Source organism: Nicotiana tabacum, chromosome 24 (assembly GCF_000715075.1).
Source record: "Nicotiana tabacum cultivar K326 chromosome 24, ASM71507v2, whole genome shotgun sequence".
Classification (NCBI taxonomy): domain Eukaryota; kingdom Viridiplantae; phylum Streptophyta; class Magnoliopsida; order Solanales; family Solanaceae; genus Nicotiana; species Nicotiana tabacum.
The window spans coordinates 13,769,194-13,841,282 of NC_134103.1; the positions used below are offsets into that span (position 1 = coordinate 13,769,194).

The window sequence follows — 72,089 nt, forward strand, 5'->3', positions numbered from 1 at the left end:
CGAGCAGTCCTGGTGGCCTCAATTATGGCTAGGTATCCAATAAATGTGGGTGCCCTCATGTCCACCAATGTTACATTAGCTGTCCAAAAAGGTGAAAGATCATATCCATACCCAAACTTCCTCACTGAGTACTTCAATGATCAAAGGGTGTTGCCGAGGTAGTATGATACAAAGGTAAAGGCCAAGAAGCCTTTCTCATGGTACCACCTACAAGATACTGACAACCCGAAGTTCAAGGGTAAGGCAACTACTTCCACTGGCCAGTCTGAGGAGCCAAGGGTAGTAGTTACTGATTTATCTGTTGAGCCTTCCACAACTTCCATGCCTTCTACAGCAGCCATGCCACCACCTTCTTCATCTAGGCGATCAACTCATTTATCAGTACCAGCTTCTTTCACTTATCCGCAGATTGCGCTACGAATCTCCCAGACATTGGCGAGTCTCAATAACTGGATGCAGGCAGCTACTTCAAAGCTGTCTAATATATCCAATGTTGTTACAGCACAGTCCTCTACCCAGTAGCCCCACAAGTACCTTCATCAGTGGAGGAAACTTTGAAGAAGATTTTGGACAACCAGAAGATCATTATGGAGACTTTGGTGGCATACGGGGAGGCCATTGAGGAGTTGGGGAAGCAAACAAAGACGATGCGGAAGTCTCAGGCGTCGAAGAAGTCAGTGGAGAAGTTGAGCCAAGAGGTTTCCAATATTGCATCTGCCGGAGATCTACCATTGGACCTACTTATGGAGACAGCAACCCCAGCAGCACAGGCAGCACCAGAGGCATCTAAGCAACAACCGGCTAGTCTGAGGAGCCAGATAGTACTGCCAACACCGTTGAGGAGATGATCCAGATGCTCAGCAGCCCGGTTGTCCCTCAGCCAAGTGACGATGAGATACAGCTTGACGAGACTGAGGGTGCTGAGGATGCTATACAGACTAAGGGTGCTGGAGATGCTATGCGGACTGAGGGTGCGGGAGATTCCATGCAGACTGAGACCACTTAGGGAGTTCTCTTAACTCTCTACCCTTCCCTGTTCTTATTTTTGTTAAGTATTGGGGACAGTGCTTATTTTTCATTTGGGGGGGGGGGTCTATTTTGATGATTGATTGACATTGATTTTAGCCTGTAATAACTCTGATACTATTTTTTTCTTTTTTCTTTATTTTCTCTTTGGTATGTATATATTCTGCCCTTTTGTTTGATGTATATATTTAGTTTCCCTTATGTACATATTCATTTTACTTAGGTTTGTATATTCTTTTATCTTACTTTCCGTAGTTTATTTCGTAGCTTCTTTAGTTTGACTTTCTTATTAGTATAACTTCTTATTTAATTTAGTAGTTTCTTTTGGATTTGCTAGCTTCTTTTTATGTTTTGAGTGATCAATAAGCCTTTGGTTTTTTTAATGCCATGGTTCTTTCCAAAGGTGGATTTTGTGGGAACCGGGTGGCTCTTCCCAACGATGGATGGCGTGAAAACATTCTTAAGGGATTGAGTCCGTTTTTTTTCCTTATCTAGCCAAAAAATCATAGTAATGAATAACGGGGTCAAGAATGTTTCACTTGGTACCAACACACTTAACTATGCGCTTATGGTTAAAAATAAGTTTTTGTATAGAAATAGCTCTAGTTAGTACCTCGTGTATCATGTGTTGACTTAGGCAATCATCGAGTGGTTTAGTTGAACCATTAGCAATTTTCAATCTTGAATGCGGTTGTTGTGGGCCCTCGACTTCTTTCTCTTTAACAATCCGGTTGTGTGATAGGTGAGGTGTTTTGTTACAAGTCCAAGTACCCGTGCGAATGCTCTAAAACTTGCCCCGAATGTGTTTCTAGGAGAAATTCTAAGTTAGCTTGGCTTGAGAAGTGATTGTAGGCCCTCCTTGGCCGGTTTTGAAACCTTGAATGACCCACCAATGATATCATCCTTAGTAAACCCTTTTGAGCCTCAAGCCTTTTTTTCAATAACCACATTACAAACCTTTAACCATTTTATAATGACCCTCTCTTGGCACCCGACTTTTCTTTAGCACTCATGTAATTCAAACGGCAAGAACATAAGTTTGGGGGAGAGACAAGGAGTTTAAAGTTGGTTTCAAGGCACAAAAAGACAAAAGAAATGAAAAAGAGGAAAAGTCAAAGAAAAAGAAAGGAAGAACAAAGAAAAACACAAAAATAAAGTGAGTAATGTGAAAGGGTTGAAAAGATGCAAAAGAAAGAAAAAGTGCAAAGCATGGAAAAAGCAAAGAAGGAGATCGTAAATAGCATGACAATGAATGAGTGATGTCAAGTCTCTCTAATCCCCCTAAGGGAAAAGAAAATGACTCAAAGAGTCATCAAGGTATGAGCCAACAAGAGAATATGAAGTGCTAAAGGAAATATGAACCGATTCCAGTCTGATATTACCCTTCTTAATCCAAAAGCCTGTATTACATGCAGAAAAAGCCCTACGTGATTTCAAGCCGAGCAAGCTTACATTAGTGGTGATCTACATGAGAGGCAAGCATATGGTACTTAGAGTCGGGCTTGTGATATTCTTTTGAGAGTGATGAGTAAGTCTTCCTCGAGTCATTGTTTGGAATTCTTCATTCGCGAGTGAGTTGAGCTTCCAGAAAGTATAGGAGGAGGAGTTTGGTATCCTCAATGACTTGCATGAAAGTGCGAGCTTCCTTGATGAAAAAAGTCAATCCTTGATGCTCAAGTGTTACATTAGAGCCATTTGTGCTTCAATTTTCAAATCATAGACTTGTTAATGATTCATGAGCGTGTGGGTAATTGTTGGTCCCAATTGATTTGTGTTTTGACTCAACTTAGGCTAGCTGAAATATCCCTTTTTCTAATGGATGTGGGGATTGCCTTAATTGCTTGAGGACATGAAAATGCTTAAGTTTGGGGAAGTTGATAAGTAGGTATTTTGACCGCTTATTTTCTCTCTTTTACTTATATTTTAGCTTGAAAATGCTTAAAGGTATCCCCGAGAACTAATAAGATGAGCTTTCTTGCAAGAATATTGAGAAATGAGCCAAAAAAGTGAAAATCAACTCAAAAAGGAGTCAAAGTTGGACAAGGACAAAAATATGGAAAAAATGCTTAGAGTACGGACCGCACAACTGTGTGTGGCCGCAAACAATGAAGGGTCCCTATCAACGTAGCTTTAGAGTATGCGAACCGCATAATTTTGGTGCGGCCGCAGAAGAGAGATTCAGAGAGTTGGAATTTTGAGCAATTGAAGGTATGCAGACCACACCATTATTGTGCAGCCGTAAGAGCAAGAGTGCGGCCGCACTTACTAATATGCGGACCGCAGAGGAAGATATTCAGAAAGCCTTGAAGTGATGATGTGCGGTCCGCATGAATATTGTGGGGCTGCAGAAGCCAGTGTGTGGCCGCACTCACAAATGTGCGGTCCGCAGAGTCAAGTCTAGATCCAAGTTCAAGCCAATTGTGCCGCCGTACTCAGAAATGTGCGGTCTTGATGAAGTGAGGCCGCATTCCAATTTTGTGCGACCGCAGGAGGCGCAATTGACCAGTCAAGCTCAGAGTGCGGACCGCACTCCGAATTATGTAGTCCCACAACCTTCGCATGGGCATTGTTTTCAGATATTTTCAGCTTAGTATAAATAGGTCTATTTTGTCATTTTAAGGTTAAGTTTTGTTTTGTAAGAGCACCCGAGCCGTTTTTCTTTACTCCTTTAAGTAATTGTTTTACTATATTTGTCTCCAAATATTAGATTTTCATCCCATAGTAAATTTTTATCGATTCTATCTTTATTTCTTCTTTAATTTCTGTATTTTTTATGAGTAGCTAAATTTCTAGCTAGGGTTGTGACCCAACCCTAGTGTGGGTATTTAATGGGTATTTGAATTAGGGCTTGTTTGTGATTGAGTTAGTGATATTTAGCCTAGTTCTTGCTTGAACACAAGAATTAATGGTTGTAACGTTGATTCATGCCTAATTGACTTAGTCTTTACTTGAGAAAGAGAGACTAAGTCTAGGAAAACTTGCCTAACAAGAACTTGGGGTGAACTCATGAAATTCATAGCCCCAATTAAAGAGTTGAATCTTGAGATAGTAAGACCCGACTTGAGCATTTATCACTTCTTTTGTGCAATACCCATTTGGACTTGAGAAAGCCAAATTGGGCCAAATCACTCAAACTACCGAGAGATATAGAGGGAGTATCCGAGTGTGATTGCTATATTACAACCCTGACCAATCAAACTTGCCCTAGAGTTTACAACCCATTAGGTAACCACCTAGGTGGAAGTCACGACCCTAGATCCTTTTATCATTTGAAAAACAATTGAAAACCAAAAATATTGTCTCTTAGTTTTATACTTGCAAACAATAGAACAAAGTAGAAGTAGAATAACAATCAAAATTGTGGAAGCGTTATTTGGGTCAAAACATACATTCACGTTAAATATATATCTATCCCTATTCTAACTCCCTGTGGATTCGATCCCATCCTTCGTTGGGTTTATTATTGCATCAACTGCCGCACTACCTAATTGTTGTGTGGGTTTGGCCGAGATTAGTCATACAGGCAAAGGAGGTTGCACCCAATGTTCGTAACAATCCTCTTCCGGATCACAGAGGTGAGGGAGTAAATGCCATAGAGACCGATGAAGAATAGGATCCGGAAGGGTCAATTGGACTCATTCGGGAAGGGGATGATCCTATAACATCCCCAGTCACTCTCACGCCTATTGTGGTACAAACCCAGGCACCGATTGATGTTGAGATAGCCGCACCAGCACCGTTTAAAGTTGAGGTGACCACACCTTTCACCGTGATGGTAGAACCTATGCTATCTTATAAGTCTATTGCTATACCGCGGGATTATGTTGCGGAAGAAAGAAGGAAAGGAAAAGTGAAAATGGAAGAAACAGGTGCAGCACAAGGCATGACTAGAACTGGTAGGGTTTATACACTTGAGCACTTGGGAGGAACAAGCAAAGAAGCTGCATTTAAGCCGCCTGTTATTGAGACTGGTCCTGATGACCTTTGGAGAAAAGTACAAGCGAGAGAATACTCTATAGTTGACCATTTGAACAAAACTCCTGCTCAGATATCCATTTTATCACTGTTGCAAAACTCTGAGACACACAAGAATGCCCTGATGAAGGTGTTAAGTGAAACTTATGTACCCACCAACAACACTAGTGGGGAAATGGCCAACATGGTCGAGCGGGTATTGGAAAGCCACAAAATCACTTTTCATGAAGACGAGCTGCCACCAGAAAGACTAAGTCACAACAGGGCACTACATATCACAGTATAATTTGAGGATAAATTCATCGCCAGGGTCCTGATAGATGGGGGTACGAGTCTCAACATATGTCCACTAACTACTCTGAAGAGACTGGATAAAGGCCTGCACGAGATACGAGCAGGAAGCATGAATATAAAGGCGTTAGATGGATCTCAAAGGGCCACAATCAGGGAAGTCAACCTAAGCCTATAGATGGGCCCAACCTGGTTTGATGTTAAGTTTCAAGTGTTGGATATATCTGCTACCTACAATCAATTGTTGGGACGACCCTAGATACATACCGCTGGGGCCGTAGCTTCTACTCTGCATCAGGCTGTGAAGTTTGAGTGGAACCATCAGGAGGTGATCATCCATGGAGACGGGAGTAATCCCATTTATACCAGTCAGACTGTTCCAGTCATCGAGAACTTGAGGAAGCTTGGTGGAGAAAAATACCATAGCATTGAGCACGTCAAAGCAATTGAAAAAGACAAATGGTGGAGAAACAAGATAGAAAGCATATTACTATGGACAGGGTATGAGCCTGGCAAGGGTCTCGGCAAGAATCTCCACGGGATCACCAAACCGGTACAGCTAAATTGTCATGGTACAACTTTTGGGCTTAGGTATGAATATACTTGGCAAGAGCACCAGGATTGGTCGCCGCCATGGTGTGATCCTTATTATCCGCTAGAACAACCAGTACCACATTTGCCCCAGACATTTCATCAAGCTTACATGATGTGGGGGTCTGAAGAAGATGAAGCTTTAGCTGGCATAAGGAAGCTGTTTCTGAATGATGAAGACATGGATTGCAGTGCGATAGTTGAACAGGAGGAGGAGGAAGACCCTTCCATTCAGATTGTGGAGAAATGAGTTGTTCTCAAGAACTGGACTGTTGCACCATCACGGGCCCGTCGAGTTCCTGGGTAGCCTAGCAATTAGCATCAATTATTTCTAAAGCAATTTTATGAGCGTCTAAGACATTTTCAGTATTTTGTTTTGAACGTATTTTGTTTTAAAATAATTGCTTGAGTCATCGAGCCGTACTTGTTTGACGTTTTCAAGATTTATTTAATGCATTGTTATTTTTAGTATTTATTATTATTCTTTACATTTTCTCTCTACAACATTATTATTACCTATCCCGATGAACCTATGACGGTGACATGTAATGAGACAAAGCAACATAATGATAGTGATTCAAAGGATCTGGAAGATGATATAATACCTGAGGAAATTGTCAAAGAAGTGGAAAACTTTGAAAACAAGCCTAAGTTTAATTTAGACGAGACTGAGACAGTTAACTTAGGAGACTCTGAAACTGTCAAGGAAACACATATAAGCATTCATCTATCACCGTCAGAGAAGGAAAAATACATTTGGTTCCTGAAAGAGTATGAAGATATTTTGCATAGTCCTACAATGATATGACTGGTTTGAGCACATCCATAGTGGCTCACAAGCTACCAACTGATCCCATGTGTCCACCTGTAAAACAAAAACTCAGGCTATAGAATTTTAATTGATCCCATATCCACTAGAAATCATGCCTATAGAATTTTAATCATTTCATTCGCTACTGTATCGCACTGTTCACCTAGAAAATATGCCTATAAGGTTAAAGTATAACAATAGAAATGTTTCCAATCGCCAATTGTTAGAGATCCTGCCTATAGGGTATTAGTACTCGCCAAAAAGTGTTAATTTTCTAAACGCTATTTGTTGCCCGTTTATGCAACTGTCAGAAAAGCATGAATAATTCTGGGCTTTCCTCCAATAGATTTCATTTTCACTTAGTGCGTAAATCACCTAGACACAACATCTATAGGGTAAATAACTGGAAATCAACAATCTCAAATCAGCATGCAACAATCATATAATTATTTGGAGATAAGCAGCGCCTAGCCTCTGAAATTGCTTGTATGTTTTAATGCATAGTCACAGAGAAATCATGTCTATAGGGCTTAAGGTTCTTAATTCTGAAACAGCCTAAAATGAAAACCTGTTTCGCGTGCATTTGTTGCTTAAGTGTGGAGGCTAACTTAAGCCCTTAACTTCCAATATTTGAAGTCCAATATGTGTTTTGTATGTCGCCTAGTTTTGACATTTTCTGAGCCACCTAAGTAAGGTCTAGAACCACCCTAGTAGAGGTCCAATATCTCCTGGACCATAGGAATGGGACGAGTAGTGGTGGAGGCCATACCATTAGAGGTGGAGGTCAGACCGTTAGAGGTGGAGGTCAGCCAGTTAGAGGCTGTCCCAGAGACGCAGTTCAGAGTGGTAGGGCTCAGCCCCGATTTTATGCTTTTCCAGTTGGGCCTGAGGCCGAGTCATCTGATTCTGTGATCACAGGTATTATTCCAGTTTGCCATAGAGATGTTTCAGTTCTATTTGATCCAGGATCTACTTATTCCTATGTGTCCTCCTATTTTGCTTCATATTTGGTTGTGCCTTGTAATTCTCTAAGTGCTTCTATGTGTGTATCTACACCAGTGGGAGACTCTGTTGTAGTAGATTATGTCTATCGTTCATGTGTGGTTACTATTGGTAGTCTTGAGACTAGTGTTGATCTTTTACTTCTTGATATGGTAGATTTTGATGTCATCTTGGGTATGGATTGGTTGTCACCATATCATGCTATATTGGATTGTCATGCCAAGACAGTGACCCTAGCCATGCCGGGGTTACCGAGGTTAGAGTTGAAAGGAACTTCTGGTCATTCTGTCAGCAGGGTTATTTCTTATATAAAAGCTCAGCGTATGGTCGAGAAAGGGTGTCTAGCCTATTTGGCTTATATTCACGATCCCAATACGGATGTTCCTTCTATGGACTCAGTACCAGTTGTTCGTGAATTTCCAGAAGTATTTCCTGCAGATTTTTCGGGGATGCCACCCGACAGGGATATTGACTTTTGTATTGATTTGGCTCCGGGTACTCAGCCCATTTCTATTCTACCATACCGTATGGCCCCGTCGGAGTTGAAGGAATTGAAGGAGCAGTTACAAAACTTGCTTGATCAGGGATTCATTAGACCCAGTATCTCACCCTGGGGTGCACCAGTATTATTTGTAAAGAAGAAAGATGGCGCTATACGGATGTGTATAGATTATTGGCAGTTGAACAAGGCCACTATCAAAAACAAATATCCGTTGCCAAGAATTGATGACTTATTTGATCAGCTTCAGGGTGCCAAGGTATTTTCGAAGATCGATTTGAGGTCTGGTTACCATCAGTTGAAGATTAGGCCATCTGATGTCCCTAAGACAACTTTTCGGACTCGATATAGGCATTACGAATTCCTAGTGATGTCATTTGGGTTGACAAATGCCCCAGGAGCATTTATGGATTTGATGAATCGGGTGTTCAAGCCCTATTTGGATTCTTTTGTGGTTGTATTCATTGATGATATCTTGATTTACTCCAGCCATCGAGAGGAGCATGAGCAGCATCTCCGAAGTGTGCTTCAGACTTTGAAGAATAATCAACTATATGCCAATTTTTCAAAATATGAGTTTTGGTTAGACTCAATTGCCTTTTTGGGGCATGTTGTATCCGCAGAAGGCATAAAGGTGGATCCTAAAAAGATTGAGGCTGTTCAGAATTGGCCTAGACCTACTTCAGTTACAGAGACCCGGAGTTTCCTGGGTTTAGCAGGTTACTATCGTCAGTTAGTGGAAGGTTTTTCATCTATAGCAAGCCTATTTACCAGACTGGCCCAAAAAGGTGTCCCATTCAGATGGTCAGACGAGTGTGAGTTGAGATTTCAGAAGCTCAAGACCGCTTTGACTACGGCGCCAGTGTTGGTATTACCCACAGGTTCAGGATCGTATACGGTATGTTGTGACGTATCTCACATTGGGCATGGTGCAGTATTAATGCAAGATGGCAAGGTGATTGCATATGCGTCACAGTAGTTGAAAGTTAACAAGAAGAATTATCATGTTCATGACTTAGAACTGGCATCCATTGTTCATGCGCTAAAGATTTAGAGGCATTACCTCTACGGTGTCTCGTGTGAGGTATTTACTAATCATCGTAGCCTTCAGTATCTGTTCAAATAAAAAGATCTTAATTTGAGGCAGAGAAGATGGTTGGAGTTGTTAAAAGACTATGATATCACCATTTTGTATTACCCCGGAAAGACCAATGTGGTGGCCGATGCTTTGAGTAGAAAAGATGTGAGTATGGGCAGTCTTGCGTATATTCCGGTTGGTGAGAGGCCATTAGCTGCAGATGTTTAGACTTTGGCTAATCAGTTGGTGAGGTTAGATGTTTCAAAACCCAGTCGGGTTTTAGCTTGCACAGTCGCTCGGTTCTACCTCGACACCACAAAATCTTAATTTTCCTTAGAAAAATTCTCCGGGTCACTCTGCACATACGTTAACATCTGATCAACCTTTTCAACTAAATTTCGAAACCTTGGAACTAAGTGTTCCAAATCATTCAAAAACCTCACCAGACCCGAACCAATTACCCCCGGCAAGTCACATAACAAATGTAAAGCATAAATTAAGCAGTAAATGGAGAAACGGGGTTATAATAATCAAAATAACCGATCGGGTCATTACAGATACATAGAAAATGGAAAAAAGAAGATGAAAAAAAGTGATATTAATGTTCAGTTGTTTGGGATAAATTGTAAAGTTGGTTTTGTCACATTACTATGAAAAATAAGTAGGACTATTCGAGAGAAGGCTACTCATTGGATTATAGAAAATCTATCAATTCAAATAATTAATATCGACTTCATTATGATAAAACCCATGACCTAATCCAGCTATTTAATTTACCTGATAGTTCTTAATTTCATTTCAAAAGTCATCAATTCAAGAAATGACCCTTTGTTTTTCTGCCCTCTTATCAGAACTAACGTCTACTACCAGAAAGTATAAGGAAAAAAAGAATTATTATTGATCCATGCAAATAATACTAATAAAAATAGTGCAGGAAATGTCCAAAAAGAAGTTATACAAGTATTAGTTTTGCCTTTTTGTCATGTCCCTAATAAATATAAATATGGATGCTTCTTGATTTATCAAATGGCTTGGGCACGATCTTGTCTTCATGTTCTTTTGTTCGTATTGCAATCAAATTGTTGCATCCAACCTAATTAATCATATATCCCACATGTTATTTTTTGTTAAAAATTAGTACTAGCTAGCTTATTTCATTTTTTTGTTAGCTCTAATCTTACTTTGCATATCGTTTGTACTTTTGGTTTATACATATTTGCAATAAGCAATCTAATCACAGGACTAATCATAATAATTTAGGCTAACTTTGATAATTTTATGTTCTTTTTGTGGCGGGTGGGCGAAGGGGGCACTACTTATAAAGATTAATATATAATTTGAATTTCAACTTAAGTAACATAGTATTCGTGAGCTGTGACTACTTTAACTTTTCTAATTTCATAAGGTAGTTTAATTTGAAGTAACATGACTATTATGATAAAATTAAATAGATAAACTATTTAACATTATCTTTACTAGGAAAGCATATAGAGCTCAAGTTTTTTTTTTCTTGTCACACTATATATATTGCTTTACTTGCTTAACTCAAAAAGGGAAAAAATATGATTTGGTCCACCAAGTTATGATTTTCTAAAACTCACATACCGGAGAATTCAAGAAATTGAGAAAAGAGAATAAGAAAAGGATAACTCTGTAATAAATATATTATATTATATTATGAATATCTATTTAGTATTTTGTTGTAAATAAGCTTCCTCAAAAAGCTTATTCATATTGGACTCCGCCGTAAATATGTTTATATATTTAGTACTCTATTGGAAATAAACTTTCTCAAGAAACTTATCATTTCGGCACTCCGTTGTGGATAATTATTACTTATGTAGAAGATTATCTATAACTGGTACAATAACAACTTACAAAAAGCTTACACAACAATTTACAGTAGGAGCTTACAAGCAGCTTATACAGTAGCTTGCTATGTATAAATAATACTATTACACCCAAGAATCATACTCTTAAACACCCATCTTTACCCAAACTCAAAATTGAAGACTAGGTTAGAACCTTACCTCTTGGGTGAAGATCTTGTAATATTTCCTTGTTGGATTTCAAAGCTTGAACAAGACCTTGATGAACAAAGCACTTGAGCTTCTTCCTCTCTCTAGAACACTCTCCCTTCTCTCTAAAAATGTTAGGCTTTTGCTCCAAAATGAGTCCCAAAGCCTATTTATCAAAATGGGGTCAGGTTATAAAAATAAAAAAATTAACCCTCCGAAAGCACGTATGCGGTCGCATAATGGACCGCAGAATGGGTTTGCGGGTCGCAAAATGCACCGCAAAATTGATGCCCAGAAATGGGCTTCACTAGAGAGGTTTGCGACCATTTTGCGGTCACATAACTACTTCTGTGATCGCATAATGGTTTTGCAATCGAAGAATTGGTCGCAAAATTGCACTTTTCCAGACTTTGGTAATTTGGTCATAACTTCTTGGAGGAATGTCCAAATGGCATACGGTTTGAAGAGTTAGAAAATAGACTCAAAGATCTTTACTTTGATAGGCAATACACTATATAAAACTTCGTATCCTAAGAGCTATGCTCATTTGAAGTTAGATCTTGTGCGAACTCACTTGACTTTAGTCTATTATGAAATTTCCAACTTCTAGATTTGATGCCGAAACATATCGAATCAAGTCCGATTTACCTCAAATTTTGTACACAAGTCATAAATAACATAACGGACCTATTCCAATTTTTATAATCGGATTCCGACCACGATATCAAAAAGTCAACCCCCCGGTCAAACTTTTCAAAAATCCAACTTTTGCCATTTCAAGCAATTCTACTACGGCAAATAATTTTTCGGACACGCTTCTAAGTCCAAAATAACCATACGGAGCTATTGGAATTATCAAAATTCAGTTCTGAGGTCGTTTACACATAAGTGAATATCCGGTTAACTTTTCCAACTTAAGTTTTTAATTTTGAGACTAAGTGTCTCATTTCACTCTGAAATTCTTCCGGACCGGAACCAACTAACCCGATAAGTCATAAATCAACTGCAAGGCATAAATTGAGCAGTAAATTGGCAAACGGGGTTGTGATACTCAAAACAACTGGTCGGGTCATTACATTCTACCCCACTTAAACATACGTTCGACTTCGAACATGCCAGGAGTTATTCTTAACCTTCAAATCTCTATTCCACCTTACTACGCACATATCCGGGGGTGATCTCACATCACCCTATTCTATATAGTCCTGACAATGCAATACAACTAAAAATCCTTAATTTAACCTTAGCCCAAAAACCTTGGAATTCAATTTCTAACATCCAGAATTCTTTCCAAGATCTAAATCTCACATATACACCGTATAAGTCTGAACAAGTTGTATCCAGCCATAACCATAATCCCAATTATAATCACATAACATACTACACAACTCGTATACTCGTAGCACCATTTCTGATTATGATAATCGGCTTAATGTATGCATATTTTGGTATATATCACCTCACATTTTGCTCATGTCTCGACGATTTGAGATGGTTAATATGATTATTTGTGCTAAAGTTTTGTATTTCTATATGTAGGGATCATTCGGATGCAATTTGGGATGAAAGGGCGTGAATTGGAGTGAAATCGGGACAAAAAGGAAAAAAGTAAAATTTGAGGGCCACAGCCAGTGCGGGGTGCTGGCTGTGACGCAATTTACAGCTGCTAAAATATTTGAGTGCCAGGGCTAGCGCCCGACTACCAATTCCCGAGCTCCCAAGTCCAAAAATGAAGAAATGAATCAAACCCTCGATTTGCCCCATTTTCTGCCAGTTAAACCGCATCTGCGGACCTGCCTTCGCACATGCGTCACCGCACCTGCGGAATTCCCATCGCATGTGCGGATTCCACTCAAAATGCAACGTCCGCTTCTACGGTCCAAGAGTCATATTTGCGTGTGCGCACCTACGGACCCATGTCCGCTTCTGCGGTCCTTCACCGCTTCTGCGATTGCTCCATCGAATCTGCGGGCATCGCAAATACGAAATTTACCTCGCACCTGCGAACATTGGCACTCATCCACTTTTCCGCTTCTACGTTTGCCTCTCCGCACGTGTGATCCCGCACACCGCAGGTGCAAAAATACCAGAAGCCTGAAGACTTAGCAGTAACACAAATCAAACTTTTAATCCGTTAAGCACCCGAAACTCACCCGAGGCCCCCGAGACCTCAACCAAACATACCAACCAACCCTAAAACACCATACAAACTTAGTAGAGCCCTCAAATCACATCAACTAACGTTGAAACTATGCATCGCACCATGAATCGAACTAATAAATTTTTAAATCTTTCAACATCTAAAACCCATGCCGAAACCCATCAAATCAACCCGGAATGACGTCAAATTTTGCATGCAAGTCCCAAATAACATAACGGAGTTGTTCCAACTCTTGGAATGGCATTCTGACCCCGATATCAAAAAGTCCACTTCCGGTCCAAATCTCCAAAAATTTGACTTTCGCCATTTTAAGCCTAAATCAGCTACAAACCTCGGATTTACAGTCCGTACACGCTCCTAAGTCCAAAATCACCCAACGAAGCTAATGGAACCGACAAAACTCCATTCTGGAGTCGTCTTCACATAGTTATGACTACAGTCAAAATCCTAAGACTTAAGCTTCCGTTTTAGGGACTAAGTGTCCCAAATCACTTCGAAATAATCGGTAACCGAATTCAACCATGCATGCAAGTCAATACACATAATATAAAGTTGCTCAGGGCCTTATAACATCGAACGAGACTTAAATTCTCAAAATGACCAGTCAGGTCGTTACAAAACTGATACTCCATTTCAACAAATTGTGGAGATTGCGAGGAGGATCGAGGGTGTTCTAGGTGAGGAAAAGGAGTATAAGGAGGCCAAAAGGTATCGAAGCTCTGGAGGGTTCAGTGGATTTTACTCCTAAGCTATGGCCCATTATGGCAGAGGCTCGAGCAGTCGGCCAGCTCAGTCCGCACATCAGATTACTCAGGGTGCTCCAGTAAGTTCTTATAGTGCACCACCTAAATGAGAATCTTACAGTGGTTATTCCAGTTATTTGGCACAGACTCAGTACGAGCAACCGCAACCTCAGAGGGGTTGTTATGAGTGTGGTGATACTAGGTACATTATGAGAGATTGTCCCAGACTTGGGAGGGGTGGATTTTATCAGAACACTTAGTCTATGGGCCCCAATACAGTTACTACCCCACGTGCACAACTAGTTAGGGGTGGAGGACAGGCGGGTAGAGGGCGCCCTAGAGGGGGAGGCCCATCCCGTTAATATATTTGCTATGGTGTGGCTGAGGCCACTACACCAGATGGTGTCATTACAGGTATGATCCTGATTTATTATAAAAGGATATTTTTCCTTAATTTGATTCGGTTTTGAATATTGAGGTGAGTCCTCCTATTATGCTCCGCTTATGGGTGAGCATCGTAATTTTGTGAACCACTTATATGTTTATCACTGTTGGGAGGTTTGATGATGATTAGCCCGTATCTATCATTTTATTTTGTACACAATTGAGGGCTATAAGTCCAAAAGTGACTTTTTATTTCTCACTACAATGGGTTTTGATGTGATTTCGGAATAATTTATTTCAACTTTTATGAATTTTATGCCCTATTGGAATGGGGGTTCATTATGTATTGTGAAAATTATTTACGGAATTTATTGGAAAGAAGGAAGAAAGCAAATTGAAAATTTCAGTTGGCACAATGTGCAAAATACTTGTGATTCGGAGTTGAGGATGAGATCCTCACATTTTTATATGATATGAAATATTTAAACAGGGCTACAAACCGCGGTGGAAGTTATATAAGGACGAGGTCCTGGTGGTAAAATTTTTTATGAGTTTAAATTCTCCCTTTGTGAAATTAAATTTCTACTATAGTATAAACAGGGAGTCATACCTTTTAGGCTTATTTAAAAAAAATCCTGTATGAATTTCTCTGTGCATAATTTGCCAAATTCGTGTTGTAATTATGGATTTTTAGCTTACGAGGTGAGTACCCAGGTGCAATAAAAATGTGACTCGTTAATTTGGGTAAATAATTATGAGGTATTCATGCTTCGTGTCTCGTTGTTAGTAAAGTGGAGGGTTGGAACGAGATTTTTGTTAACATGAGGTTAATTGGCGATGTTGTAATCGATTATGAACAACTATTAAGACCAGAGATGTGGTTATGGGCATATATATGATGTGTTTCATGTCCATCTATCATTATGATAATGCAGTGCTTGTAATGCTGAGATTAGTGTTATTGATATATACATTGTGGTGCTTTTTTGGGTTGTGGATGTGTTGTTAGGAGTTGTTTTGGTGTTGCTCTAGCAGGTGGGTAGGCCCAATTACAGGGGAGACTCTACCGAAATTTCTAAAAAAATTGGTAGTTAGTAAAATTTGGGAGATTGAGACGTGCGAAAGAAGAGATAAGTTAGGTTATGTGTTTAAGGGCAGACTCTACTTCTTATTCAAGGGCAAATGATCCTAAGTAGGGGAGAATGTAACATCCCGGAAAAAATTTGAAGTACTTCAACACTATCAAGAAAGTTGATATGTGCGTAGGCACGAGTTGCTATAGCCAGTTGAGACTAATACCGTGCGTTGATGTGAAAATAAGGTATTTTGAAAATGTTTGGAGTGTAAAAAATTAGTTTTAAAGTTTATAAGTATGAATAAAAGAAATAATCTCAATTGAGATGGCGTTGTCGGACCCATGTAAATGTTAAATTGCAGAACGTAGAATTACCCTCGAGTATGTGTGTAAGAATACACTCAGTAATTTAATGTCCTCAGAAATATTCTTGGTACGTTCGAGGACGAACGTATGTTTAAGAGGTGGAGAATGTAACGATCCAACTTGTTATTTTAAGAATTAACGCACTGTTCAGTGACTTAAGGTCTCGAGCAACCTCGTAGTATGTATTATGAGCCGCGGGTGTGGTTGAGTTTGATTTTCGGACGATTCGAAAATAAATTAAAAGAACAATTCTTATTTATAAGCTAAAATAGAAAACAGTTGACCGAAGAGTTGACTTTTGAGCAAAAGACCCCGGAATAGAATTTTAATGATGTCAATAGCTTTGTATGGTGATTTCGGACTTAGGCGTATGTACGGATTTGGATTTGGAAGTCCGTAGGACAATTCAACGCATTTTGGCGAAAGTTGGAAAATAGACGATTTTCGGAAAGTTCGATCGAAGGTTGAATTTTTTATCACAATGTCGGAATCTGATTCTGGAAATTGAAATAGGTCTGTTATGTCATTTATGACTTGTGTACAAAATTTGAGGTCAATCGGACTTGATTCGATAGGTTTCGACATCGAATGTAGAAGTTGGAAATTTTATAATAGACTACAGTTTTAAGTGAGTTTGCACAAGACCTAACTTCAAATGATCATAAGTGTTATATGGTGTATTACCTATCAAATGAAATATCTTTGATTCTAGTTTCTAACGCTTCAAACCGTTCATCATTTGGATACTCCTACAAGAAGTTATGACCAAATTACCAAAGGCTAAAAAAATGTGATTCTGCGACCAATTCTGCGATCGCAAAATCGTTATGCGGTCGCGAAAGTGCTTCTGCGACCACAAACTAGTTGCAGAATGGACCAGAACAGCCCAGTTCTGGGCACTGATTTTTGCGACCATTTTGCGACCCGCATACCCATTCTGCGGTCCATTATGCGACCGCAAACCTGCTTTCGGAGGGTTAATTTTTTTATTTTCATAACCCGACCCCATTTTGATAAATAGGCATTGGGGTTTATTTTGGGGCAATTATCTGAGTTTTTTTAGAGAGAAGTGAGAGTGTTCTAGAGAGAGGAAGTAGATGAAGTGTTTTATTCATCAAGATCTTGTCTAAACTTTGAAATCCAATAAGGAAATCTCACAAGTTCTTCATCTAAGAGGTAAGGTTCCATACCCTAATTTTCAATTTCGAATTAGGGCAGAAGATGGTTGATTAGGAGCATGATTCTTGGGTATGAGAGTATTATTTATATATGTATGTACCAATAAGATTTGTGGGAAGATTGTTGGCTAAAATAAGTAAAGATTGGGTTGTGGAATAAAGAAAATCTTGTAAAAGAACCTTGTAACCAAATTTGCACACCTAGTGTTTGATAAAATACTCAAATGAGTTGAAACCATGAAAATCTTCTTAATTATGGTTCATTTTTGTTATGTTTCTAAATAGATTGAAGTTGCTAGGATTTCTGAAAAATCGTAGTAATGTAAGGAAGGCTCAAGAAAGATTGGAGTCGTCCGGAGGTCAATTCACGTGAGAAAGTTATTTTGGAATATCGGCCCAAGTTCAAAAAGGTAGGTATCTTGCCTAACCTTGAGTGGGGGAATTACCCCTTAGGCATCGAATCTTATGTGCCATTTGTGAAATGTGAAAAGTCGTGTACGCGGGGTGACGAGTACGTACTCGGGCTTATATGTGAAAATTTTATTGAGTTAAAGTCTTAGGCATTATTGCGTAGTAAATTGAATAATTGTTGGCATTCATTAAATCATTTATTTGCCATGCCTCATTCCTTGTTTGTTGAATTTGTTTTTATATGACAATTTGATGTGATTGTTACTTGAATATTTATGTAAATTCCATGAGTTTGGTAATTTGATATTTCTTGGAAATAATTATATTATTTATTTTCCATCTGCAAATAATTAATAAAATAAGTTTAAACCGAGGTGTTATATAATTATCAAGAATTTGGATTAATGAAGGTGTTGCCCTATACTGAGTATTTTCTATCTCTGTTGTTATTTTGAGGTGTTATACACATTGTGTGGAGTCTTGGGCTATTTGTTTATATCTTGGGAATTGGTTGTGGCCATTGGGCAAATTGTGATATGAATTGATTTTGTTATATTGCCGTGATAATATTCCGTGTAAATTGTTATGTTATTTAAGTTATTATTTTGAGGATATAAGGATGGCATTTCACTGTTGATATTATGTGGGTGTAAGAGTGGCATTTCACTGTTATTTTGTGTGTTGGGATATTGTCTGGTCGGAGCGATAAGGGTGGCTATAGGAGAGATAAGGATGGTTATAGGAGCGATAAGGGTGGCTATTGGTATTGTCAGGGCGGAGGGATAAGGGAGGCTATTATAGGAGTGATAAGGGTGGATATTGTCAGGGATGATATATGATGATGTGGGGTTATTGCGTTGATAATTTTCATGTGATGTTGTGATTTTTCTTGTATTTATTTTTATACCTTGTGCAATTTGTCTTGTTATTGATAAATTGATAATAGTCTGATCTATGTTGAAATCTGGGAGCTTGTGGTTATTGCCAGGCAGATTATGAAATGAAATATGGGCACGAGGTGCCGTGAGTAAATAATGATTATATTGGCACGTGAACTGTCTGTGCAGTTGTAATATGAAATATGGCCATGAGGTGTCGTGAGTAAATAATGATGATATTGACATGTGAATTTTCCGTTCAGTTGTGATATGAAACGTGGGCACGAGGTGCCGTGGTTAAATGATGATGATATTTGGCACGTGAGTTATCCGTGCGGTTTTGATAGAGAAATTGGCATGAGGTGCCGTAAAAATATGAAAGTGGGCTGAGACCCGTATTTTATGATTTTGAAATACTGTGTCACAGGGTGACTTTTATTCGAAAGAGATTTATTTGAAAAAAATTTATTTGAAAGATATTTATTTGAAGAAATTATAATTGAAAGAGATTTATTTGAAAGTATTATATCCTGAAGATTTCTATTTGAAAAACATATAGGCGAAAGATTTATATTGGAAGGACTTGATTAATTAGTTGTACTTGTTTTCATTATTTGTTGCGCAATATTTATGGTGTTCTTGTCGCCCTGATGTGTATATCACTGGTTGATTATTGTTGTCATTATTGTTATTTGTTTCCTATTATTTTTGTATACTATATTGCACAGGTTATTAGACTAGTAAATGTCTCGACTGTAGCTCGTCACTACTCCACTGAGGTTAGTCTCGATACTTACTGGGTACCGACCGTGGTGTACTCATACTACACTTCTGCATATTTTTGTGCAAAGTCAGGTATTGAGGATATTGGACTCAGACAGAGTTAGAGTGTGATCCCAATGATTCAAGGTAGAGCTACTTGGTCGTCACAGTCCCTTGGAGTCTTTCCATTTTATTGTACTCTTAATTATTAATCAAACAGTATTGAGTATTCGATCCTTGAGATCACTTCATGTATTTAGTTAGAGTTCGTGACTCAATATTACTAGTCTTGGGAGGTTGTTTGTAATTATTTCCGTTGTTGGTTTATATATATAAAAGAAAAAAATTGGCTTGAACTGTAATTATAATCGGCTTAAAGACTAAATGCCATCACGACGCCTGTGGTGGGATTTTGGGTCGTGATAGACATCTTAGCTACGCATTTGCACATCAGTATTACTACGAAATTCAATAAGATTGCTTTGGAATCAACATTCAAATTTTGACTTTTGATCAAGTCGTTCCCAATATTGGCTATCGGATTTCAGGACTAGCGGCATGAGAAGTTTTATAGCAACCAATTTGCCAAAAGACTTGGAAGAACTCTCATGTCTCCTTATCATCACAGATCGTCTCACACAAAGCATGTCTTGTTGCTCAAACCTAGTAAAAGTCAACCAGCATTTGCCTCTTCTTTTCACTACCAAACTGTGTACTTGCCTTTTCGTGATCTTAGTCGGATCAACAATAGCGGTGCTTATTCCCTTGGTAGAAAAGATGATAGAGTGATCCTGGATTATTTTCTTGATTCACCATTGCAAACCAACAAACCGACCACCTTTAACTAACTTTTATTTTAAATAACAAGCATGTTAGAATGAACACACTCTTCACCTCTTTCTTCTTTTTCTCTTTTTTTCCTTCTTTTTTCACTTTGTTTTTCAAAATCATTCGATTGAACCGAATGTGGGTTGCCTACGTATCATGTGGGAACATGAATAAGATCTTGCGTAGTTCAGGAAATATCAGGAATAAAGTAAATAAAATAACTCTTACTCTTATACAATTCAGACCATGAAATCTCCTAATAAGGAAAAAGTTTTTGAATTTTTTTTGGGAATTGTTGAAAGAAAAGACATCTAAAGAAGAAAGAAAATATTTTTTTGGAATTTTCGAAAGAAAGACTTCTAAAGAAAAAATAAAATATTTTTGAATTTTGAATTTTTTCCTTTGAATTTCTGAAAATATTTTTTGATTCTGAATCTCTTTTTAATTTCCGAAAGAAATCTTTTTGAAGCAGAACAAAAAATATTTTGGAATTCAACTCTCTTTTTGGAATTTGTTTTAAAAATTTCTGGATTTGATGTCTCAAAGATAAATTTAAAGGAAAATATTTTTGGATTTTTTAAAATTGGGGGCCGGACACGATAAAGGTTGCCTACATATCTCACATCCGGTGAGAATCAGACCCCGTAGTTCAGTAAGACTAACTATTTTTCTCTTTTTTTATTTTTATGAAAATTAATCTTTAAAAACCATATGCATTAGACCACATCATTTTTTTTCTTCTTCTTTTTTTTCTCTGTTCATTCAGCTATTTTATGCTAAAGTCGACCAACATGCAAGCCTCCTAAATAATGTAACAAGTAGTACATAACATGAACATAATGGTCTCAATAAGGTAACTGTCCTAAAACAGAACTCGGCCCCTGTGCCAAGCCATGCTAAGTCAAATGCACGTGATGCAAATAAAGAGAACCTACTAGGGATATCCGGCATGAGGTTTGTTCTTCTAGGTTTAAATCCTGATGGAGAAGGTATCTAGACTAGCTTACTCGATCGGACAACTCGAGCCGATAAGGGTCAGCGTACAGGTAGCATTGCTTTCCGGCTTAGCTGGTGGTGCTCCCCTCCTAAAATATGTGTGTCTAAAATCCTTCACTGGGTGGCAAGCACCTCGGCTATCTCAAAGAAAGCAGGCTATGTCAAGCATATTCCCAATTTTAATTTTAAGAAGACTCAAAGGGGTGCGTGAGAAGCAGTTTATAATGTACAGTTCAACAATATCAAAGAGGTAAAAAAGCAAGCAAGTAGCACATTAGGTCCAAATAAATCACAGTATATACAAAATTAATAAAGCCAAATAAAAGTCGACATGTACGAGCTCGAATTCTAGTGTTCCCCAGCAGAGTTGCTAGAGCTGTCACACCTCCTTTTTTTCCGGGGTAAGGGGAAATAAAGGAGTTTTTTCAGTTTAAGTGACATTATTGAAATGAGATTATTTTATTTTATTTTTTAAGAGTCCCCACTCGAAATTATTGAATTACGGTGTTCCGAGTCACCAATTATTTTAAATCCCAAATCAAGGAAATTTGACTCTGAATTATAGTCCGCGAACACAAAAGATCGGGTAAGGAATTATGTTAACTCGGGAGAAGGTGTGAGGCACGCCCGAGTTCCGTGGTTCTAGCACAGTCGCATTAATAATTATACCTGACTTTACTAATTCAGGACATTTTATGTTCAGGAAAATTTATGCACTTTTGCCTTAAACCGCTTTTAATTACTTAATTATTCATAATTATGGAATTATCTTGAAAGGAGTCACGAGTACGTGTACTCATTTTGTTTGGCGCATTAAAAATCATGTCACGAGTGCGTGTACACAATTGATAACACTTTTATTATTATTAAGATTGTTCAGTCAAAGTCGCGCGAACGTGTACCTTAAATTATTTTGGAAATCATAATTATCTTGCGCAAACGTGTATATAACTACGATAATTTGATTAATTTAGAGCACACTTGAAACATACTACCATGTTCATGAATTATTTCCTAAACTAATTTAAAATTTTTGTAAAGTCAAGAGTTATGAAATAGTTTTGTGTAGAAGTATGAAATTTAATTACTAGAATTATTTACAAATTGAATTACTTTACTAAGTTATGAAAAGTATTTGCAATTATTCATTATGGAGGAAATATGAGCTACCTTATGAATTTTATTATCATGGGCTATAATACTTAAAGGGAAAAAAACATAAGTAGGCAATATTTAAGAAAAAATTTCAAATACATAGCAGCAATAGGTATTTTACAAAACAGGCAGCTAAATAAATTCATTCTTAGCAGCGAGCTATAAATATGGACCTAGAATCACTGTTTTAAAAAAATCCAAAGCATTCAATTCCTAAAAACATCCAAAGCAATTCTGATTCTTCTCCTTAAGCGAATACACTTCCTAAAGTAGCGCCGAACAATAACGAAGAAATTAATGCGTTTTCTATTGCTACATGCATATATGATATTAATGGACTCTATTTCATTATGAAAATATTTCGTACATTTATTTTGAAAACTTTTATGTTTCTTACTTGTTGCAGATTAACAGGACCGCACAAGTTTTTATCAAACAATATCGAATTATATGGTTATAATTAATTATATATACTATTGGTATAAAGTTTTATTTTTAATTGTATGTCAACATAAATTTTTTTACACAGTATAATGATGATATTAAATCGTTACAATTACAATGGTATTTTTAAGTATATTAATATACAGAGTATACTGAATCCTTCAGTCATTGTATGTATATATTGTGTTTTAATGTAATAATAGTAGATAATTAAATATATACATGGAATACGTATATATAGTATTATAATATATATATATATATATATATATATATATATATATATATATATATATATATATATATATGAGATATGGGAAGTAGGTATAAACAATATATATGACATTTTTTATTTATACCTTTCATATAAATATTCAAAGTAGTACAAATATTCAAAGAATATTGAATGCTAAATTAAAGGAAAGAAATTCAGAATAGAAAAGGAGGGAGAATTGAATGCTAAATCAAGCACCTAAAATTTAGAATAGAAAATAGGAGGAGAGAGAATGTAGAAAGATAAATAAAGATAAAATTGATTCCATAATTTGTGTTACTTATTAATTGTGCACATAATTTTTACCATATGCTAATATTGTAAAAGAATATGCTATATATGGAATAAACAAAAATTAGTATCATTTTCTTAAATACTTTTTGAAAGATGCTCCGTAGTGTATTTTTCCCATACTTAAACTATCCGACCCAAAGATTCCTAAAGGCTCGATCTTTCTAGTTTTAAAGTCAGAAAATTCCATGACCCATTCTTCCTTAATATCAAAACTATTTCATGGCACATCAACGTTCGTATGACCCAATTCCCTTTATACATTACTGCCTTTTGCACCTTGATTTCCCCTAACATGGATTTTTTCTTCTCTAAAATTATATTAAATAAATAATGACAGTGAAAGATTCATGCCTTACTAATTCATGGAACTAAATCTTCTATAAAACTAATCCACCTAAAATAGCTAGAGAATTTAAGAAAACTAACGAGAACCGAAAAACTATTATTGTTTATGGATTAAAAGGAAATAAACATGTTCTTGCTAAAACTTTAAACCAACAAAAGATGACAAACTAATCTATGCCAACTATTGTCACGACCCAAAATTCTACTACAGGCGTCGTGATGGTACCTAATCTCTAAGACTAGGTAAGCCGATTTCTATTACATTTTGAAGCCATTTTTTTAAAAATTAAATAAGTAACCAAAACTAACAACGGAATAAATATGAATATACAACCTTCCAAGACTGGTAGTACTGAGTCACGAACTCTAACTGAATACATGGAATGATCACGAGTAGCGAATATACAATATTGTTTGATTACAAATTAACAGTACAATGAAATGAAAAGACTTCAAGGGACTGCGACGGCCAAGCAGCTCTACCTTGAATCTTTACGATCGCGCTTTAACTCTGCTCAAGTCCGATTTCTCCAATACCTGACTTTGCACAAAAATGTGCAGAAGTATAGAGTGAGCACACCATAGCGGTGCCCAATAAGTATCAAGACTAACTTCAATGGAGTAGAGACGAGGTACAGTCAAGACACTCACTAGTCTAATAATATGTGCAATATAATATACAAAATAATAGGAAACAAATAACAACAGAGCAACATGAAACAACCAGTGATATGCACAACAGACAACAAGAATACCATTAATATCGCTCAACTATTAATAATTATAATTACACCCAATTAAATCAAGTACTTCAAATATATGTCTTTCACATATAATTCTTTCAAATATAATTTTCTCAAATAATTATTTTTCAAATATAATACTTTCAATAAATCTTTTCAAATATAATTTCCTCAAATAAATATCTTTCAAATACAATTCTTTCATATAATACTTTATAAGTAAAAATCCTTCCAAATAAATATTTTGAATATAATTCTTTCAATTAAAAAGTCAACATGTGACACCTCATTTCATAATCATAAAAATACGGGTCTCAGCCTAATTTCATATTTTTCATAAACACGGGTCTCAGCCTATTTTTTTCATGTTTTCATGGTACCTCGTGCCCAGAATTAAATCATCATATTTTTTTGGAACCTCGTGCCCTCATTTCATATCACAACTGTACGGACAACTCACGTGCCAAATATCATTATCATCTCATCACAGCACCCCGTGCCCCCATTTCATATATCAACTGTACGGACAATTCACGTGCCAAATATCCTCATTATTTACTCACGGCACCTCGTGCCCACATTTCATTTTATAATTCATCTGGCCATAGCCACAGGTTCTCAATTTTAACATAAACCAGATTGTTATCAATTTACCAATAACAAAATAAATCGCACGAGGTATTAAATAAACACAAAAAAAATCACAACATCACATAAAAAAATCATCATCACCACAACCCCACATCATCACATATCGTCCCTGACAATAGTCACCCTTATCGCTCTTATTACCACCCTTATCACTCCTATAGCCACCCTTATCGCTCTGCCCAGACAATATCAATAGCCACTCTTATCGGTCTTATTGCCACCCTTATCGCTCCTATAGCCACCCTTATCGCTCCGCCCAGACAATATTCTAACAAACGTAACAACAGTGAAATGCCACCCTTATAACCACATAATATCAACGGTGAAATGCCACCCATATCTCCCCTAAATAACAACTCACACAACACAACAATTTACACGAAAAATTATCACACCAACATAACAAAGATCAATTCATATCATAATTTGCCCAATGGCCACAACCAAATTCCAAAGCTACAACCAAGTTAATTAATTTCACAATAAATAGCCAAATGCTCCACACAATATGTACAACACCCAAAAATAATCAAATAGAGATAGAAATTACTCAACATAAAGCAAAGTCTTCATAAAGATCAAATTTTTAATAATTATATAAACACCCCTTCTTAAGCTCATTTAATTAATTATTTGCAGAGAAAAAAATCCAAAATGAAATTAAGTTCCAATAATTATCAAACAGCAAATTCACGAAATTTCATAATAATCAAATAACAATCGCATCACATTGTCATATAACAACAGAGTCAACAACAAGGATTTAGGCACGACAAGTAGATGATTAAATACATGCAAACAGTTATCCGATTTACTACACAATATGCTCTAGACTTTAACTCAATAAAATTTGCATATATAAACCAAGTACGTACTCGTCACCTCACGTACATGATTTTCAATTACACAAATTGCACATAAGACTCAATGCATAATGGAAAATTCCCCCACTCGAGGTTAAGCAAGACACTTACTTCTTTGAAGTTATGCTGATATTCCAAAATCACCTTCTTGCTTGAATTGACCTCCGGACAGCTCAAATCTATCCAAATTAATTGTATAACTTCATTAAAATTCATTGGAAATAATTCTGGATAATAATACGTCGACTTAAAATTTTATTCCAAAAGTCAACAAAAGTCAAAGCGGGACCCACCTCTCGGAACCCGACATAATTTTCATGAAATCCGAATACCCATTCCGATACGAGTTCAATCATACCAATTTTATCGAATTCTAATAACAACTCGACTTTCAAATCTTAAATTTTTATTTTTGGACGATTTTACAAAAATCTTAATTTTTCCTCCATTAAATCCGAATTAAATGATGGATTCAAAGACATAATCATGAAAATTAATCAAAACTAGATAAGAATCACTTACCCCAAACACCCATGCAAGAATCTCTCCAAAAATCGCCTTCTACCGAGCTCCAAATTAGATTTTGAGTTATGAACTCAAACCCCCATTTTTGAGACTTTTAATTCTGCCCAGATACACCTTCTTCGTGTTCGCGACCATTGCTTCGCGTTCGCGAAGGCCAAAATCCAGCTGCCTCAAATCCTTCTTCGCGTTCGCATGACAAGAGTCGTGTTCGCGAAGGCCAACTGTTCTTGCATCATCATTTCCTCTTCGCGTTCGCGACTTCCTCGTCGCGTTCGTGTTCGCGAAGGCCAAACGACCCCAGGCCCCTATATTCCTTTCTTCTTCACGTTCGCGTTGCCTGGGCCGCGTTCGCGAAGGCTTGCCCTGCTCCTTCTTCGCGTTCGCGTTCGCGTTCGCGAAGGACAAATCATCAGCCCCTCAAACTCCTCTTCGCGAACGCGGGACTCCCTTCGCGTTCGTGAAGAAGGAAACCAGACTTCAGCAACACCAGTCCAAACAGCTCCAATTTGGTCTGAAATCACTCCAAAACACACCCGAGCCCCTCGGGACCCCGTCCAATCATACCAACCAGTCCCATAATATATCACGGACTCGCTCGAGATTTCAAATCACATCAAATTACGCCGAAAATATAAATCGCACCACAAATCGAACTTATGAACTTCAAAAACTTCCAACTTCTAAAACTCATGCCGAAACCTATCAAACCAACCAGGAATGACGTCAAAATTTTGCAGGCAAATCCCAAATAACATAACGGAGCTGTTCCAACTCTCGGAATTACATTCCGACCCCGATATCAAAAAGTCCACTTCCGGTCCAAATCTCCAAAAAATTGACTTTCGCCATTTTAAGCCTAAATTGGCTACAGACCTCTGATTCATAGTCCGGACACGCTCCTAAGTCTAAAACCACCCAATGGAGCTAACGAAACCGACAGAACTCCATTCCGGGGTCGTCTTCACACGGTTCTGATTACGGTCAAAATCCTAAGACTTAAGCTTCTGTCTTAGGGACTAAGTGTCCCAAATCACTCCGAATCATCCGTAAATCAAACTCGACCACACACGCGAGTTATAATACATATTGCGAGGCTGTTCGAAACCTTAAGTCACTGAACGGGGCGTAAATTCTTAAAATGATAAGTCGAGTCGTTACAACTATGAACAGGAAAAGAAACATGCTCAAATAATCAGTAAGTATGAACCATAAAATTTTACTCAAATACCCATCATAATAAAAAAAAATCCAAACTTATATATTAATCAAGGATAAAGTAAAAAATGGACCTCGACACGTCTTCTCAAGGAATCGAATGAAATGAAGAAAAGAAATCTGGCCGGAGTCTGGCTCGCCGGAGACCTCAACGAAATCGGAGAGACAAAGTCGGAACCTTGCTACGTTTATGAGGGTACTTCAAGGGTGTTTTTAGGCTTGAATTTGGGGCATTTTCGGGTCTTAAACGGGGTGATAAATTGCTGGATTTTTCGAAAGAAAGAGGAAAAAAGAATGAGACGACTAGAAATTCCCTTAGCACAGAAGAAGAATTTTTTTTTTCAATTCCCTCCTCTCTTTCCTCTCCCTTTCTTCTCTCCTCTTTTCTCACATTTTTCTCTTCTATTTATAGACAAATTTTCCGAATTTTTTCAGATTTATTTTTGAATAAAAAATTCCTACTTCCTAAACCAAACCACCAAATATATGTAGTCCCTTATTTGAAGGCATTTAGTGCACCTCACCCTACCAAGTTCAGAATGAACAAGGATTAGTAGAACAAAGGAAGTGTATAACTGGGGTTACTTTCTTTACACGTGTATATATAGTCCAAACCCATAACTGTAGATACACGTACGTCCATCAACTACTTTTTTTGTTTCATTAAAAAGAATTCATGTCATTAAGATTGAGCGGAATTCATCAGAAGAACAATCTAACATCAGCTGCTATCTCACTGGTCACCAGGCATGACATCCGAATCACCTGGATCAACGATGCTGAGGCAATAAACTCTGAAATACTTACCACGTGCAGTCCCCAAATCTACGTTATTTGCATAAACGTATTCTTTATTCTTTAAGTTATACTTACTCAAAGCTTAATTTGTTATACCAATAGTATTGATATTATTAAAATCATGTAGTACTTGACTCGGTATACACGTGTCGAGAAACCAGGCGAGTTTGTTTTTGATTGCTGGTGACTTAGGTCAGTTCTCCATATTTGATGCAGACAAGTGCATTGCATATAGGAAGGGGTATTTCAACTTTTAGCAGTAGTATTGTCTTGTACGTGGTTAGTTAATCTTGGTAACTACTATCAGTTTGCTCAAAAGTTGCACGACCCAATTCTTGCGGAAGGTAACAAAAACTTGTTGGAATTGCATGACATTTATACAAGGTATAACTGTTAGGGATCCGACTTTTTTGAATATTGGATGACAATGAGAGCGTTGTCATGAGCAGCAGGAGTGTTGCTAGGCTAAGGAGCAGTGGTGAAGCCAAGAACTTTTTCAAGGGTGTTCAAACTTGGAAGAAGTAAAAAAATTCACGATAAAGGGTATTCAATATATATTATATACGTTTAAAATATAATATTTTTTTACTAATATATACAATATAATTTTCTAGCTTATATACGTTTAAAATACAAGACTCTAGCTTCGCCCATGCTAAGGAGTGCGAGCTAGCACCAAAACAAATAGAGAAAACGGGCAAGCAATAGCCAAAGTCTTGAGAGAGGCAAGGCAGGTTGACAAAGAGTAGGCTGAGAGGGACACTAAGACACGACAAGAGGCATCAAGGCATTTGACTGTGATGCTAAGGCAAGGCAAAAACGAAGAGGGCACGGACAACATGAATGCAGCTAACCAATGGCGGAGCCACACATTAACAAGGGTAGTCAATTGACACTCCTTCGTCGAAAAAGTACAATGCATAGATAGGTCAAATTTTTATTTTTTATTTATAATATTATATGTTGACTCCCCTTAATTTTTTCGCATGCTTACTTATTTATATTTTGACTCCCCTTAGTGAAAATTCTGGCTCTGCCACTGCAGCTAACGTATGTGCAAGGCAAACATAGGCATGGTATGGGGCGTGACAAAGGTTATGTGTGTGGACATGAGACTAAGGCATAATGCGGCAGCCTGCGGTAAAGCATTGGCGCCCCATTCAAGCCATGGTATGCACATGAACAATAGGCTTCAGCAAGCCAAAGTCAGTGGTGGTTACCAGGCGTTTTGGGGCCTTGTTTTAATTAACTTCCATGATCCTAGTAGTTGTGTGTGTGTGTGTGGGGGGGGGGGGGGATATCAACTACACTAGGATAAGATAATGGGTTGTGTAGGACAAGTGTCTAGGCCTAAGTGAGACAAGTGTCATGCAGGTGGGCTGTCACATGAATTATGAATGTGCAACACCTTGACAAATTAAAATCAGAGAGTTTTCTAGTGGGAAAACGAATTAAGGCTAAGAGTAGTACTCTTTGAGTACAAGTTTAAAAAGAGCAATCTTTTGTAACATTGTACTTTGAGTTTTTTTATATGCTCAAGTTGAATACAAAGTTGGAAAAATAGTTTTCTGTATATGGTTGCCTTATTTTCTTTATATTCTGTTGCCTTTACTTTACAAGCGTTGCCTATACTGTTCCTACAACAAAACTGAGTGAAACGTTGCGTGAAATAATCTAAGGCCAAAGGTGCTAAATTTTGGCTAAGTGTTGGGAAGACTGAGTTGAGTGCTGAGCTTGACTACCACATGGAGATGAACATCGGGCAAAAGAAAATCACCCCAGTTACAGTAACCAAGTGCTGGACTTTGGTGTTGAGGAATGCAGTAAAAAAATAATGATATAACCAAGACTGGTCTAGTGTTCTTTGTTGTCTAGTAGAATCTTAAGAAGTACATTCTCAAATTAAAAAACTAAGGACTATCCTGCTGCAAACCAAGATTTATCATGGCTCCGGTCACTTGTCTGAGAGGATCAATAAGCAAACGAACCATACTTGGATTAATCAATTTTGGAGCCAAAAATTCTCAAACAATAAATGAAATTAATATTTAAAAAAGTACCACGATCTTACATAAACAAGCAAATAGTAATAGTAATACTAAGTAATGAGAGAGCCATACTTACAGTATTTAGATGGTCAGCACACAATTTAGTGACCCAATGTTGGATTAATCAAACTTTCTGTATAAACAATACCAATATATGTCATAACTCCATCAATATCATCATCAGAATTCAAAGGCCATATTCGATTGCTTAATCCAAATGATCCATCGGATATCCTGTATACATCTCTTCCCGAATATTTCATGTCGTTAAGTGTGAGGTTTTTGTTATTTAAGATGAAATAGTCTTAAAATGAGGGTGAATGGGAAATGGAGGGAAAATGAAATTTTTGAGTAAAATTTTAAGTTTCGCTCTCTTGACAATGAGACATTGTCCCATATTGGAAGAGGGAAAGATTTTTGGTGGGTATATATATAATTGCTCTTCTTGTAGCTCTTAAAGGGTTAAGAAGAAAGCAAGCCTCGCGCCGTCGTCGTCATCGCTCGGTTCGGCTTCGGCTTCGGATTGATTAATTTTTTGGACCAAATTTATTTGTTAATAGTAAATATTAACGTAAGATTATCCGCATTTGTAACGGATATGTTCCAATCCGTGTATTGACCACCACCTGCAATAGCAGCCGCCTAATGCTCTTCCCACCATGGCTAAGTGCTTGCTCCACAAACAAGCTAGTGCATGCTCCACAATGGAGGGTGGAGGGTCGTTCATCTTCAAAGCTGACTGCTATAAATATGTGCAGCAGCTGATGAAGAAAGACACAACAAAAATACCAAACTGAAAACGCTCAACTTTGGCTATACATTGCACTCCTTCCTCTTGGCATTTCCATACGATTTTCTGAGTTTCTACTTCTTTGTTCTGTATTATTTTAACTTCAAACAAAGCAACTGTAAGTGTGATTTGCTACCGAACTTTGTGTTCGCTGAAACACTGGGGTTTGAAGTACCGCTACACCAGTGTGTGATTCGTTCTATCCTGGGAAAAAATAATCCATAACCTTGGGTACTAGGAGGGGATTAAAATTCCTTAAGGAAACACTGTGAATTCAGTGGACTCGAATTAATTACTGTTTCATTACGATAACTTATATTTCCCAGAATTATTATTTACAAATACAACAATATTGGCGGGACTAACAATCTTAAGAAATTTTAATATTTATTTCTGTATTTGTGTTATTCTTATTATTCTGCAAACTAAAATCTTTGTGGTTTTGTGTACTCCCGTTTTGGAGAGTAAAGCCTTCGTGGCGTTTTGTTGGAGATTAAAATCTACGTGATTTTTACTCCAGTTTGAAAACGTTTATTAAACGTTTGTTTGTGTCATTCTTTTACAGAAAAAATGACGACTGAAAGCGAAAACCAAGCTGTTCCGACGGTGACTGCCAACACATCGACAAACCGAACACCGGCGTTGGCACCGGCAGAAAAACCCGAAAAAATTTTCGGGATTGATTTCAAGCGCTGGCAGCAGAAGATGTTCTTCTACTTAACTACGTTATGTCTACAGAAGTTCATCAAGGAAGATGTTCCTGATCTGCCAGATAAAACTCCAGAGAATGAACGCTTTATCGTGATTGAAGTGTGGAAGCATTCTGATTTTTTATGCAAGAATTATATTCTTAGCGGACTGGATGATAATCTGTATAATGTATACAGTGGCATGGAGACGTCAAAAGAATTGTGGAATGCGCTTGAAAAGAAATATAAAAGTGAAGATGCCGGGATGAAGAAATTTATTGCCGCAAAATTTTTGGACTACAAAATGGTAGATAGCAAGTCTGTTATTACTCAAGTCCAGGAATTGCAAGTGATTATTCATGATCTACTTGGTGAAGGTCTTGTAATCAACGAAGCATTCCAAGTAGCAACAATGATTGAGAAGTTGCCTCCGTTGTGGAAGGACTTCAAAAATTATTTGAAACACAAACGAAAGGAAATGTCCCTTGAAGATCTCATTGTTCGGTTGAGAATCGAAGAGGACAATAAAGCTGCTGAAAGGAGAGGCCGTGGAAATTCAACAATAATGGGAGCAAATATTGTTAAAGATAACAAAAAGAGGAAGAAGGCTTCTGGTCGAAATACAACCCAAGCAAGAAGCGGTTCAGTGAAAACTGCTACAATTGTGGGAAAATCGGACACAAATCTACGGAGTGTCGTGCTCCGAAGAAAGACAAGAAAAGGGGTCAAGCAAACATGGTAGTAAAGCATGATGATGTTGATAACTTGTGTGCCATGCTTTCTGAATGTAACTTGGTGGAAAATCTTAAACTGTGGTGGTTTGATTCAGGAGCCACTCGCCATGTTTGTGCAGTTAGAGAAGCTTTTGCTACTTATGCTCCTGCTGGACCCGGAGAGACAGTTTATATGGGAAATGCTTCAACAGCAAAAGTTGAAGAATATGGGAAGATATTTCTGAAAATGACTTCTGGCAAGGTCATGACTTTGAACAATGTCCTTCATGTTCCCGAAATGAGAAAGAATTTAGTCTCTACTAGACTTCTTGTTAAGCACGGCTTTAAGTGCGTTTTTGTGTCCGACAAGGTTGTCATAAGTAAAAATAAAATATTTGTAGGAAAAGGTTACCTCACCGAGGGCCTTTTCAATCTGAATGTAATGGTTATGGAAAACAATAATAATATTTCAGCTTCTTCTTACTTACTTGAGTCAAATGATTTATGGCATGTACGTTTGGGTCATGTCAATTATAAAACCTTGCGAAAAATGATTAACTTGGAAGTACTGCCTAAGTTTGAATGCGAAAAATCAAAATGTCAAACATGTGTAGAATCTAAGTATGTTAAACATCCTTATAAGTCAGTTGAAAGGAATTCAAATCCTTTAGACTTAATTCACACAGATATTTGTGACATGAAGTCAATACCATCTCGCGGTGGAAAGAAGTATTTCATAACTTTTATTGACGATGGTACTCGATATTGCTATGTTTACTTACTGAATAGTAAAGATGAAGCAATAGACGCATTCAGGCAATACAAAAATGAAGTTAAAACGCAACTTAACAAGAAAGTAAAAATGATAAGAAGTGATAGGGGTGGTGAATATGAATCTCCTTTTGAAGAAATATGTTTAGAATATGGAATTATTCATCAAATAACAGCCCCTTACACGCTCCAATCTAATGAGATTGCGGAAAGAAAGAATCGCACATTAAAGGAGATGATGAACGCGTTGTTGATAAGTTCTGGTTTACCACAGAACTTGTCGGGTGAAGCCATTCTTACGGCTAATCGAATATTAAATCGAGTGCCCCATAGAAAAACACAATCCATTCCATATGAAAAATGGAAAGGAAGAAAGCCCAACTTGAATTATTTTAAAGTGTGGGGGTGTTTGGCAAAAGTGCAAGTTCCTAAACCCAAAGGGTAAAGATAGAACCGAAAACCGTTGATTGTGTTTTCATAGGATATGCGACAAATAGTAAAGCATATCGATTTCTGGTTCATAAATCAGAAAATCCCGACATTCATAATAATACAGTTATAGAATTAGATAATGCTGAGTTCTTTGAAAATATATATTCGTATAAAAAGGAATGTGAGTCGTTTGGTGAAGGATCTAAACGACCTCGGGAAGAAACAAAAGAAAGTACGTGTAATCAGGAGGATCTAAGACGTAGTAAACGTCAAAGAACTTCTACTTCATTTGGACCAGATTTTGTAACTTTCTTATTGGAGAATGAGCCTCAAACATTTAAAGAAGCTATGACTTCTTCGGAATCATTGTTTTGGAAAGAGGCAGTCAATAGTGAAATAGAATCCATATTGAACAACCATACATGGGAATTGGTTGATCTTCCTCCTGGAAATAAACCTTTGGGTTCTAAATGGATTTTTAAGAGAAAAATTAAAGATGATGGCACTATTGATAAATTCAAGGCAAGACTCGTAGTCAAAGGGTATAGACAACGAGAAGGTCTAGACTACTTTGATACATACTCTCCAGTTACAAGAATTACGTCCATACGGATGTTAGTAGCATTAGCTGCAGTGTATGGTCTTGAAATTCATCAAATGGATATTAAGACGGCCTTCTTAAATGGAGAGTTAGAGGAAAAAATTTACATGGAACAACCTGAAGGGTTTGTGGTTCCAGGTAAAGAAAAGAAAGTATGTAGACTTGTTAAGTCTCTTTACGGACTAAAACAATCACCCAAACAATAGCATGCGAAATTTGACCAAACAATGTTATCAAATAATTTTAAGATAAATGAATGTGATAAATGTGTGTACATTAAAAATGTTCCAAATCACATAGTCATTGTTTGCCTATATGTGGATGATATGCTGATAATGAGTAATGACATTGCCAACATAAATGCTACTAAGTGTATGCTCAATAGCAAGTTTGATATGAAAGACTTGGGAGTTGCTGATTTAATTCTGGGAATTAAGATCCATAAGACTCCTCAAGGTCTGGCATTGTCACAATCTCATTATATTAAGACAGTACTTGAAAAATTCAAGCACTTGGGCTTTAAAGTTGCAAAGACTCCAATTGACGTGAATCTTGCATTAGCAAAGAATAAAGGCCAAAGCATATCACAATTGGATTATGCTCGTGTGTTGGGATGCTTAATGTATATCATGAATTGTACACGACCAGATATAGCTTTTGCTATAAGTAAACTGTGTCGATATACGAGCAATACAAGCCAATCTCATTGGATGGCAATGAAATGAGTTTTGGAATATTTAGAACATACCCAGAACTTTGACTTGCACTACAGTAAATTTCCTGCGGTGATTGGGGGATACTGTGATGCAAATTGGATCACCGGTTCAACTGATTCTAAGTTCACGAGTGGATATGTATTCACTATTGGTGGAGGAGCGGTATCTTGGAAGTCGTCCAAACAAACATGTATTGCCCGCTCTACAATGGAGGCTGAATTCATAGCCTTAGATAAAGCCGGTGAAGAAGCTGAATGGCTCCGGAATTTCTTGGAAGACATTCCATTTTGGCCCAAATCATTGGCACCAATATGTATACATTGTGATAGTCAAGCGGCAATTGGAAAGGCCGGGAGCGTTATGTATAACGGTAAATCTCGTCATATACGACGAAGACATAAAACCGTTAGGCAATTACTCTCTAGAGGAATTATCACGATTGACTATATAAAGTCAAGTGATAATGTGTCGGATCCACTTATAAAAGGCCTAACTAGAGAGGTAGTTGAGAAATCATCAAGGGGAATGGGGCTTTGGCCGAGAACATGTCATTGTGGCGGTAACTCTACCTAGAAGACTGGAGATTCCAAGATCTAGGTTCAAGGAGATCAAACAAAGTCATTAATGACGGTTCAACATTGTCAAATAAAATTTTAGTCCGTTCTCATGATGAGACAATGTTCAGTATCAAGGATAAAGCATTAAGTCTTTATAATGATTTCTAAATTTGATACGGGGTATATCAAATAGTGTATCTACAGGATGACACGTTTAGGAATCACCTATGTAAGTGTGAAGTGTTAGCCGCTTCAAGGAGAACTTTGTAAGGCCAGTTCTCTACGCACTTATGAAACCAGGCGGTGTTCATGGCTGAAACGAACACAACAATGAGAGCCAAAGACGGTTAAGGGTCGGTTGTGTGACTTATGGTTATCTAGGTATACACCAAAGTTCGATGGTTCAAAGATATCAAATCTACCGATTGACCGAGTATATCCGACATAAGTTCGCTACGTAAAGTTCAAAGGGAAACCTACTTATCCAGATGCGATTAATCCTTGCTTGCAAATCACACAGTTTTTCCATGCATACTTCCGTGATATAGCCATTCTCCATTCATGTGGGGGATTGTTGAGGTTTTTGTTATTTAAGATGAAATAGTCTTAAAATGAGGGTGAATGGGAAATGGAGGGAAAATAAAATTTTTGAGTAAAATTTTAAGTTTTCCCCTCTTGATAATGAGACATTGTCCCATATTGGAAGAGGAAAAGATTTTTGGTGGGTATATATATAATTGCTCTTCTTGTAGCTCTTAAAGAGTTAAGAAGAAAGCAAGCCTCGCGCCGTCGTCGTCGTCGCTCGCTCGGTTCAGCTTCGGCTTCGGATTCGGCTTCGGCTTCAGCTTCAGATTCGGTCAAATGATTGATTGATTAATTTTTTGGACCAAATTTATTTCTTAATAATAAATATTAACGTAAGATTATCCGTATTTATAACGGATATGTTCCAATCCGTGTATTGACCACCACCTGCAATAGCAGCCGCCTAATGCTCTTCCCACCATGGCCAAGTGCTTGCTCCACAAATAAGCTAGTGCATGCTCCACAATGGAGGGTGGAGGGTCGTTCATCTTCAAAGCTGACTGCTATAAATACGTGCAGCAGCTGATGAAGAAAGACACAACAAAAATACCAAACTGAAAACGCTCAACTTTGGCTATACATTGCACTCCTTCCTCTCAGCATTTCCATACGATTTTCTGAGTTTCTACTCCTTTGTTCTGCATTGTTTTAACTTCAAACAAAGCAACTGTAAGTGTGATTTGCTACCGAACTTTGTGTTCGCTGAAACACTGGGGTTTGAAGTACCGCTATACCAGAGTGTGATTCGTTCTATCCTGAGAGGAAATAATCCATAACCTTGGGTACTAAGAGGGGATTAAAATTCCTTAAGGAAAGACTGTGAATTCAGTGGGCTCGAATTAATTACTGTTTCATTACAATAACTTATATTTTCCAGAATTATTATTTATAAATACAGCAATAAACATTAAGTAGCACTTCACCATTTGAAAACCTATACATCGGGGTAGGATGTTGTTCGTTAGTTGGTATGGTGAACAAGTTGGTCCACGATTCTTTGACGCCATAAGTTTTCATTGCCCATAAATTAAAAGTTATCTCGTTGCTAAAATAAACACAAAGCATTCCTCCTAACACTGATACACCCAGCTCATCGTCTGAAGAAATTTGTAACCCGCTTGTTTCTGGAAAAGGTATTATTTCGTATTTTTCACTTGAAATATTCAATGAAACCACAACTCGCCCTCCGGAATATCCGTACCAATGAAATGTTCCATGTACAAATGCCAAACATTCCCCTTCACATCTCCGATAATAATCCACCCTACCTGATGTTTCATGAATTCTTTTCCAGGAACCACTTTTCAGCGCAAGAATTTCATCAACTTGGTCATTAATGTCAATCTTAACGACTTTATAGTCATCATTAGTAGAGTCATATCCCAATCCGTAAGCATATAATTCCTCGTCTGAAAATTCTAAATGGGGAAGTATTATTGATTCTCTAGTGGAAGGGTTCCATAGCAAGAATCTATAAGGTTTACCCGGCCAAATCTCCATGAAAAACAAGCCATCGCAACAACAGTGGTTTTTAAAAATTGCCAATTGTGTAGGTGAATCAAGTCTCTGTATATCCTTAACAATATGAACTGGGGATAAAGAAGAAGAAAGGAAGTAAAAATTTCTATTGATTCCTTGGCCAAAAAGCAGTTTTTGAGAATTTTGGTTATTGGCATGAAATTTGAGATGTTTTTTTTTAAAGTAAGGTTCAGATATTAATGTATTTCAAAATTCAGAAACGCACTTGAAACGTAGAAGAGATTTCACGGGTAGCCTACTTATGATGTCCATAATTATTTCGTCTTAGAATATTGTGAGTTCCATTCTCATATAAAAACAAAATACACTCACCTTATTAGATGAAGGCCCAAGAACTGACTGCTGCTCTAGAGGAAAAAATATATTAGGGTTGATAGTTGCGTTGATTTATATTTATAATATAATATAACTTTGTCAAAGAACTCAAGTAGAATCTAGTCCTTGTCGAAATAAAATTTGATACCTAAGACGATCGGATTACTATTTACTTCTTTGTTTTATATCACAATTACACGTTATAGTTTACCTATTTGTCAATGGACAAATAAAGTAGTACTCAATTAAATAAACAATCTTCTATCTATATAGAATAGGAGAAGCAAAAGTACTATATTAAGACAAGTGTCTTAACCACAAAAGGCAAAGTGGCATTGTTAACATAAAATAAACTTTTCCAACTATTTTTTTTTAATTTTAAATTTTGAATTAATTGGTTACACTACTAGAATTAATAAATATAGATATCTTATAATTATCTATAAACAAACGAAAATCTTCTATCTATATCTATATAGAATAGGAGAAGCAAAAGCACTACTTTAATACAAGTGTCTTAACCACAAAAAGCCAAGTGGCATTGTTTAGACAAAATAAACTACTTTTCTAATAATTGGTTTTTGAATTTTAAATTCTGAACTAATTGGTTACACCATTTGAATTAATAAACGTAGATATCTTATAATCTTCTATCTATATCTCTATATAGAATAGGAGAAGCAAAAGCACTACATTAAGACAAGTGTCTTAACCACAAAAAGTAAAGTGGCATTGTTAAGACAAATTAAACTACTTTTCTAACTAATTATTTTTTGAATTTTAAATTTTAAATTAATTGGTTGTGTACTTGAATTAATAAATATAGACATCTTATAATTATCTATAAAAAATAAAAATACAAAAACATTATTCTACTCATTCAAACTGGGGAGTAGTTTCAATTTGGGTTTTAAAATTATTTTACAATAAATTTTTTTTTTTTAAAAAAACTACCAATTCATATGTCAATTTAACAATATTAAGTAATCTATCTATCTATCTATATTCTATCTATATAGAATTGGAGAAGCAAAAGCACTATATTAAGATAAGTGTCTTAACCACAAAAAGCCAAGTGGCATTGTTAAGACAAAATAAACTACTTTTCTAACTAATTTATTTTTGAATTTTAAATTTTGAATTACTTGGTTACACTTTTTGAATTAATAAATATAGATATCTTATAATCTTCTTTCTATATTCTTCTATCTATATAGAATAGGAGAAGCAAAAGCACTACATTAAGACAAGTGTCTTAACCACAAAAAGCAAAATGGCATTGTTAAGACAAAATAAACTACTTTTCTAACTAATTTGTTTTTAAGTTTTAAATTTTAAATTAATTGGTTACACTACTTGAATTAATAAATATAAATATCTTATAATTATCTATAAAAAACGAAAATACAAAAAATATTCTACTCATTCAAATTGGAATTTTAAAATTATTTTAAAATATAAAAACAAAAATAATAAAAATAAAAAACTACCAATTCAAATTAGAGAGTAATTTCTTCCTAATATCTATCTTCTATCTATATAGAATAGGAGAAGCAAAAGCACTACATTAAGACAAGTGTCTTAACCACAAAAAGCAAAATGGCATTGTTAAGACAAAATAAACTACTTTTCTAACTAATTTGTTTTTAAGTTTTAAATTTTAAATTAATTGGTTACACTACTTGAATTAATAAATATAAATATCTTATAATTATCTATAAAAAACGAAAATACAAAAAATATTCTACTCATTCAAATTGGAATTTTAAAATTATTTTAAAATATAAAAACAAAAATAATAAAAATAAAAAACTGCCAATTCAAATTAGAGAGTAATTTCTTCCTAATATAGTAGTAGTAGTGTGTGTGTGTGTGTGTGTAGTAGTGTGTGTGTGTGTGTATACATATATGGGAGTAGTTATTATACTAAATTGGTAATTTATTAATAATTCATATGTCAATTTAACAATATTAAGTAATAGATAATGGATATATATATATATATATATATATATATATATATATATATATATATATATATATAAGAACTTATAAAAATAATTAGATTTATTATGAGAAAAGTCGTACATATACACATAACTAAAATCATAATAAACAAATAGTCATAAATGAAGAATACTAAAAAAATAAATAAATCAAATAATATCGTACAAATACATATACTAATTAAATTTCTCATGTAGGAAAATTTAGTTAATAAATATAACTCATAATTTCATAATGAAAAAAACAAATATATAAAGAAACTATTAGGATATTATACATAAGATAATATATTATATATAAAACACATTTTATTAATTATTAAAAATATTAGTATATTTTATATAAAAATAATAAAAGGCTTATCTCTTTATGCTTTTGATGGATTAAAAATTATAATTTAGTAAAAAATGATATTATTTAAATTTTTAGTAAATATAAAATGAGAAAACTAATCAAATTTTATAGTAGAAATGAATGTACAAAAAGAGGTGGATAAAGATAATTTTATAATATTTATATTTTGAATTAATTAATAAACAAAATATAAATAAATAACACTCAAGAAAATTATTGATAAATTTAGATAATTGAAGAATTTTAAACAGTATAACATAAATATAAAAATATATTTTTCTAGAACAAGAAAATATATACGTATGTTCTACTAGAAGAGAAGTAATATCAAAATATTAAGCCAATTGACAAATTAATAAAAAAACACATTACAAAATGTATAGTACTAAGTATTTGCTAATTTAATAAAAAATAAATAAGGAATAAATAATTTATTTGATTACTATAATACTTTGTATCCTTTGATTTTGTATAGATTTTATTATATTTATGTATACTACATTAAATAATAAAATAGTATAACTATTATTTATTAAAATAATATGATATATTAGATCATAATTTTATAAAATTAATATTCTATCAAATTATTCGCGTATTGTGCGGGTTCTAGCACTAGTTGTACTAATTAGAAAAGTTACAGTTATTTGATTTTGTAAGTTTCTTCCTTTTTAGTTTTTTCGTTTCGTGATAAATTAAGAAACACAGTATTGCAGGGGTGTTCTACGGTACTCTAGTGCAACTCCAACAACAAGTAACAAGCATACCCAGTATTATCCCACACCGTGGGGTCTGGGGAGGGTAGTGTGTACGCAACCTTACCCCTACCTTGTGAGGACTCCATTTGTAGTGAAACTCCATTGTACGTAAATGTTTAATTTGCTTGATAATATTTGTTTACATTCTCTTACTATTATTTTGCTGATTTATTTAAACCAAAGATATTCATGTATACAGGAGATGTGTATCCCATGTGTATCAATCTATCCCTTGTGTATCTCATATATATCCATATATACATAAGATATCGCATAAATTTTTAAATTCGATTTCAACTACAAATTTTGACTTCAAACCCTCTAATCTTTCTCAAATTTTGTATATTGTCTCATCAATATGTTTCAACGAATTTCAGTCATACCCAAAAAAAAAAAATTGCCTTGGTTTTTGAATGTTTTATATTATTCGTTATGAATTTTGATTCAAAACTAGTCTAAATGATTTTTAATTTTCCTAAAATTTTGTATATTATCTCATCTATGTGTTTTAATTAAATTCTAATCATACTCATCGAAAAAAAAATCTTTTTTGCCTTAGTTTTTTGAATATTTGATATCCTCCGTAATGAATTTTGACTCCAATCTGAATCATCTCCAGTTTTCCTCAAATTTTATTTTTTTTACCTCATTTATGTGTTTTCAATGAATTTAAAATACCTTTTGAAAAAAAAATCTTTTTGCCTAGATCTTTTGACTATTTTATATCATTCATAACGAATTTTGACTCCGGAATAGTCTAAATCACATCTAATTTTTTTCAAATTTTATTTTTTACCTCATTTATTTGTTTTCAATTAATTTTAACCATACTCATTAATTTTTATTTTGCCTAAATTTTTTTGAATGTTTTGTGTCATTCGTAATAAATGTTGACTTCAAACAAATCTAAGTCACCTCTAATTTTTCTCAAATTTTGTATACTACCTCATATATGTGTTTTCAACGGATTCCGACTATATCCATTGAAAAAATTCCTTTTGCATTAATTTTTTAAATGTTATATATCATTGGTAATTTTTATATGGTTATTTTTAGTAGCATGACTTAATGGTTATTTTTAGTAGCATGACTTAATGGCTAGTTATTGGTAAGTAATGTCTATTTGTAACTTATTCTTGTAGTTTTTTAATCTCTACAACATCTGGTAACCGCTTTGAGCGATCTCATTTAAGACAACTTTAATTTTTAAAAAGTATTTAAAATATAATTAATTTTGACAAAACTCAAACTTTTTATTCTTTTTCAGACATTTGTGTATACTTAAAATGTTAAACTCTACCCCAATCTATTGAACTACATTCAAACTTCATATTTGGCGGTGTACAATTAATTTTGAGACGGTTATACTTTAAAAATTTTATAAATTTCACCAATCAAAATTATTTTAATTTATAAATCTGACTTTTTTTCCAACTTTAAATAGAGATCTTAAAATGGCGATTTTGTGCACTTCCCAAACTAAAGACCACGACCCATGAGCTGACCCGAATTCAAACCCACGAACCCAAAGCCCGTTCAATTTCTTCAAAACAGCGGAACCCATCTCATATACTCGCCGACACGGCGCGCCATTCCGAATCATCTTTGCGAGGGTTCAGAATTACGATATTTTGGGTCCCTTTGCTTTCAAAGGTTTTGATTTTCCTTTCTATTTATATATTTAGAAGATTTATACTCATTCTTGATTAGTTTGTGTGCATGTAATATTATAGTAGGATTAATTGAATGGTGAATGCATTTCTCTACCACATTCTTGATTAGTATATGTCTGCTTGAATTGTTAGTGTGACTCTTATGATTGAAATGAGATGCAATTCTTTCCCTTTGTGAATTGTGACCTATAGGATTTACTCAGCCGTGATGTGTGGGTTAGGCGCACATTACAAGTTTGACTCTCCTGCAGACAAAAGCATGTCCTTTAAGTAGAGAAGGATAGGGGGGGGGGGGATTATTATCCACTGTTTTTCAAACAAAGCACCACTAAACCTCGGGGATTTCTTAGTTATCGAAAAAAAAAGGAGGATTTCTTTGTATCTACACGTAACACTCTGTTCAGACATGCTAAGATTCTGTGTTGCAATATTCTTGAATGATGTATGCAAATGTCTTACAGGGAATTTGGAGGTGCCAAACTACCCTAATCAACTAAGGAGTTGTGTAATTCACTTATATAACAATAACAACAACAACAATTATGTCTCAATCCCAAACAAGTTGGATTCATTTGCTAGTTATGCGGTGATTATAATGCAATGATTATTTTTGCGGTGATTAGTGATGAAGGGATAGTTATGTAATGCTTAGTGAAGGAATTGTTATACAGTCAGACCTCTCTATAACAATATCTTTATATAACAACACTTCACTATAAAAGCCAAGTTTTTCCGGAACCAAATTTCATGTTCTGTTATAATATATATATTTTCTATAACAACAATTCGCTATAACATCCAAAAATATCTGGAACAAACGAGACTGTTATAGAGAGGTTTGACTGTACATGAATTACTTACTTTAAAAGGAAATTTTCGTCTTTAAATAGTTAATTCCCGTGTTGCTCATATACATAATCTTATTCTTAAGTTGGGAGGAGGGTAAAGCGGTAGGGCTATACCCTATGGAGTTTTCAACATATGCGCCAACGAGAGTCGGCCAAAAGCCTAAATTTATATGATTAAGTAGATGAAATTTGGTGAATAGTATAAAATGTTATTTTTAGAATCATGATGATATCTATACTAGCTGCGGTATGGTGGACTGGTAGTGTATATCAAAAACAAATGTTTTCTTTTTGCTTAAGTTTGGTGTAACATGGCTGTCGTAAATGTCTCTGTCCCCGATGCCTTGATTGACTTCATTAGCACATTACACAACCTGTAATATATTCCTTTTGTTTGTAACATTCCCGGCATCATCTTATGCTTTTTGCTGGTTTTATTTATTAATACAAAGTAACTCTTTACCGATCAAAAAAATAACCATGATGATATCTCAAGACACTCTAGAACTAAAAGGAGATGCTTACAAAGGGTAAAAGATAAAGTGTGAATAATCAAAGGAAAGAAAAGTAAAGAATGATAGCATTCCTCTCTAATCTCTTTATACTATGTGCTAGGTTTTGCATCTTACTCTATTTTTCAAATTTTCTTTCAAGGAAACAACTACAATTATATAATCAAAAACTAACAGGGCAAGTGGGCAACTACTTGAAAATAAAGTGTGCAACTACTTTACCTTTTTGGTCTCGCTTGCTATAGTGCAGCGTTTCTTGTTTTTTTTCATGATTAGTAGACTACCTGCTTTTATTTTCTAGTCTCATTCATTTTTTTCTTCATCTAGAAATATAAATGGATGGTGTCGCTTCTAATCCAAAGTGCAACATAGTTCCTTTAACATTGTTGCTTCATCCTTTTGTTTACCTTCCTTTTGAATGCTTTAATCTTTTTTCTTGCTTGCAATTGATCATGTGACTTGAGAATATCAGAGCTGCAAGAGTTCAATGCCATTAATTTATCAATCAACCTGGTTTGAGAGTTTCGCAGAACTCTATATCATATGAGGTCCAAATCAAACTAGTTCTTATCTTTTTACCATGCTTGCCCCAAAAAAGGTTTCTAACATAATACACCAGTGTTCATGGTTGGAAGTTGGTTTATCTCAATCAAAATGGATGAATGATTAGTGTGGTGTACACTTCACCTGAATCTCACATTCTGGTGCAGTGAATTCCATGAAGCGATCTAAGGATCCTTTTGAAGCTGCTTTTGAGGGGCAGGATGACTCACTCCCTGAATCCCCTGTTGGCATTGACGAGAATGAAGGCCAAGACCAAGCTGCAGTTGATGTTCATGTTCATGGAGGTGATGATGCTAATACCGGTTCTCGTGACAACCCTTCAGCATCTAGAGCTGCATCAGTCTCTGTTGGTACTGCTGGTCCAATTAGCAAGCCCAAAGAGGAAGATGAGGAGGAAGAGGAAGAAAACATGGATGTGCAGTTAGGAAAATTCTCAGCAAGTAGTGATCCTGACAAAATGTCTAAGATGCAGTAAGTTTGTCAATTTATGTTATCAAATTTCTTGATTCTTTTTTGTTTTTAAGGATTTCAGTCATAGAGAATTGTCAGGATTGTATGGTATTATCTTGTTCCGTGATAGCTTCTGTGGCTGGTTGGAGCTGCCTAATAGTCGCTTTGCATACAAGAAAAGCTCCTTTTCATATCATTTGTTTCCTTCCCTCTCGTCTTTCTCCCCTTCCTTGTTTATTTGTTACTCAAACTATTAATTTAACTCTCTTCAGTATGTTGCGTACCCACAGGATATCTGCTCTATGAAAATTCTCAAAAACTATGTATCTATATCCAGAAGGTTGATGCTTCTATTGAGATCTGTGAACAGATAAGACTATAAGATGCATCTTGCTTGATATAATACAGTTAAATACCAATAGAAAATATTAGTAGGTGTTAAATATTAAATTCACATTTTCAAATTAGCTCTATGCAAAAATTTATCCCCCAAAAGGAAAAAAAAGAGTAGCTCTATGTAAAACTTTATGAGGTGCCTCCTACTACCAAAAAAAAATACTTTTCTCCCAGCAAGTCTCTAAGTCTTTCTTGTATGAGCATTGTTAAGTGAGGGCAAAATGGGAAAGTAACTAATGGGAATAGTACATCGCAGCTTTATATATACCTGTTATGTTAAAGTTTTTTTTTTAAACCTCCTTGTTATGTAAGCTCCAATTAAGATAATATTTCTCTCCTATATTCAGCAGTTTTCGACCTGGTAATAATAATGTCACTATGACACTTCAAGAAAGAAGGTAGATATTTTTTTTGGATAAGGTAAGGTAGAAGAAAGGAGGTGGATATTGGCTTCGGAAAACTTGTACGTGGCTTTTTGTTGTCAAACTTTGTTATCTATTTTCCGTTCCTTTCAAATCAGTGAAAGCAAAAAAGGAGACCACATTTTTTTTTAATCATTTCTCTTTCAGGTCCATATTATCCCAATTTACGGAGGAGCAAATGAGTAGATATGAATCTTTTCGGAGATCTGGATTTCAGAAATCGAACATGAAGCGGGTATGTTTTGCCATTCTACCCCTTTACCATCTTTTATTTTCCTCAATTTCAAAGCCTGAATATGTTCTATATTATTGTACACAAAGTACAACAGATGATGTCTTGAGAGTGGTTCTCTCCTCTCCCTTAGCTTGTGCGTGTGTGTTTGTGGCCTTATTCATGTATGTGTTGCCTTATGTTTGCTTGGGCTGGGGAATGGAGTTAGACAAAAAGGAATACACTGAGAAAATGGGCAGAACTTAATTTTTCTATCTAATGTGACTTCATAATCAGTATTGTCCAGTCCTTCCACGGAGCCCTCATAACCAATAAACCACTTCCATTTTCTTTATATTCATCTCTGATACTCGCAAAATATTTCATCTCTTCGACTTGCATAGTTCCTAATATAGTAATTTTCTCCCTCCGTCTCCAACTCTCTATGAGAAGACTTTAATTTGGAAATTGTCTCACATGCAGTCTCATGCTAGTTTGTGTCTGATTTGTGTGAGTTCAGAGGGCCTTTTATCTGATATTTTCCCCTAACATTTAGCCCGTTTAAGCATTAAGTGTTGTCTTTCCGTAAGAATATAATGTCAAAATGACAAATTGTTAAAGATATATGTTGGAGAGAATATCTTTGTTCTCTATGGTCTTGTGGCCCATTGAGATGCTTACTTGTCTAATCTTATACTTTTCCTAGCATGATTTGGTATCATTTGTTTGAGTTGAGATGGCCTCATTACCAGATATTTGACCAATCCCTAACATTTAGCCCATTGAAGCAAAGTGTTTCGTCTTTCATTACAGACGTGATTCTCAGAAAATTGAGAATGAAACCAAATCTCTGTGAATATTATTGGGAAACATGAGGAACTTGTTGAAGCCTCAGGGCGTGAGATGTTTGCTTTTCCAGTTGGATAATTTGATTTTCTTACGTACTCTCTCGTGAATCTTCTTCTGTGTTGTCAATGCAGTTGCTGACGAGCATCACCGGAAGTGCCAAGATATCTATTCCTATGACAATTGTGGTTTCTGGGATAGCGAAAATGTTTGTTGGTGAGCTAATTGAAACAGGTCCATAGACATCTATAACTTTTTATAAGATGCTTACTGAAGCAAAATGTTTCATGATTTGGAAACAACAAGGGGTGTTGTTTCTGGCATGATTTTATTTTCTCCCCTAAACTTTATTTAGTTTCTTTTCTTTGAGCCTAGTGCACAGCTTCAAATATTTGGCCAAACTGCCATTGGTGTCTGATCAATTTGCGACAATCATGATTCAAAGCCTTAGAGCCCATATTGTCATATACTGTCCATGACTAAGCGTGTTGGTGGTTAAAATTTATTTGGAAACTTACCCCTATAAAGTACTAAAGAGTGGCATAAAATGTCTTAGGGATTCACACATTGCATGGAAGAGTCCTGTGCTAATTAAACCACTGTTGTCAAAGGCTCATTCGAGGCGCGCTTAAGCCCTGAAACTCAAAAAAATCACTTAGGTCTTAGGCTGCGCTTCAGTGTAGGCAAGGCACTAAGGCGTGCGCCTGATTGCCAATAAGTTCTATCTTGAACAAAGCGGTGCAAAATAATAAATATAATTGGCAAAAAGATATATTAATTGTTAAGAAATCGTTATGAATGAAATTCTTAATTTTTCCTTGCATTACATATATGGTTTTATTTTTTTCTAGAAAAGCCCTGATAGATCTGGAAACACCTGCAATCAGCGAATGAGAAGGGCTTTAAGGCAAGATAAATAAAATGACTTTTCTGCATGCCTGTTGACCCAAAAGCATTGCCACCCCTTTGTTGCTAGTGTTCTCTGCTACCTTCTACCTGTAAAAGCTCAATCTCACTCTTTGCCCTGCTTCTCCTCTCCCTTCGTCAAAAGATTGATAGACGGAATGTCTTTTGTAAACCTAAGTGAGCTGTGGTTAACCAATTTCCACTGTAATTATGCAGTGAAAAGTTGCTAATTCCTGAATAGTGCTTTTACTATGTGAGACTTTAGTTAACTGAAGGGCTGCTGGTGACAATCTTTAGTGTTTTAAGGTGGAAATGTCCTCGGTGAAGAAAAGTTGAAGGGCCTATGCTGTATTAATTTTTTCCCAAGCTATGTTGCTCGGACTCTCCAAAAATATCGATGGGTGCGTGTCGGATCCTCCAAAAATAGTTTATTTTGGAGGATCCGACACGGGTGCGGCAGCTGTTTTGGAGAGTCCGCGCAACATAGTCCCCAAGTAATCAATTTGATACTCAGTCATATTATAATTCATTTTGCAGCTAGAATGGTGATGGCAGAGAGAAAAGATACAGGGCCAATCAGGCCGTGTCACGTTAGAGAAGCATATAGAAGGCTAAAACATGAAGGCAAGATTCCAAAAAAATCAGTGCCAAGACTTTTCCGTTAGCGGATGTTGAAGCAACCTGTAGTTTTAGTTCAGGTTAGCTGTCCTCCCTTTGCTTACACCAGTTGAGCCCTTTTATATGCCTTTGTTAGATTTTCATAAAACCATAATTCTTTGCACTTTCAGGTCAAGTTAACATTGCTACTCACAAAGTTGTGGCAGTTTTGCCCTGTTAAATGTGGGGTTTGCTTTAATCAGAGGGAAAAAGTTAACATTTATAAAAATTGACAAGAAATAGTCTCAAACTATTTTCATACTGCTCCGAACCTCGAACTGAAAATGTGGCTATTTAATAACAACATCATTATATCTGTAAGAACCACACGTCTATCTAGTCACTGTCTCTTAAATTAGTTTTTGTATAACCTACTAATACTTTGAATGTGCGAGACTTGGTATCATCTATTGGTATTGAACGTTTGGATGCACTCGGACAAAACAGAAAAGATGGAGTGATGGACCACAATACTCCATCCGCCATGATGTTTGAAGGAGGCAAAATCAACTAAAACTTTTGTTGACTAGAAAAAGAATCCAAAGGACAGTGCGGAGCAGTTTGGGTGCTCCTCTTTAATTCTAACGGTGGGCGTCAACTTTCATACTCAGTTATTTATTCACACGTTCTAAGTTTTGATAGTGTTTCTCATCTTGTGTTTCCTTTTATCTCAGATTTGAACCAGCCAGCCATTTTCCTTGCAGAAAGTCGTCGGACACCCTTGTAAATCTTGGATGAAAAGCTCAATGACTGATTATTTAGGTTTTCTGGAGCTCAATATTACCTTTACAAGGTGAGATGCTGGGTCTTCTTTGAGATGCTGGTGATTATTCGGAGAATTAACTTGAAGAGCATTCAGCCAAGTCGATGAATCGTGGTACATCTTGAAGTACTCAATTGTACAGTTTTGAGAGTGTAGTACGTTGACTTTCAGCTGTCGCTTTCCTTTTTCCCTGTTCAGAAGGGCATACTTAGTAGGAAATGTTAGAATGTCAAGAACGATATGGTTGATGACCAAATCTTTAACCATTGGACAAAAATACTTTTTACAGCTTTGTTTGGATGGTTGTTACCTATTGTATTGTATCGTATTTTTACTTTAAATATGATATTTGTTTGATAGGTACTTAAATTTTATTGTATCGTATCGTTAAATTTATTGTTATATAACGACGAAAAGTTCACTTTATGTAACAATTGATTTGGTGTGTTGGCATCGCTTTTTCTCTCATCTTGCCCTTCTTTATTATTAAATAATCATATTTTATTCTTTATCTTACTTTGTTATATAATGATTCTACTTCTTATTCTATTTTTTTAAATAATGTTGCAAGTTTATTCTTCATATTGTTAGTGCGTGACATCATGAAATGATGACAAACGATACAATCTATTCAAATATTGTATTCATCAAACAATACAATACAATACGATGCATTATTATGAAACGACATGTAACAACCATCCAAACAAGCTGTTAATATAGGCAATGCCAGTTAGTTGCGTGAAAATAGTACGGGCTAGTCAGTCTTCGGACTGGTAATTGAAAAGTAACCAGCGTTTGTAAAGACATTGAAAAATAGCCATTATTTTGTTGCAATACGGAAAGTTCCAGCATAATATACTGAAACTCCAGCACACGAAAAGTTCCAGCATAATATACCAGAGATTGGAACACCTGTGTATGAACTTCCAGCATATTATGTTGGACCAGTATATTATACTGGAACTCCAGTATATTATGCTGGAGTAAATAATATACTGGAGTTCCTGTATAATATACTATAACTCCAGTATATTATGCTGGAAGCTCATATGTAAAACATTTGAACTCCAGTATATTATGCTGGAATATTTTCCGGATTTTGAACAACGTTTTCATTCAGATTTATCTTTATATGAAAAGTGGCTAAATTTTGATTACTTTTGAAACTGTACCTATTTTTCAACTACCACTTGTAAATCTGACTATTTTTGAATTTCACCCGTTAGTTGCGATTAAGTTTTAGTCACGTTAATATGATTACTTTACGTCCTAATTTTTTAGCGCTAGTAAAAAATTGTAGAAAATTAGTGTTAGAGAAACTAAGTTTTTATAATACTGGCTTGAGACAGAGCTTAAATGGAGCAATATGAATGACATTCATCGCCAAACTTGACATCAAATGAGAAATGACTTAATGTGTTTTTCAAATAAAGGGAGAAATAAGTTGTCATATGTCATCTTAAAACAAAAGACAACTAAATATTATTAGTATGCTAAGAGGACTAAATATTTGTGTGTATGCTAAAGGTTAGTAGTAGACTTTTGAACTAGTTGATGGGCTTTTTCACTTCGAAATTCTTATGACGAAGGGGGAGCATTACGCCCGATCAAGACAACAGTCGGCCCTCTAATAGAGAGTGCTATGGAAGAAATTAGGCATTGAACTGAGGTTAGTAGTGTTTATAACTCAGGACGGCCAAACTCTAGTCGTCGGTTTACTTGCTGAAGAGCTTAGTGCAAGGGAGACCGAGCAAGGGGGATAAGTTCTTCCAACTGCTGAGGTTGCCTATAAAAACGATGCATTTACTTTTGAAGTCTCAAAAAGGCTAATAACTGGGACATACATTTACAAAGGCATATGATTTTCTCTAGTGAGAAATTAACTCCTTTAAGAGGAGGTCGTAAATATTGCATTGTTCCCTAGAAAGCTAGAATATTATTATTATATCCATATTTCAAAAAAGTTAACAAAATTGCATGAAATCCTATAAAGTAGATGAATAAAATGAATATACAAAAAAGTAGGACAAAAAAAGGAAAATACTTAGCATTCAGAGACGGATCCAAAATTTAAGTTATATGAGTTCATATATACTATTTGTTGTAATTTTAAGCTTGTACACATTAATTTATGTATCGCACCAAAAGTATTGGGTTTAGATGAACTCGGCACTGAAAGGCTACATCCGCCTCTGCTCGCATTACAAACTAATTAAGAATATATATATTTAAAGAGTATATGCAATACACGTGTCTTTCATATATCGATTTGGTGTAAACAAGTTGTTACACTTATGCACCTGTTTGACTAAACTTCTTGTATTTTTCCATATCAAAATACAACAACAACAACAACCCAGTATAATCTCACTAGTGGGGTCTGGGGAGGATAGTGTGTAGGCAGACCTTACCCCTACCCTGGGGTAGAGAGGCTGTTTCCGATAGACTCTCGGCTCCCTCCTTCCAAGAACTCCACACCTTGATCTTGGAGTGACTCGAACTCACAACCTCTTGGTTGGAAGTGGAGGGTGCTTGCCACTAGAGCAACCCACTCGTCTCAAAATACATAAATGTGAAATTGTGAATATAGCAAATCTCGATAAATATGAACTGCATTATGGGAGATTCATAAGAAGATCCAGTACATATATATCTCTATATAAGGTAGGTTAATTATATAGACGAGACATTTTTCATTCATTAACCTTCCATAAACAAAAGATTTTCTTTGTTCCGCTATTCAAAATTCAAGATCGTAATCAAAGTTCATAATTGCAAATAGAGGCTGTTCACCAGCAAAATTAGTAAGTTATTAATGAACTAGGTATTATATATTGTTACAGTACGAAGCACTTGGACAAGGTGGGTTGCTCTGATGGTAAGCACCCTACACTTCCAACCAAGAGGTTGTGAGTTCGAGTCACCCTAAGAGCAAGGTGGAGAGTTCTTGGAGGGAAGGATGCCGAGTTTCTATTGGAAACAGCCTCTCTACCCCAGGGTAGGGGTAAGGTCTGCGTACACACTATTATACTGGGTTGTTGTTGTTGTCGTCGTCGTTGTACAGCACGAAGCACTCAAAAGTAAAAGAAAAAGACCACTTTTCTTTTATACAACATGGATAAGGTTTCGATGATTATGTTCTTCCTATTCACCTCATTGGTCTTTTCAAATGGTTAGTCTCTCTCTCTTTTAACTCAGTAACTCATAATATTCGAAAAAGGTTTAATAAAGTTGTAATTTGAAAGTATCCAACTTACAAAACACTAAGGAAAAACATAGAATAACGGTAAAATTGTTTCTCCCTAACCTATCGGTCTTGTGTTTGAGCCGTGAAAGCAGCCTCTAATACTTGCATTAGGGTATTTTGGTGATTGGTAAATTTCGTTGATAATTCCCTTTGCACGTACTAACTCTAGGTCCACCTCAATCATACACATACACACACACACACACACACACACATATATATATATATATATATATATATATATATATATATATATATATATATTATTTATTTATATTATTTTTAAATATATTTTTGAATCTTCAGATGTTGTGATGGGAGAGCAGTGTGTTCTTGCATCAGATTGCCATAGGATATGCAGAATTGGAATTCGAGTATGCATTGATAACACATTTTGTTACTATGGCCGCAAAGTCCTGACCTAAGGCCGTTGGAGTTTGTTACTATGGATTAGCCTTTTGGCTTTTAAAGATAATTATGTTTTAAGGAGTATTGCTATATAAGATATTGTTTAATTAATTGAGCTTGCTGAAATGAGTGGTAACAAAATTGCATTACCTGTTGGTTCTTGACAAGAAATTTGTTCCTTCTAGTTTAGGATCTTTAGTTTCTTATGACTTTTGTTACTCCCCCTGGCTCAATTTTTTGGCAAATTTTGGTGGTTCGCCAGGGTTTGTGAATAGGTTATTCTAAAGATACGCCACAATTTTTACTAAAGTCCTAATAATATGTGTATACTTGCATGAATTCGGGCGATCGATCCTGAATCTTCTAAAATTTTGTGGGCCCACAAAAATAACTTAAGTCATCGCTTCGCCATGATCGTTCCTCGTTTTTTGGTATTTCTGGGCCATGAAGCAGGAATTCAGGATGATCCCCGGATTTTTGTGTGTTATAGTCCACACAATCCCGGCACTTCTAAAATTTTGCGAGCCTATCAAAAACGATCTAATGAACAATAGTCAACGCTTTTCCATGACCGTTCCTTATTTTTTTGGTATTTTTACACGAATTTAGGACGATTCTCAGATTTTGGTGTGCTATAGTCCACGCAATCTGCATGAATTCGGGTGACCAGCCCCGAATCTTCTAAAATTTTGTGGGCCTATCAAAAACGATCTAATGAACAATAGTCATGCTTCGCCATGACCGTTCCCGTTGTTTAGCATTATAGGGCCATAAAACAGGAATTCACGACGATTCCCAAATTTTCTTGTGCTACAGTCCACACAATCTGCATGAATTTGGACAACCAGACCCGAATCTCCTATAATTTTGCGGGCCTATAAAAATGTCCTAATAAACAATAGTCATCGTTTCGCCATGACTATTTCATTTTTTAATTTTTGTTGTTGTTGCATAATACACGAATTCAAGACGATTCCCACATTTTTCGTGTAAGATAGTCCACACCACTTGCATGAATTCGGGCCGAATTTCCTCAAATTTTACGGGGCCACAAAAATGACCTAATAAACAATGTCACCGATTAGCCATGATCGTTCCTTATGTTTTGACGTTTTAGGACCATAAAACAGGAATTGAGAACGATTATAAGATTTTCTTTTGCTATAGTCCACGCCAGTTGCATGAATTCGGAAGACCGACCCCGAATCTCATAAAATCTTACGGGCCGATCAAAAACGACCTAACAAACAATAATCATTATTTCGCCATGACCGTTCCTCACGTTTTGGCATTTTAGGGCTATACAACATAAATTTAGGACGATTCCTAGATTTTCTGTGCTATAGTCCACACCATTTGCATGAATTCGGGCGACCGGCCCCGAATTTCCTAAAATTTTGCGAGCTAATAAAAAAGACGTAACAAATAATAGTCATCGCTTCGCCATGACCGTTCCTCATGTTTTGGCATTTTAGGGCCATAAAACAGGAATTCTTGCTATAGTCCACGCTATCTGCATGAATTCGGGTGATCGACCCTGAATCTCCTAAAATATTGGGGGCTCGAAAAAATGACTTAATGAACAATAGTCACTTGATCGTTCCTCGTTTTTTGGCATTTTAGGGCCATAAAATAGGAATTCATGACGATTGCCAAATTTTCGTGTGTTATAGTCCTCGCCATCTGTATGAATTCGGGTCACCGGTTTCAAATCTCCTATATTTTTATGGGCCCATAAAAAATGACTTAATGAACAATTGTCATCACTTCAGCATGACTATTCCATTTTGTTTTGGCATTTTAAAGCTATAAAATAGGAATTCAGGATGATTCCTAGATTTTTGTGTGCTATAGTCCTGTCATTTGCATGAATTCAGGCGGCCGACCTCGAATATCCTAAAATTTTACGTGTTTATCAAAAACGACTTTACGAACAATAGTCATTGCTTCGCATAACCATTCCTTATTTTTTGTTTTTTAGCACTATAAAATAGGAATTCGGGATGATTCCCAGAATTGTGTGTGCTATATTCCATGCCATCTACATGTATCGCGTGACCGATGCCGAATCTCCTAAATTTTACGGGCCCATAAAAAATGATCTAATGAATAATAGTCATCGCTTTGCCATGACCGTTACTCATTTTTTGACATTTTAGGGCCATAAAATATTGCGGGCCCATAAAATGACCTAATGAACTATACTCATCATTTTGCCATGAAAACTCATCATTTTTTGATATTATAGGGCCATAAAACTGTAATTCAGGACGATTTCCAGTTTTTCATGTGCTAGTCCACGCCCTCTGCATGAACTCGGGCGATCGGCCTTGAATCTTCTATAATTTTGCGTGCCCATAAAAAATAACCTAATGAACAATAGTCATCGCTTTGCCATGATCGTTCTTCATTTTTTGTCATTTTAGGGCCATAAAATAAGAATTCAAGATGATTCCCAAATTTTTATGTCTTATAGTCCACGCCATCCATATGAATTCATGCGGCTTGCCGTGAATCTCCTAAAATTTTCGGACATATAAAAAATAAATAATAAATAATCATTGCTTTGACATGACCGTTACTCAATTTTTAGCATTTTAGGACCATAAAATAGGAATTTAGGACAATTCCTAGATTTTGTGTGCTACGCCATCTGCATGAATTTGGGCGATCGGCCCCGAATCTCTTAAAATTTTGCGAGCCTAGAAAAATGACCTAATGAACAATAGTCATCGCTTCGTCATGACCGCTTTTATTGTTTGGCGTTTCAGGGCCAAAAAAAGAATTCAGGAGGATTCTTAGATTCTCGTGTACTATAGTCCACGCCATATGCATGAATTTGGGTGATCGGTCCCGAATATCCTAAAATTTTGCATGCCCATAAAAATTGACCTGATGAATAATAGTCATCGCTATGCCACGATTGCTCATGTTTTTTTAGCGTTTTAGGGCCATAAAATAAAATTCAGGACGATTCCCAGATTATTGTGTACTATAGTCAATGCCATCTGCATGAATTTGGGCGACCGGCCCCGAATCTCCTAAAATTATTTGGGCCCATAAAAATAACCTAATGAATAATAGTCATTACTTCTCCATGTATGTTCCTCATTTTTAGCATTTTAGGGCCATAAAATAGGAATTCAGGACAATTTCTAGATTTTTGTGTGCTATAGTCCACGTCATCTACATGTATGTGGGCGACCGACCCGAATATCCTAAAATTTTGAAGGCCCATAAAACACGACGCAATGAAAAATAGTCATCATTCTGCCATGACTGTTCCCCATTTTTGGCATTTTAGGGTCATAAAATAAGAATTCAGAACGATTCCTAGATTTTTCCGTGCTATATCCCCAACCATCTACATGAATTCGGGTTACAGACCTCGAATCTCCTAAAATTTTGCGGGCCTATAAAAAATGACCTAATGAATAATAGCCATCGCTTCGCCATAACCGTTCCTCATTTTTTGGCGTTTTAGGGGCATAAAACTTGAATTCAGGACGATTCTCAGATTTTCGTGTTCTATACTTTACGTCATCTACATGACTTAGGACAACCGGCCCCGAATTTCCTAAAACTTTGCGGTCCTTCAAATAAGACCTAATGAACAATAGTTATCGCTTCTCCATGACCGTTCCTCATTTTTCTTTTGGCGATTTAGGGCTATAAAATGGTAATTCAGGAAGATTCCCAGATTTTTGTGTGCTATAGTCCACACCAAATGCATGAATTAGAGTGACCAGTCCCGAATCTTCTAAAATTTTGTGGGTCCATAAAAATAACCTAATCAATAATAGTTATCGCTTCCCCATGATAGACACTGGCGCACAATGAAGGCGAACAATATCGCGGATATAGATCTCCGCCAACCGATCCGAAGAATAAGTAGTCCCGACTGGAATAAAATGCACGGACTTGGCCAACCGATCCACAATCACCCAAATAGCATCAAACTTCCTCGAAGTCTGTGGGAGCCTAACTACGAAGTCCATGGTGATATGCTCCCATTTCCACTCCAAAATCTCAAGCCTCTGAAATAATACGCCCGACCTCTGATGCTTATACTTCACCTGCTGGCAATTTAGGTAACGAGCTACAAACCCCACTATATCCTTCTTCATCATCCTCTACAAATAGTGTTGCCTCAAGTCCTGATACGTCTTTGCGGCACCCGGATGAATGAAATACCGCGAACTGTGAGCCTCCTCAAGAAACAACTCACGTAGCCCATCTACATTGGGTACACAAATCCGGCCCTACATCCTCAACACCTCATCATCTCCAATAGTAACATCCTTTGCATCACCGTGCTGAACTGTGTCCTTAAGGACGAACAAATAGGAATCATCATACTGACGCTTTCTGATGTGATCATATAAGGAAGACCGAGAAACCATACAAGCTAGAACCCGACTGGGCTCCGAAATATCTAATCTCACAAACTGATTGGCCAAGGCCCGAACATCTGATGCAAGCGGTCTCTCACCAACAGGAATAAAAGCAAGGTTACTCATACTCACTGCCTTCTTACTCAAGGCATCGGACATGACATTGACTTTTTTGGGATGATACAAAATAGTAATATCATAGTATTTTAGCAGTTCCAACCATCTCCACTGCCTCAAATTTAGATCCTTTTGTTTGAACAAGTTCTGAAGGTTCTGATGATCCGTAAACACCTCACAAGACACACCATAGAGATAGCGCCTCCAAATCTTCAATGCGTAAACGATGGCTGCCAATTCTAAATCATGAACATGGTAGTTCTTCTCATGGGGCTTCAACTAGCGTGAAGAATAAGCAATCACTCTACCCTCCTTCATCAAGACACACCCAATACCAATCCGAGAAGCATCACAATACACTATATAAAAACCTAACGCTGAAGGCAAAACTAGAACTAGAGTTGTGGTCAAGGCAGTCTTGAGCTTTGAAAGCTCTCCTCATACTCATCCGACCACCTGAATGGAGCACCCTTCTGGGTCAATTTGGTCAAAAGCGCCGCAACGGACGAGAAACCCTCCACGAAGCGACGATAATATCCGGCAAGCCGAGAAAACTCCGAATCTCAGTAGCTAAAGATGGTCTAGGCCAACTTTGAACTGCCTCTATCTTCCTCTGATCCACACTAATCCCCCTCGCTGGATACTACGTGCCCCAAGAATGCCACTGAACTAAGCCAGAACTCACATTTGGAGAATTTGGCATACAATTTCTTCTCCTTCAGCCTCTATAGTACAATCCTAAAATGTTGTGCATGCTCTTCCTAGCTATGTGAGTACACCAGGATATCATCAATAAATACTACGACAAACGAATCAATATACGACTGGAATACACTGTTCATCAAGTGCATGAATGTTGCTGGGGCGTTGGTCAGTCCAAAAGATATCACAAGGAACTCATAGTGACCATAACATGTCCCGAATGCTGCCTTCGGAATATCCGAGTCCCGAATCTTGAACTGGTGATACTCAGACCTCAAATCAATCTTAGAGAACACTCTAGCTCCCTGAAGCTGGTCAAATAAATCATCAATACGCGGCAAAGGATACTTGTTCTTGATTGTAACTTTGTTCAAATGTCTGTAGTCAATGCACATCTGCATAGTACCATCCTTCTTTTTCATAAACAGAACTGGTGCACCTCAAGGCGACACACTGAGCTTAATAAACTCCTTATCAAGAAGCTTCTGAAGTTGCTCTTTCAATTCCTTCAACTCAGCTGGTGCCATACGATACGGAGGAATAGAAATGGGTTGAGTGCCTGACACTAAGTCAATACCAAAATCAATATCCCTGTCGGGTGGCATACCCGACAGGTCAGCAGGAAACACATTCGGAAAGTCTCGCACTACCGGAACAGAATCAATAGTAGGAGTATCATTACCAACATCTCTCACAAAGGCCAAATATCACAGACAACCCTTCCCAACCATCCGTTGGGCCTTCAAATATGAAATTACCCTACTGGGAACATAATCTGGAGAACCTCTCCACTCGATCCATGGCAACCCCCGCATCGTCAACGTCATTGTCTAAGCATGACAATCCAGAATAGCATGACATGGAGACAACCAATCCATTCCCAAAATCATGTCGAAATCAACCATACTAAGTAATAAGAGATCAACTCTAGTCTCCAATCCCCCTAATAGTCACTACACACGACCGATATACATGATTCACAACAATAGTATTGCCCACCGTCGTAGATACATGAACATATGAAACTAACGACTCACGGGGTAGATCCAAATAACGAGTAAAATAGGAGGATACATAGGAATAAGTGGAACCAGGGTCAAATAATGTGGAAGCATCTCTGTGGCACACTGAAACAATACTTGTGATCACTGCATCTGAAGAAACGGTCTCTAGCCTGACAGGAATAACATAACATCGAACCTTACCTTCACCTGATCGGCCTCCCTCTCTAGGGCACCCTCTGGTTGCCTGAGCCCCAGCTCGAGCTGGCTGAGCGGATGGTTAAGTAACTGATGCGGAGGTCATAGCCCGACCTCTCTGTTGAGCTAAACATCCCAAACGATGGGGACACTGTCTCCACATATGTCCAAACTCCCCGCACTCAAAGCAACTCCCCAGTGGTGGTGGGGATTGAGTCAAGCCCCGAGAACCAGAATAACTGCTAGAAGAACTTGGTACCGATGAACCCTAAGCTGATGGAGCACAAGATAAACTCTGATCTGGGAGTGCACTGACCCGATCGAGCACCATATGAACCATGCCTAGCTAATGCGCCATGATGAACTGGATGAGCCATCTGAGCGGGCGTATAAGGACGACTCATGTTGTGGTAGGGTTGTCCCCCAGAAGGAACACCGCTGGATCCGCCTGAAACACAAGGCCTCTTGGCCTCCCTCTCCTCACGCTCCTGACTACGGACCAACTCTAGCCACCGAGCAATATCAGCCACCTCATCAAACTTAGCACCTGCTATGTTCTCCGGTCAAAACAAAACACAACTGATAGTTGAGGCCATCAATGAACCTCTTAATCCTCTCCCTGTCTGTGGGAACCAACCAAACTACGTGGCAAGACAACTCTTAAAACTTCATCTCATACTGGGTCACACATATGCCCTTCTGACATAGCTACTCAAACTGTTTACGTAGTTCCTCCCTGCGGGGTTGTGGCACAAACTTCTCCAAGAAGAGAATGGAGAATTCATTCCATGAAAGTGGTGCAGCACCGATTGGCCTGCTTCTCTTATAGGTCTCCCACCATCTGAAGGCTGCCCCCATCAATAGAAAAGTAGTAAATAAAACCCAACTAGTCTCCAGAATACCCGACACTCGAATAATCTGCTGGCATCTATCCAAGAAATCCTGAGTATCCTCTGAATCACCCCCACTGAATGATGGAAGCTGGAGCCTCCCAAATCTCTCTAGTCTCTTCTTCTCCTCATCACTCATAACAGGACCCACTGGGTATGAGTAACTACAACTGACTAGGATGGTAGTACCCCCAGTATATGAAGTCCCTGCACCACCTGCTCTGGAGTACGGGCGACTGGGGTATGAGTACCTTCCTCAGCCTGATAAGTGGTTGGTGCATCCTGAGCTGAAACCGCCTGAGCAAAGCCAGTGCAAACAATCAATATCTGGGTCAAAGCCTCCTAAAGGCCTGGAATCATAATAGGCACAACTGGTGCCTGAGCTGGTCCCACCAGTTCAACTATATCTGGAATCCGCTCCTAAGCTGGAGTAACTGGTGGGTCTACATGTGCTGCTCTAGATGTTGTACGAGTTGCACCTAGGCCTCTACCGTGACCCTGAACTCTCGTGGCTCTAGCTGGTGGAATTGGTGTCTGTCCACTGATCTGGTAGCATGCATCCTCACCATCTGTGAGAGAATAGAATAACAGAAGTTTATTTCCCGAAATCAAGAAATTCGCATGACCAGAATACAAGAAAGTGAAATTTTCCTAAGGTTTTGGCAGCATCTCGAAGATAAGTACAGACGTCTTCGTACCGATCCATAAGACTCTACTAATCCTGCTCATGACTCGTGAGACCTATGTAACCTAGGTTCTAATACCAACTTGTCACGACCAAAATCTCACATGTCCTGATAGAGCCTATTGTAATACTAGGCAAGCCGGAAACCACAATAAACCACGTATTTTTATGTTTGGAAACATAATAAATTTAAACTTAAGAGTGAAATCTCATAAATACTGACAAAAAATATCGTGACTCAATATAATACATTCCCAAAACTCGAGTGTCACTGAGTACATAAGCATCTAAATGACAATATAGTCTAACTGATAAAAATATTGTCTAGAAATTTAGAACAATACAAATAGCTGAAAGGAAAGAGAGTCAAGGTTTGGGGACGCCAAGGCAGCGACCTTAATAGTCTCCAACAGATAAAACTCCGGAGATCTAGCAGTAGCCGTATTCGAAAGTACCTAGATCTGCACACGAAGTGTAGAGTGTAGTATGAATACAATCGACCCAATGTACTCAATAAGTAATATGACTAACCTTTGAGCTGAAAGAAGTGACAAGCTCAACAGATATAATCCAAATATAAAAAATAACCGTACAGAAATGTAGACATGATTTCAAGTTCAACATTCAAGGTCAATACATGTAAAATATCCCAAGTGTGGCTGAAATGAGGGATGATACATCTCTACCTCTACATGTCAACTATGCATGCCAATTGTAATGCCACATAGTGAAAAAAATCATATGTATGCTCTCAGAGTATCAATGCATTTAATCCTCCCAGCCACTCAAACCTCACAATCACTCAATCCTCACAGTCACTCATTCCTCAGAGTCATTCAATCCTCCCAATCGCTCGGCACTCGCACACCTGCGCTCACTGTGGGTGTGCAGACTCTGGAGGGGCAGATCAAGCCCAAGCGCTATAATAAGCCAATCATGACATGAATCAATAAAATATGTTGTGGCGTGCATCCTGATCTCATAATTATCCTCACATCTAGGCTCTCGGCCTCACTCAGTCATCAATATCTCCAGTTTATCGGGCTCACAATGTCATAAATATCATCCCAACATGATGGTATGATATATCAATGAATGGAAACAGAAGTTGAGATATGATATGCAAATGATCAATGTCACTGAGTACATAATTTCAAATTAAGCAAATAATTCAACAGCAACACGACCTTTGTAGGGTCCCAATAATACCGGCATATAACCTCAGCATGATTTTAATATGAGTCTTAGCTCAATTTCTCAAACAAAGTGGAGAATATATGGAAAATAACAAAATTATTTGACTTCACAACTCCACAGAATCAATTAAGTCACAATTTCTATGGTGCATGCCCACACGCCCATCACCTAGCATGTGTGTCACCTCTATATCAATCATATAACACGTAATTCAGGGATGCATACCCTCAAAACCAAGTTTAAAAGTGTTACTTACCTCAAACCATGCAAATTATCTTCTCAAATAAATATTTTCCTCAGGATTCGGCCTCCAGACGCCTCAAATCTAGCCACAAACAATTCGATACAATCAATATAAGCTATAGGAATCAATTCCATATAAAAATGCTAAGTTTTCAAATTAAAATCTAAAAAGTTAACTCAAATATCAATATGGGGGCCACGTCATAGAACCCGACAAAAGCTATAAAATATAAAGGCCCGTTCAACCACGAGTCCAATCATACCAAATTTATCAAATTCCGACATCAACTCGACCTCCAAATCCTTAATTTAAAGTCTAGAAAATTTCTACCATTTTCAACTCAATTCACTAATTTAATTATAAAAACAATAATGGATTCGTGTAATTTAACCGAAATCGAGTTAGAAATTCTTACCCCAATGTATTACTTGAAAATCTCCCGAGAAATTGCCTCACACCTAGCTCAAAATCCCAAAAGTGGAAAAATGAGACTTCGTCTCATTTTCAAAACTTAAGTTCTGTTGCTCAGGAAATTACCCTTCGCGAACGCGGAAGGTGCCTCGTGTTCGCGAAGCACAAAATGCTATTGTCCAAAATTTCCTCTTCATGAACGCAAGGATCCACTCACGAACACGATGACAAAAAACATTCCCAAGCTTCGAGATCGTGAAGCCATTCACACGAATGTGTAGACCAATCGCATGAGTCCCATCCCAGGCTGCATTTCTTCTTTACGAACGCAGCTGCCCTCTCGCGTTCGCGATGCACAACTCACCCAAATCTTTGGGAACATTTTGCCCTCTTCGCGAACGTGAAGAACAAATCCTTACCTGCCTGCAGATGCCCTCCGCGAACGTGATACCTCCCTCGCGAATGCGAAGAAGGAAACAAGACTCAGCAGATTATCAGATTTCTAAGTCAAAATTCCAATCCGTTAACCATCCAGAATCCACTCGAGGCTCCCGGGACCTTAACCAATTATGCCAACACATCCTAAAATATGATACGAGCTTACTTGAGGTCCCAAATCACATTAAACAATATCAAAAATATGAATCACACCCCAATTCAAGCTTAATGAGAACTAAGAAATTTTAACTTCTACAATCGATGCCGAAACCTATCAAATCAATTCCGATTGACCTCAAATTTTGTACACAAGTAATAAATGACACAACAGACCTATTTCAATTTTCGGAACTAAAATCCGAGCCTGATAACCATAAAGTCAACCCTCGGTCAAACTTCTCAGCTTTCCAAACTTCAAAATTTTCAACTTTCGTCATTCCAAGCCAAAATCAACTACGGACTTCTAAATAAATATTTAGACATACTCCTAAGTCCAAAATAACCATACGGAACTATCGAAACCATCCAAATTTCATTGCGGAGTCGTTTACGCATAAGTCAATATCTGGTCAACTCTTTTAACTTAAGTTTCCAACCTTGGGACTAAGTGTCACAATTCATTGCGAAACATCCCCAGCACTAATCCAACTACCCCGACATGTTACATAACAACAGTTTGAGCATAAAATAAGCAGTAAATTGGGAAACGTGACTATAATACTCAAAACTACCGGCTAGGTTGTTACACTTATTGTCTCAAAATTGGGGTCACTCCAACGAAATAAATCTTCCATATAACTTTAATAGAATCAAATAGTTAGGAGAATAAGAATATAGAAATGAACCTTTATTGCTCGAAATTGCAAACGATTACAGAGAAAGGGAAACTCCACACACAGTGATCTTCAGTCGAGTTATAGACCTGAAAACTCGAACTAGAATCAACAACCTCGAAGGATTAAAATCGACTGAGTTGGGCGATAGTTGAAGATATTAGATGGGTTGTTTTATGTAAAAAAGAAGAGTTGTTTTGAGGTGGAGAAGAATGGGTAAAGTTGCCGGAATGTTTTTTAGAAGAAGAAATTGATGTTATTCTTTTGTCTTTTGCTACTAGATTTAGATCTTAGGAGAAGAAAAAAAAATTCCTCCACTCTTTCCTCTCCTTTTCTTCTCCATTTTTTCTCACACTTTTCTCTTCTATTTATAGAGAAATTTTCGGAATGTTTTTAGTTTTTTTTTAAATTCCCATTTTCTTTCTCTTTTTGTTTTCATTCCCCACCTTCCTTTACTTTTAATTTTTAATTTTCATCTTCCTTTACTTTTCTTTTTAATTTCCACTTTTTTATTTTTTTTCTTTAATTCCCACGTATCTTTACTTTTTATTTTTTAGTTTCCACTTTCCTTTTAATTCCCACCCCCTTTAGTTTTATTTTTTAATTCCATACTTCCCCTTTCCCTTTTTTTATATTTCCACCCGAATTTTATTTTTTTTAAAAAGAATTTTTTTTATTTAAATATTTTGGGTTTTTAAAAAAAATTAATGATAAAAAAATATTAATAATAATAATTGACCTTTTAAATTATTTTTAATTTTTTTAACCCTATAAAAAAGGTGAAACAAAGATAAAAACTGTAGATTAAACCCCTAAAAATATTTACATAGTAGAAGGTGATAAAAATTAACTATGGTAATAAATTAGGTGCTAACAGCATGCTCCTCTTTGCTTGGAAACATGAAGAGTTTTCAGGCAAAGACAAGGTGATCCATCTGACTAATTTTTGACCATATCATTATTCAAAAGGGAAGAAATAAGATATAAGAGTGCAAGAGTGCAACCGAGTCCTAGTTTCGGCTAGCCTACATATCCCAGGTTATAAGGGAATCAGGTCGCGTGTAGTTCAAGGAGAGTAATGAAATGATGAGCTGGAGAGTCGAGTGAGGTTTTGTCGAGGTTCTGAGCCGCGATCATGTTATTACGTAAAATTACATTGAAGAAAAAGGAAAATACAGGGTCCTATCTACTCTTCGTGTCTTGCATCTTGCATCTACACTTTAAACCGTGTAAACCCACATTGGAAGGTAAGTGCCTTTAGCTTGGGGCTTGTTGACTTCATAATTAGAAGCAAAGAAGATAGATTTTGAGATGCTGGTCGATGTGTGCATTACGTCAAAGCTCGACCCCAACCGTCTTGGTGCTCGAAAAATCTTCTATTTTTTATCAGAGTTTGGAACTTGATTCTTGGAAAGACGGGTTGTTGACATATTATCAAAACTAACTCTGACAATCTTGTGATCAAAAGACCTCTTCTTTTCTAAAGATAACTAAAACTACAAGCTTTAATCGTTACAATCTGTGTTTTACGGCAAGGTCCTGCAAAGCCATCAAAGACGAACAAAACGAATAATATTTTCTGCCCCAAGTTGGCACTAGAAAGTTTTTGTGAGTTATTAAAGAAAGTTATAAATTATCTAATTTATTAAAAGGAAAACGAAGACATCAATATAAACTAGCTATGTGAGGATATGCAACCACGGGATAGTACCATGCATTACCAAAAGGAAATGAAATTAGAGGATGGTATCCTATATTACTGAAAAGGAATGTAACCAGGGGTTGGTACCTTGTATTACTGAAAAGGAAATGTAACTAGGCGTTGGCGCCCTGTATCACTAAAAAGAATGTAGCTAGGGGTTGCGTCCTATATCACTAGGAAGGAATACAACCAGGGGTTGATACCCTGTATTACTGAAAAGGAATGTAACCAGGAGTTGGTACCCTGTATTACTGAAAAGAAAATGCAACCAAGGATCGGTGCCCTGTATTACTAGTAAGGAATGCAACCAGGGGTTGGTACCTTGTATTACTGAAAAGGAATGTAACCAGGGGTTGATACCCTATATTACTGAAAGAAAATGTAACTAGGGGTTGGTGCCCTATATTACTGAAAAGAAATGTAACCAGGGGTTGGTACCCTATATTACTGAAAGAAAATGTAACCAGAGATTGGTGCCATGTATTACTGAAAACAAATGTAACCAGGGGTTGGTACCCTGTATTACTAGAAAGGAAGGCAACCACAGTTTGGTACTCTGTATTACTGAAAAGGAATGTAACCAAGGGTTGATACCCTGTATTAATGAAAAGAAAATGTAACTAGGGGTTGACGCCCTGTATCACTAAAAGGAATTGTAGCCAGGGGTTGGCACCCCGTATCACTAGGAAGGAATGCAACCAGAGGTTGGTACCCTGTATCACTAGTACTCTGATACCAACTTGTCACGATCCAGAATTCCCACCCTTGGACCGTAATGGCGCCTAATATTTCACTTGCTAAGCAAGCCAACGTTAGAATAATTTTTGCCATTTTTAAAAGTTCAAATTCAATAATAATAAGAAACCAACATAACTGAAATAAATCTTAAATAGAGTGAGTAAACCAACAATAACAACGATGTCTAAATACCATCCCAGAACTAGTGTCAGGAGTGCACGAGTGACTAGAATTATACAAATAATGGACGGAATGAAATAAACTGTCCGAAATGAAATAAAGAGCTAGCATAAGATGGAAGAGGACTTCAGGGCTGCGAACGTCGTGCAACTGTACCTCAAGTTTCTGTACAAGCAATCAATCCGAGCAATCTACTGACCGCCGCTATGACCGACTCCAAAATCTACACAAAATTGCAGAGTGTAATATGAGTACAACCGACCCCATGTACTCTGTAAGTGTCGAGCCTAACCTCGACGAAATAGTGACGAGGCTATGACAGGACACCTACGTAAACAACCTGTGCAAGTATATACATATACGAAGCAGTAACGAACATAATGATTAACAATGTACAAATTGTGAGGTGACATGCAAAATGGAAAAGATACGATAATTACAGTAGGAGAAATATCATGCAGCAGCCAATTAAATCATCAACAATGAAAACAGGTAGTTGATAATATAAAAATAACACGGCACCACCCTTCGTGCTTTTACTCTCATCCATACCATAAAATGATGTCATAAGTAACATGAAATGACACGGTATCACCCTTCATGCTTTAACTCTCTTCTTTGCCACAATATAATGAATAAATGATATAAATGGCACGACATCACCCTTCGTGCTTTAACTCTCCTCATCACTATATAAATCAATAGATGATAATATAAAAATAGCACGGCATCACCCTTCGTGCTTTTACACTCTTCCTTACCTTGGAGCAAGGATAATATAAATTCTAAAATATAATTTAAATGCGGGAATTTGTATTTATCGTCCAATATGATACCAGGGTACCAACCTCAACTTCCAAAATATTCAACAATTATTAAATGAGCAATAAATACAGAAAGAATGATCAAATAAGTAATAGCCTAACCTAAGCATAGATATAGTAATTAAATAGGCAATAAATCACAAAAAAACAAGTTCCACCCCGCATGATTTAACTCAACTACAACACATAAGTATTCGTCACCTCACATATATGTTGTACCCACACATTTAATCACGTAACAAATAGGCAAACAAGTCATATTCCCTCAAGTCAAGGTTAACCATGATACTTACCTTGCTTCGCAACTCAAGCAATCACTCGACCACAGCATTTCCTTTCGAACAAGCCTCCAAACCAACCAAATCTAGAAATTTATTGGCCAACAATTCAAATTAAACTATAGAAACTACTCATAATTCGAAAGAGGTTCAATTTAAATCATTTTCGTAAAAGTCAACAAAATTCAACCCTTCGGGCCCGTACCTCAGAATCCGATAAAATTCACAAAACCCGAATACCCATTCCAACACGAGTTCAACCATACCAAAATTAACAAATTCCGATATCGAATCGCCCTTCAACTCTTTATTTTACAATTTTGAAAGATTTTTTCCGATTTTCACTAATTTAACGATAAAAATAATTATGGAATCATGAAATATAATCAAATCCGGGTTAGAATCACTCACCCCAATGATTTCCTTGAAGAACCCTCAAACAATCACCACTCTCGGACTAGTTTTCAAAAGAAAATGAAGAAAAGAAGCTGGAATATATTTTTAAGCTGCCCAGGCAGGTCACCTCTTTAAAATGCGACATGTTTCAGCTTATTTCCAGGGTGGTCGCATTTTAAAAAGGCGACCTTCTCAACATTGCAGTGCAAACTGCAGTACTAGTCTTCAATAAATCGATCATAACTTTCTGTAAAAATGTCCAAATGATGAATGGTTTAACTTTCTGGAAACTAGACTCAAAGTGATAAAACTTTTAATTTTGGATCATCTCCAAATTCCTTATAGATTAAAAGATATAACTTCCGAATTCATACTAACAAGCCTACAAATTCGATGTTTTGCAGCCCAAAGTGCCAAATTGCTCAAACTTATTCAAAACTCGCCCGAACCTCTCGGGACCTCAACCAAACTTACACACAGGTCCTAAAACATGATATGAACTCTCTCGCGCGATCAAAATATCAAAATAACATCTAGAATTTAGAATTGAATGCCAAAATGCATGGATTTCAAAGAGATCTCAAGAACATCAAAAATTTTAACCAAGCGTCTGAATCTTATCAAATCAACTCCGAATCGCGCTAAGTTTTGCATACAAGTTTCAAATAGTGAAATGGACGTGTACAAACTTTCAAAACTAAATTATGGACCCGTTAACCACAAAGTCAAACTCGAGTCAAACTTTAGAAACTCAAGCTTTATAAAATCAAAACTTTTAATTTTTCAAAAACTAACGGAAAACGTGCCTACGTACCTCGGAATAACTTCAAATTTTGTACACAAGTCATAAATATTATTACGAAACTGCTCGAACTCTCAGAATGCAAATCGGGACCCGATATCAATAAAATCCAATTATGGCCAAATTTAAGAATTCTTTAAACATTTAAATTTCTAGTTTTCGACAAATGGCGTTAAATCAAGCTAGGAACTTCCGAATTTGATTCCGGGTATGCCCAAGTCCCAAATCACGATACAGACCCAGCAGGACCGTCAAAATACTGATCCGGGTCTATTTACATAAAATATTGACCGAAGTCAACTCAAATAAGTTTTTAAAGCACGATTTCACGTTTTCATCAATTTTCTCATAAAAACCTTCCGGAAAAAGATACGAATTGTGTATGCTAATTGAGGAAGGATGAATGGAACTATTCGAGTTCCCGAAATGCAGAAGTGAAGGTTAAAATCAAAGATGACCTATCGGTTATCACAGTTACGTAAAACATCCTGAGCGAAGAGTACTTCTACCCGAAAATATGAGCTGGATCCCCCTAGGAGAAAATATTATACCTGGGTTAAGCTACATAAAATAGCCTGAACGAAGTACTAGGTCCCGAAATACAGAAGTGAAGGTTAAAATTAAAGATGACCTATCGGATTATCACAGTTACGTAAAATAGCCTGAGCGAAGAGTACTTCTACCCGAAAATACGAGCTGGATCTCCCTAGGAGAAAATATTATACCTGGGTTAAGCTACATAAAATAGCTTGAACGAAGAGTACTTCTACCCGAAAATATAGGTTTGATCCTCCTAGGAGAAAAGGTTCTACCTGGGTTAAGCTTCGTAAAACAGCCTGAGCGAAGAGTATTTCTACCCGGAAATATGAACTAGATACCCATAAGCGAAATATTTCTACATGGGTTAAGCTACGTAAAATAACTTGAGAGTGAAGAGTACTTCTACCTGGAAATATGAGCTGGATCCCCTTAGACAAAAAGATTCTACCTGGGTTAAGCTACGAAAATGAGAGGTATGAACGGTAGTGATGCATGCTAAAAATAAAGAAAAGTGGAGATTTTGAGGAAACTTACCTTTGGTGACATTCGTCCTTTATGAATCGCCATTCTGCACTGCTTTGTTTCTTCTTTAAACAAAGAAAAATTGTGAGTTTTCAAAGTGGTGGTTGGTTAGTGGCCTTGATGCCCTGAGTTGCATGAATTCACGATCACTGTTGTCGAAAAATTGATTCTGTCAGTGTGGTACCGAGATGCTCGGATACTCTGTATCGCTTTCTAGAGATCTTGGCTTTCCGACATTGCCCCTAATTATTTCATACCTTGATGTCCTTGGTATGGCTAACCTTGTCTACAAAGCAAGTCTTCGCTTTGGCGGTTTTTTCCTTTAAAAATCAACCTTGATTATCTTTTACCCGATATCGGTTTGTGTCCGTAGTGCTATCAATTTTTTCCATGAAGAAAGTCTTTCTTAGTGGCCTTTTCAATTTATTTGAAACACTTTGTTCGGCTTATTGGAGGAGATCACAGATGGATGTGTGCCTTTGAAAATGCCGCATATGCCCCGCATTTTTTGTTTGCACTTTGGAAAAACGGTAATCAATTTTGTGGCCCTTTATTTGCTGGATTCTAAACAAATACACCAGCAAATCTTTCTCTCTAGAACTTCCTTCTGCATGATCCTTTAGATCTTGTTTTACTTCAACAACTTATTGTGCATGTTGCTTTCTGGGTATGACCTCTTTGATGTGCTAGGACAGAACTTGCTTTGTACAGTGAGAAAGTTGGTAACAAATTTTGAAATCATTTCTTGTTTGTTTTAACAAAGACTGACTCAAAATAATAATGCAAATGCACACAATTACGCGATGTAAAAGTAAGAAGGAATAGTATTTAACTAAAAATGCCACTTTTTCTTTTTTTTGGGGGGGGGGGAGGGGGAGGGGAGAAAGAAAGAAGGGAATTTTTTTGAATGTGGTAGCCAACTCTAATGATCATGACATGCATTTTGGACTGAGCGGCCAAATCTATCCAACCAATCTACCCTTTATTATTGCTATTCCCTTTCGCCTTTGATGTTGGCCTCTTTGCGCCAATCATTTGCATCAAATCATAGCTCACTTTCGACTGGTAGTGCCTCGAAAGGTTTTCACCAACCTGCCTCTCTCATTTATTTATCCTTACTTACCATCGCCTTACAGTGCACATGAAGGCTTTCACCAATAAGACTCTCTCATTTCCATTTATTATTTTGTGCGAGCAACTTGACATTGTTCAATATCGTGTGACAATTGTTGCTTATTGCATGCTTCACTTGGCATTCTTAAAGACTAATTAGGAGGTCTTTATTCGAAAGGCTTTTGGATAGGGTTCGAAAGAAAGGGTTGCATAAAGGCTCAAAATAGATTCAAGATGAGGGGTTTGTAACTTACAACTCTTGGAATCGACTCTTCATAAAGAAAACTTCTGCCCCAGTTTCAGATATTGGGGATTTTTTTATTTTTGATTAGACCGAACCCTAATATAGAGTTGCCTACGTATCCTTTAAAGGAATCAAGTCAAACGTAGCTCAAACTAACACGAAAGATCGTTGTTGTTTTTTCATTTTTTTTTTCTTTCTTTTCTCTTTTCTTTTTTATTTTTTTTATTTTAAAAAAAAATCAAATTGCCCTAGCTCCTATTTTCTGGTAGCATGGATCTTCAATTTTTTTTTTGACTCTATACTTGATTCCAAGGGAAGGGGTTAAAGTATTTGGGTAGCAGAAAAAGGGCCTCCCAGCCTCAAGAATGCCAACAGTTCTATCTCTTCTCAAGTTCGACATTGATGGACATGACTGTCTTCTTGGTTTTGTCAGTTGTATAGCTCCGTAGTCAATATCTTATTTGTAATAAATGACCTTT

The 72,089-nt window shown here is 36.7% G+C and overlaps 2 protein-coding genes and 1 long non-coding RNA gene across 6 annotated transcripts; 1 reads left to right on the forward strand and 2 right to left on the reverse strand.

Moving 5' to 3' along the window:
* Window positions 1-36,772: 36,772 nt before the first annotated feature.
* Window positions 36,773-37,782, reverse strand: LOC107773405 (F-box protein CPR1-like). Its single transcript, XM_016592832.2, has 2 exons — window positions 37,179-37,782; window positions 36,773-36,804 (listed from the first exon to the last, which is right to left on the reverse strand). The coding sequence occupies exons 1-2, from the start codon at window positions 37,780-37,782 to the stop codon at window positions 36,773-36,775; spliced, it is 636 nt and encodes a 211-aa protein (XP_016448318.2).
* Window positions 37,783-42,718: 4,936 nt separating this feature from the next.
* Window positions 42,719-49,929, forward strand: LOC107762428 (transcription initiation factor TFIID subunit 11-like). 4 transcript variants are annotated; one of them, XR_012706570.1, is made up of 7 exons: window positions 42,721-42,908; window positions 44,999-45,323; window positions 46,268-46,355; window positions 47,312-47,411; window positions 48,621-48,781; window positions 49,188-49,327; window positions 49,415-49,929. XR_012706570.1 is itself a non-coding variant. In XM_075247884.1 (6 exons), exons 2-5 carry the CDS (start codon window positions 45,007-45,009, stop codon window positions 48,746-48,748), a joined length of 633 nt encoding a protein of 210 aa, XP_075103985.1. In that variant the 5' UTR covers window positions 42,721-42,908; window positions 44,999-45,006; the 3' UTR covers window positions 48,749-48,781; window positions 48,872-49,008. The 4 variants fall into 4 exon arrangements, 1 of the variants encoding a protein (XP_075103985.1); XR_012706569.1 differs by having other exon boundaries at window positions 42,719-42,908; window positions 48,621-49,327; XR_012706571.1 differs by having other exon boundaries at window positions 47,312-47,393; window positions 48,621-49,327.
* Window positions 49,930-61,407: 11,478 nt separating this feature from the next.
* LOC107795822 (uncharacterized) lies at window positions 61,408-64,593 on the reverse strand. Its single transcript, XR_001650252.2, has 3 exons — window positions 64,284-64,593; window positions 62,602-62,670; window positions 61,408-61,609 (listed from the first exon to the last, which is right to left on the reverse strand). It is a non-coding gene; the product is annotated as an uncharacterized LOC107795822 (long non-coding RNA).
* Window positions 64,594-72,089: the final 7,496 nt, after the last annotated feature.

Bases quoted from the DNA above. Each gene is read 5' to 3' on its own strand.
- LOC107773405 (XM_016592832.2), bottom strand. From the start codon at position 37,782: ATGGAGATTTGGCCGGGTAAACCTTATAGATTCTTGCTATGGAACCCT. The intron at 36,805-37,178 runs GTATTTATAAAT...TTTCTTCATCAG, and splicing joins GCTACTTAATGTTTATTGCT to CTGCTGCACGTATTTATAGC.
- LOC107762428 (XM_075247884.1), top strand. From the start codon at position 45,007: ATGAAGCGATCTAAGGATCCTTTTGAAGCTGCTTTTGAGGGGCAGGAT. The intron at 46,356-47,311 runs GTATGTTTTGCC...TTGTCAATGCAG, and splicing joins AGAAATCGAACATGAAGCGG to TTGCTGACGAGCATCACCGG. The intron at 47,412-48,620 runs GTCCATAGACAT...TTCATTTTGCAG, and splicing joins TGGTGAGCTAATTGAAACAG to CTAGAATGGTGATGGCAGAG.